Source organism: Durio zibethinus, chromosome 6 (assembly GCF_047325235.1).
Source record: "Durio zibethinus cultivar Kanyao isolate XHJ-2024 chromosome 6, ASM4732523v1, whole genome shotgun sequence".
Classification (NCBI taxonomy): domain Eukaryota; kingdom Viridiplantae; phylum Streptophyta; class Magnoliopsida; order Malvales; family Malvaceae; genus Durio; species Durio zibethinus.
The window spans coordinates 26,520,257-26,591,719 of NC_143167.1; the positions used below are offsets into that span (position 1 = coordinate 26,520,257).

Consider the following 71,463-nt stretch of genomic DNA (forward strand, 5'->3'; position numbering starts at 1 on the left):
AATTTTAAAAAATTCTTCACCTAGAGATTTTTTAAGAAATTTACCATTTAAAATTTCTAAGATTCTCATCCTTGGATAAATTGTCAAATATTTTCAACCAACTTTTTAAGTTATATTTTTATTGTCTAGAAAAGAATATAATTACTTTTATTGAAATTTCATCTAAATTATTCTATAATTTGAGACAAATTTAGAGAAATTACTCACCTAGAGATTTCTTAGAAAATTTACTATTTGAAGTTTCTAAGTTCTCTTCAAGGGTAATTAGTATTTAATTTCAAAATTTTTATTAAATTTATGTTTTTTATTTTTAATTTTTTAAAATTGAAAATAATTATTAATTATCATTATTGAAACTTTATCTAAATTATTCCACCATTTGGGATAATTTAGAAAACTTTCTCACCTAGGAATTTTATAGAAATTAACCTTTTGTAATTTTTAAAAATTTTATTATTGGATAATTATTATTTATTCTCAGAAAAATTTATTAATGTTTTATTTTGTTCTATTTTTTAAATTTTCTTCTCTAATTTTTTTCTAAAATTTAATCATGCAAAAATACTTTAAAAATAAACAAACAAAATAAAATAAATAAATAAAATAAAATAAACCAAAACAGGAACCAGCTCAGCTCGGCTGGTGTGTGTGGCTTAACTGTAGGCACGAAAATGGCTGAAAAGGCTTGGAAAGTAGCTCGACTCGACTTAGGTGTGGGTTGTTGGATTTTGAGATTGATTGTCGGAATCTAAGTAATTACGTCAAAATTTTACGCTCAATTGTTGTCAAACTCTTGCTCTTACTTTTTTCTCTATTTTTCTTTCTAATTGCTCTCTTATTGTTGTCCTTTTGTTTTGTGATTTAAAGGTCTATTTATAGGGTACAATAAGGAGAATTTTAAATTGATTCCAACTCTAAAAATTAAGATTATCATAAAAAAATAAAATTTATATTTGAAAAGTTTAATTTCAAAGTTAATCATGATAAAAATACATTATCACTAACCATTTTTTAAATTTATGGCCATTCATTTTTTTTTCAATTATCCATTTTTTTAAGCATCTAGATACATTTTAAAAAATAAGATAAATATAAAGAAATACAATTAAAGATATACAATAAATAAGTAAGATAAAATAAGTAATAAAATAAAATAAAAATATATATACATAAATAAAGTAAAAAAACAATTTTGATAATTAGGCTTGGATCAAATTTGAGCCCAATTGATTTGGGCCTTTGACCTTGAAATAAAATCAGACCCAGTTGATTTTGACTCAAGACTAAATTGGGAGTCTATAAGAGTTTCACTTTGAAGAAAAGTTTATCTTTTCACAAGATGGATGAAATTCAAATTCTAGTTCTTGAATCCTATTCTAGTTGAACCTAAAGAAGTGTGCTTTATCAAGATAGCTTCAAGATGTGATAAATGGCCAAGATTGCTCCACCAAGATCCCATTCGACCAAGTATACCCAAGGGAGAGAGTTTCATTTAGTCTATTTGAAAAATAAAGATCAAACCTATTAAAAAGCATTTAAATTTAAATCAACAACTTGTAATCTTTCCCCCTTGGCCGTATCCCACTCTGTAAATAAGGAGGCCATTCCATTCATTCCCTTCATTCTACTATCTCACTCATAACTTCTCTTCTCTTTTTAAATTTTATTTTTTTAGTTCTTTATTTTTTTAGTTGAATTATTGGTTTAGGTGATAGATTTGCCAATAATAAAGTTTTGTTCTTTAAATTCTTTTGCAATCAAGAAGTATTTCATTCAAAAATCTCTTTTCTTATTTTTATTTTCTTTAATTTTTGCACAAGCAAGTTTCATTTTCAATATCCAAGTTTTCTTTATTTTCTTTACAAGATTCACCCTACTTTTATTTTTGTGTTCTTTAATTTATTTCATGCAATCTTTATTTCTTTACAAGCAATTCGGCATTCTCTAAAACTTCTTGTTTGCAATCTCTAATTCTTTTACTTTGTAATTTTTTAATTCTTGCTTTATGGTTAGTTGTTGGCATTAGTCTTTTACTTCCCAAATGACAGTTAGTGAAGTTAAGAACCTTGGCTATATGTAGCCTTTAATCTTTACTTGATCCCTGTAACCTTAAAACCCTAAATTTTTATTTGTTTAGAAATAAGATTTTAGCCTTTCACCTTTGGTAATTATGAGCAACTCAACATTACAATCTATAATCTATTGAGAAATGATACTAGAATACTTTTATTTTATTACTTAATCTATACACTTGCAGGTTCTATATAAAAAGTAGCAATCAGTAGCATTAATTGATTCAACGGCATTAGTTGCTATTTCGACTATTTGACCTGTTACTTTATCATATCCGAAAATCACTTTAAAATCATAAAAAAAAAAATTTATTCCTTAACCCTTTAGCATGTGGATGAATCTACACAAAAGTTAAAGTAAATACGAATCAAATAAAAGGAATAGAAAAAAAAAATAAGTAACTTAAGCGATAGTTTAATCTTAAACAACTTACCCAAACCCATCCATCAAAAATTTTTTTCTCAACTGTGATATATTTATCTTGATCATTTTACCCAAATTCACTTGTATTTTTTATATCACAAATAGCAAGATGTTTTCTTTTGAGTAACTTAACCTTTGATTCGATGTATGGGGTGGCTTTAAGTTAGGATATGGGAATGAGTTGTTTTAGCATATGTTCAAGATACCCTAGATATCCAATGCATAATGTTTCATTATCCACTATCTACTAAAATCATCTGTCAAAACATACAGGCATTGAACCAGAAATAAAATCCACTTTCCTTGTCTAAGAATGGTTACCTACCTTTGAGCTTTTTGTTCTTCTCTGAGGTTGGCCACATACAGATTGAGAAAGATTAGCATGAAATGAAGACATGTTGATTTTCTAATCACATGGTTAGACATCATGTAATAATAATAATATAGTAAATAAAAAACCAAAAAAGAATAAAATGTTTGTATTAAAGCATGAAGTAAACCAAAAGACATGAAAAGAAAACAAAAATTATTATAAACAATTGTCATATACATTAGACATTGAACAAAAAAATAAATATAAGATAAACATATATTCAACAAAAGTATAAATCAAATTGTACACTCAGACATTGAACAAAAAAATAAATATAAGATAAACATATATTCAACAAAAGTATAAATCAAATTGTACACTCAATCATATGGTACATAAATCAATTAAAATGAGCAAACATTATAAGAAAAAAAATCTATAATGTGTTTATCTTCGGGATTACAATCAATGGGCGAACATCTCATGTGCCAAATGTCTCTAAACAAGTCTAAGAATTAAATAGCTTAACATGCGTAATCAAATCTTGATGTTCAGATCCATCTGGTTGGCTATTACTTTTTTTAGTAGTATCACCTTTAAGAGGGTCATTTACCATCTCAGACCTAATAAAATTATAGAGAAGACAACAAGAAAAAATGACTCTACATTGTGTCTTTATTGAAAAATGACTTTTCCCTTAAAATTGCCCATCTACCTTTTAATATACCAATATATCTCTTGGTACAATTTTTTACTTGAAAGTGTTTCATATTAAAGTGTTCCTACAAAGTTATCAATTGGAGTCCTGCCATTCAATCATTAATATGGTATCTTTAACCTCTATAAGGTGCCAAAATTTTTTTTCTATTTATGTATTCGGCATCACATAAATAGTAATTACCTATTATAGTGAAACAACATTAATACACCAAAAAGAGGTGTTGCATTATAAACTAAACCAAAATATTAAAGCTAACACCTTGTAGGATCCTCAGACCATTCCTGCGTGTAATGGAATCTTTTAGCGCTCTGCCATCTGCTATAGAATCTTCCCATCCTGGTAGAACATATATGAATTACTTATCTATGATGCAAGCACCAAGGACATTAGTAGCAATTTTATTTTTCCTTGTATCTAGGCTTGTCAACTGTATGTACATTGACTTTGATGTATTCTTATCTAAGGCATCCAAACAACCTTTGAACCATTTTCATCTATTATATGTTAAATTCTCCAATATCGTTTCGAGTTTTTTAAATAACAGCATATAGGATTTCAAAATAGAATTCAACATAGAATGTAATTGTCTATTAATTGTCTCTCCAAATCTAGCTAACAAATGTTTCATAACCCTATTTTTTATATGATGGGCAATGATGTGGTAGAAGCTAATAACCAGTTTTTCTGTTAACATATGTCTAAATACTTATAATCTTCTTTTTATTCGAAGCAAATGACATAATTTTGTAAAAACTATCTTATCCATTCTAACATTATCTACACACCATCTATCGTTCTAAAAAATCATTGCATTTAAATTTAACTCTCTAATATATAGCTTATCATAAGATGTTCCACCACAAGATACTTTACATTGTTTTCTAAGGTTTATTGTAATTAAAGTTATAGCAACAATAACTAACACATATAACAAAATCTTTATCTAGTTCAAATGCAAGATAAGCATTGCAACCAATTGCATCTTCTTTTTTAATGATAAACGATCCATAACTGTTTAGAAGACATAATCTCATTAATATTGAAATATAATTGGAAAGTAAATATTTGTATATAGTAGATGGCATCTATCAAACATCCAAAAATAAAATATAAACTAACAACAAAATATTTATGGATGAAAGAGTTAAAACCAAAATTAATAACATATTTGATCATCAACATATTTTCAATCAAGATCTAAACAAGGTATAAAAAATGAAAAAAAAAAAAAGAAAATGTTTGAATGCAATAAATAATGCAGAACAAATAATTAGGTAACAAATAGTAGACATACAGTTTATTGAAAAAACCACAGATAAACTTAACAAGATGAAGATTAAATGATAGATGTTGAAGCTAAAATTGGTTGAAATAGAAAAGTATTTGTTTTGAGGCCTGCTATTTTGAAATAGAAATCAAAAGTGGTCTTGGTTATTGAAACATGATAAATATATCAATTATGGCATTTCATATGTAGAAATGTTGTAATTGATGTATTAAAAAAAATGTTATTTTGAATTTGATTAGATATTACAATGTTTATAATATCAAAAACATGATTTTCAAGAATTAATTTTTTTTTTAATATGTGGCTATTATGGTGTTTTAACGAAGAAACATCGTAATTAAGTTAAACAATTATAGTGTTTCTTCATTAAAATGCTACAATAGCCACATTTTATATATGTTTCATAACCTAAATACGGTGTATGTTTAAGAAAAATGCCATAAAAAAGTTAATTACAGTGCTTCATTCAAAAGAAACACTGTAATTGACTTAAAATAAAATTTAATTTCAATTCTAGACTTGATTTAAAAAAAAAAAACATAGATAGAATATATTTTTTATTTAAGTCAAATTTGGAACTCAATCAACTTTTCACTTGAAATCTTAAAATACTATAGAAAGATATGAGTTTCTAATTTCAAAACTTTGGATATTGATGGAAATTTGACATTTTCTCGAGGAATCGGATAACTCTGAACCAAATGTGAGAATCAAATACTCACTATCAAGATTTCATGAAAAAGTTTTTGAATTTTCCTAAACCAAATGTACTTTTACAAAAACTAATTACTCTATCATCAACCAATAAAAAATAGATATGTATATAAATATTATACATGTGACTATCGCATGACTACCATGTGTTATATATGTTTAAAAATTAAATATTAAAAATTTCTAAATATTAAAAAATAATTTTTAAAAAAAAATTCATAATTAAAACATTTTTAAAATCTAAATTTTAAAAAATAAAATATGATTTTTTTAGAAATATAATTTTTTTAAAAAAATAAAATTTATAAAAATTTAAAATTTAGTATAAAAAAAGGAAAAAAAAGTAAGGAAAGAGAGATGAAAATGAGGGATGGGAAAAGGAAGGAGCAGACCAAGGTTACTTTATGGAAGTTTGGATGCAACTGCACCTCTAATGAGGTGCAGTTAAGCTCAAATCACCATTAGTTAAATTCAAATACTAATTTCAATGAAATCCATTGAGTATTCATTTTTCATTAAATTTTTTTTCAGTTACAATAATTTTTTTCGATCACAGTTTATATTAACTTTTATTACTTTTTTTAATGTCATCTAAACTAATCTCAATGTCCATCTAAATGGATCTTTTATCGATTAGAGGTTGATTGGCCTTGATTCATCTCAAAGCTTTGGCATTGATATTTTTTACTTCTTTTCTTACATTTCTTACATTTCTTACATTATCTATTATGATTACCTTATATTTTTATTTAATTTTTAAAGTTTTCCAAATTTATTTTTTTAAATATTCATATTTATTTTAGTTATTTATTCAATTTTGGGTTTTAAAAATAAAATTACAACTTAATTAAAACGATTAGGTATTGATTTTTAAAAGCAAAATAAAGAAAAATAACAAAAGCATAAGGGGTGTTAGAGACAGGCCAATGGCCCAATACAAGAATTAAATAGGGCCCAGAAAATTAATCCAATAGAAAGGCCGAGGGGATGTTCCCGCTCGGTTTTTGAATGACCACCCTCCCTCTCCCCCCCTCCACAACAACAACCATAAGTGCCTAAAAATTAAAAATGAAACAAAAAGGCAAAAAATATTGACAAAATTTCAACATCAAATTTCAGGAAATTAAGGAAAAAAACAGTGGAAATGCAGAGACTAATTAGGGTTAGGGTTTCAAAGCATGGATTCTCCTGAACCTTCTAAATCCCCAATTTCCTCTTCTTCTGCTGCAGCCTCTACTTTTTCTTCTTCCCCAGTTCAAGTAATTTCTTTTTGCCTTTTTTTACTCTCTCTCTCTCTCTCTCTCTCTCTATTTTTTCACTTAACAGATGTAACTTGTTCTTTTCACCCTTTTTTTGCCTTTGATTTTAGATGGTATTTTTATGAAATTGCTGCTTGCTACTTTTGCTTTTTAGTCTCAGGCTTAGATTTTTATTTTGGGAGGTTTGTTAGAGAATGTGGTTAAAGGTTGGGGGTCTTGGTGCAATGTGTGGTTACCTGCCATTTTAATTCTGTAGCTAGAGTTGTGATATGAAGAGGGTTTGACTAGAATTCCATTAATTTAATGGGTTTACTTATCTAGTAATTGGTCAAAGTTTTATTTTTTTAGAGGAATTGGGAGGTTGCTTTCAATGAAGTGGTAAAACTCTAAACTTTGTATAAGGATGTATTTCTTTTTTAAAATTGGATGGTGGCTTGAATTTGAAGTAGATTTGACATTATCTTTTATTGATGCCATTCTGTCACTGGAGGCGTCTGGAAAACAAAAAGTTTGTTTGATGAGTAACTGCTGCTTGAACGGTTTTACTTATTGCGGTTCTAGATTTTGCACAAGGTGATAGTATTGTGTTTCATTTAGTTTGGATCCATTATTTGTTTAGTTATATGCTGATTTTGCTTACTGAGAAAGGAGACAGGTTTGAATGCAATTATTATGTGCTTTATGTTATGGATAACAACTCTAGACTTAATTTTGGTTGAGTCCCATTACTTTGCAAATAACTTCAGATTATGTTTAAGTTCCATTACTTTGCAATTGCACCTTACTTTCCCTTTTTCTCCCATTTTCTACCAAGATAACTGCATAGCCTTTATGAGTGGATGTCATTTCCCTTTATCATGAACTTTAGACTTCTTATTTTTCATTTTTCACTTTGATTTCAGGAATCCCCTTTTTCCAATTACATTAGCAGTCTGTCTCCTATAAAGCATGACAAGGCACCGCACGTAGCACAAGGGTTCCTGGGACTTAATTCCCCCCCTCTTGTATTTACATCTCCATGCATATATACACGTAGAAGGTTTGTCATCCCTTGGATTTTGGCTTTATTGTTTTCCATGTGAATTCTTCTTGCTTGAGCTCTGATTGCATGAAACCTTATTTCCAGGCTTCAGTCATCCAGCCTGGTGGTATCTCAAAGTGGTGAAGGGGACAATAAGAAAACCTATGAGCCTGGTAGTTTGGAAAGATCTGTTACTGAATTGCAACAAGGGTTGATCACTGATATTAAGGAGGTTGATACCAAGGACTCTGTGTCAGTCCAACCCAGTAGTTCCTCTGGATGTGTTGATGAATTCTTGGCCGATCCTGTGGAAGCAGACTGTGCAAACTCTGCATATTCAGTCAGTTCAAATTTGAAACAATCTAATAATGTGCTTCAATCATCAGTAAATGGTTTGCTAGATTCAAAGAATTTAAAATTTGGCGACGAAAATGATGTGGGGAGGGAAGTTGATGCCGCTCAATTGTTGTCTGGGCAGAGGGAAGAAGGCCTTGAAAGAAAGTTAACCTTTGATGACAAGCCATTGAAGATTGAAAATAAGCAACATGGTGGTCAGGGGATATCTGATGAAGGCCAAAAGTTTGAGTCTGATGCATTTATTCTTTCTTCCGAGGAAAAAGAATGCAAAAACTTGGGTCGTCAGGTAATGATTGATTTTTGTCTTCCTACATCTCGTTGGGAAATAGCACCATGCATATTAGGAGATAAGAAATGCATGTTTCTGCCTTTTTTTTTGGCAGAAAGTTGTAGAGGACCATGGGGATGGACGCTTTGGATTCCTTCCATTGCTGCCTGAATCATTGCAAAGGGTTCAGGCATATGGAGATTTTGCTGAAAATGTTGACAGAGAGGCAGATGTTCTAGTTCATAGCATGACAGATGATCTTGAGGTAAAAAAAGATTTGAAGTAGCTCTGATGTAGAGATATCAAAATTAGCTTAGTGGATTCATATTGCTCTTTAATTTTTATTCTCTTTCTCATTTTGGTTATTAAATGCTGCTAGGATTTTCCTTTTGCAATAGAATAATTTCAACAGTCAATGTAGGCTAGTGAACACCAACATGGCATGAGTAGGCGTTGCCTTCATTTTGGAGAAGCTCAACCAGAATCTACAGCAAACTGCAGCAGTTCTTCAAATATAGAAAATAATGTGATGACTTCAACATCACTTGCTAAAACTTCAGAAACAGAGGGTTTGGGTCCATCTCGTGTAGATTTAAATGCTACATCAAGAAAGAGGCAACTGGTTAACTTGTCCCATTTAGCAATAAACATGATTCCCCAGTGCTATGGTGAGAAGTCTTCTTTAACTGTTTCCAAGCTGTCAGGTATTGGCTTACACCTAAACAGCATTGTTAATGTGTTACCAATGGGTAGAGGTGGAACTGCAAGCATGAAATTGGCAGTGGATTGTATGCGTATAGAGGGGATAAAATCAATGTCCATTCCGAGTTGTCAGTCAGCAGAAAACATGAAGAGTTGCTCAGATGCATTTGAGAAAGTATCAGTTGCTTCTCTGGATGGAACACTCGAAGCGCAGGTTTGCACGATTGCAGGTTCTGCTGCTTCTGAATCACTCTGCACCATGGAATCAATTGAGTGTCACACGACTCTAAACACAAAGAGAAAGCTTTGCTCAGAGGAAAAAGATAGCAATGAGGTGTTTAACCAACAAAGCCCCAAAAGGAAGAGGCAAGTTTTATGATACTTATTGCAGATTTGACTGTTATAACTTTCTCTATATGATCAGGACCATTAATAGTTTATGCTTCTATAGGAAGAAATTATCAAACAGCACAGATGGTGACGGTTGCAAGCGTTGCAATTGCAAGAAGACAAAGTGCTTGAAACTGTAGGTGAATTCTGTTTTTACTTGGTTGAAGTAACATATCTGTTTTGGTACAATATATGCTAATTTTCTCCTTTATTTCTTTGCAGCTATTGTGATTGTTTTGCTGCTGGAATCTATTGTGCTGAACCTTGTTCCTGCCTAGGTTGCTTCAACAGACCCGAGTATGAAGATACAGTTCTTGAAACACGTCAACAGATTGAATCACGTAATCCGCTAGCATTTGCTCCCAAGATCGTACAGCCATTCACTGAGTTGCCGGTAAACATTAGGGCATAATAAAACTCCTCAGCCCAAACACAGAGAAACAACTTTTACTTTTGTTTTTTATGTTCTAATTTAGTAATTTAATAATCATATTTTCCCTTTATAGGAAGATGGAAACCGGAAGACACCATCCTCAGCAAGACACAAAAGAGGATGCAATTGCAAAAGGTCGATGTGTCTGAAAAAATATTGTGAATGCTACCAGGTCTGGAAATTTATTGCTGCCTGAATCATATGTCATGCTTTCATTTCTCTCTTTTAGTATATCCTGGCTGGACTCATGAATCTTCTTTATATATTAAAAAGGCTAATGTTGGTTGCTCTATTGGATGTCGATGTGAGGGGTGTAAAAATGTCTATGGTAAGAAGGAAGGTGAGTTTTGCAAGAAATATCATTAAGAATGTTGTCTCTCAATGCATTCTAGTCTTCGTCTCCAAAACTAGAAAATAGAGAAATATGCTCTCTCCTCCCAATATCATTTTAGGGTCTATTTTGGGCTGAAAATCAGTAACTTTTGGTAGGTAAGAATTGAGAATCAATATAATCCTTATTGCTGTACTTCCAGCTTATTTTGTGACTGAAGACATGGTGAACAGTAGTGGTGGGAAGAAATCAGAAAGCACAGTGGCGGCTAAGAAGGATTTCTTGCATTCTGAGTTGTGTGATCCACACTATCTTACACCTCTGACACCTTCATTCCAGTGCTCAGAGTAAGATTTACGACTATGATGCCCTAGTATCATTCAAGAAAAACTAAATAATTCCAATTCAACTTCTTATTTGCCAATTACTTGCTTTTTTATTCAGCCATGGAAAGAGTGCACCCATATCCAGACTTCTTTCTAGGAGATGCCTTCCATCACCTGAGTCTGATCTTGCCATCTTATCATATGAAAAATCTCCAACATCTCCAAGAACTTCTGATAGCAATGACATCCTGCTGGAAAAAAGTAAAGAAAATTTGGATGTTGGTTCTTACCGTGAAGGAATCAATTACAACAATGCAGACATGCTTGCAGATGATTTCCATCACACTCCACTGCCAAATCATCCCTCAATTATTAAAGGTTCATCAACATCTAAAGCAAGGGAATTGACAAGTCTTTCACAGTTCCAACTGGGCCTTAGAAGTGGTTCTCTCACTTCAGGGTCCCTTTGTTGGCGTGGCTCACCTATTACACCAATGTCTCCTTTAGATGGGACTAACAAGCTTCAGGAGCTTGACTCTGATGGTGGACGTTATGACATTTTGGAGGATGATACACCAGAGATATTGAAAGACACTTCTACGCCCATTAAGTCTGTGAAAGCAAGTTCCCCAAATGGAAAGCGAGTTTCACCTCCTCACAATTTGCATCAGCTTGGATCAAGCTCTTCAGGACCTTTAAGAAGTGGCCGTAAGTTCGTGCTAAAAGCTGTGCCTTCTTTCCCACCTCTCACTTCTTGCATTGATTCAAAAGGCAGCAGTAATCAGAGTAGAATCAATTTTCAAGAAAATAGTAGCAACGATTGATCATCAAACCTGCACTTTAGAGTAAGTTTTTGCATTTTACTGGCCTTTTATTATGTGAATGTTGTAGTCAAATACTGACTTATGCTAATTTTTGTGACATCATGCGGTATACTACATTAGGTATTTTTATGTTGGATTGTGGTACTTGAGCTCATAAAGTGGTAATTACCTTTTTCTAAAAAACTTAAACCTTTAAGGTTTGGCGTATCATCTTTGTAACTGAAATATCGTTTTGCCTTTTTTGGGTGGTATACAGGTACCAGAGTGGCCACAATGTGAGAGTAGCAGACATTCCCAGACAGAGAATGCTTATACCTTATGATCCGTAGTCTTCTTTTCTTTCTCTCATTTACTTTTCAGTCTTATGGTTTTTCATTTGGATGTTTCTAATGCAAGCCAAGTATGTTTCATTCCACATGAGTAGAGGAAGGACTCACCAAACATGTTACTGTTCAACCATGCGCAAATAAAATTTTATTTTATCAAAACCAATGCCCTTTTTCTTGTTTCTTTTTTATGAGATATCAAACCTAATGTTGAGTAAGTCTTTGTTGTCATTTTGAAAAACTTTATGTAAGAGTACAATACTATCATCATTATGATTTTTGCCATTGGTCGATTACAATTTTGTTATTAATTTGAGCATCATAATTTTGCCTTTGATTATGTAACCATGAAGGGGAATATACCGTGTTATTCTCATTTGTTGTGAACTATTGATTGGTGATGAAAGTGATGGATCTCCGGTTGAACCAAAATGATTTATTATTTACAGTTTTCTTCCAACGTAAAGACCGAAAAACTAAAGATTACAGCCACAATATAAACTCCATTGGCAGGGGGAAGACCCATGCTTGATTGACTTGGGTTAATGAATGTCTAAGCTATGTGTTTCTTGGATATTGGTTTCTAAAGAAGACCATGAAAGCTGGAGATAGTGTTTGTTAAACTAAACCTAACATGTCGAGGTAAAATCTTTTGTTTTCCCCCACTCGATAAAATAGTATTAGAGACAAAAATCCTCTTTCCTTTACTTCCCCAAACAGCAAAAAGGCAAAGTTCAAGCATTATTGGTTGGATCCATCACTTGAGCCAAGTTTGTCTTTGATAATAATTGAATGTTACATGGCAAATGAGCAAAAAACAGTATTCAAGTACGAAAGAAATGAGTCCATCAGAATGCAGCTTTTATTATGCACTGAAAATACATCCACTGCAGGACAGCCTTGTAATTGAGCTACATAATTCAAGCAACCCAAAATTTCCTAGACTGGGATAATGGCAGTAGAACTCCCATCCACTCCAACCTAATGAACAAATTTTACTATCACCAATTCCTAGCAGCCAGGAAACCAAAATGTAACTCATAGCAAGAAAGTTTATTTAGTAAAACAAAGATTGATAGGGAACGATCAATACAGCTATACCATATACTCCACACCAAACATCTATCTAGATTACCTCTTTCTAATCCTTGAATATAAGTCTGATTAAATTCATTCTTCCCTATCTCCACATTGCCATGCCAACGTCTTTTTTATAACTTATATCACGGCTGTGAACCCTGAAGACCCAACCTTGCAGTTAGCCAATTGCAGACTTCATCTGTTTCTTCAGGGATTGTATAATGACCAAGCCTACAAGGCAGTATTAAGCGGTTTTAGTTAGACTCCAGAACACAGGAGTTGTTCTGAGTGTGCGTTTGCATGCATGTATGGTTCTTGAGGAAGGTGGAGCAAATTAAATACCCATTATAGGCTCTGAATGTAAGATTCCGGAAACCAACTGAATTTAAAGCCTGAGCTGATCTCTCTCCATTTTTATATGCAACCACATCATCACCTGCAGCAAGAAAAAAAAAAAAAGGGAGTGAACTACATCAATAGAAAGGAAATTCTTTTACAAGTTAAAGTAGATTATGGTATCATGATAAGCTTAGATATTGAGGCAGTTAAAAAGTCTGGGGCATAGTAGATGCAAGTTAACCTCTTGCAAATGCTAACTCAGAATCTTATTTGATGTATATGCATATCTTAATGTTTTACATATTTATTTTAATTGATTTAACAAGAGAACAAGAAAAGAAAAGAGGAATATGAGACTCCAAACCTAAAATTTGATATCATCATAAGTGTGCAGTGCCTTTTTTTTTCCAAAGTGTGCTGACCTAAGATTTCCCCACTGGAAAATTTGAAAACAGTTCAGAGTAGATGATCACAATCCCATTTCAATCATCAGACCAGTAACATACGGACTAAAAACAGTCCAAAATAAACAGAATGCAATACCCCTCCCATGCAGAGAACAGAACACCCAGCAGGTTCCATTCAGCAACCAATATAACACACGTTCATAGGACACACCTTAACCACCAAGCGATTAAACTCTTAACTCTGTCCATGCCTGCTTTAGCTAAAAAAATCTGCCAGACCATTATTCTCCCTATATATCTAATGGAAACTGATATCATGCATCAAACAAAGGCAACCAATCTGATTCAGAATGGACCACTGCCTCCAAAGTCTAGATACCAACTTATTACACCAATTTAAAGCCACCATAAAAGCATACCCAATAATCAAGTAACCAACATACTTCTCAGAGATAACAAAAACTTCTAATGCAACTTTAATAATTGAAATTTTTTATTGCAGATTAAGGACTAGACTTCCACATGAAAGATGCATTTCTATTGGCCAAATTAGTGGTGAGACATGAAAAGTGAACTGCATAATTATCTGTGTAAAAAAAAAAAAAGCATGGGGCTGAATTTCACAATTTAATGTGTATGCACAATCCATGAACCCATATCTTCCTGGACTTCTCTAAACTACTAAAATAGTGCAAAATACATCAGTGTATGACCTTATTATAACAGAAGAATGTAGCATTTTATCAAAACTCAAGATCTCTATCTATCTATGATACTTTAAATGGTTTACTTTGAAATTATAAAGTGATGACAAAAGATGGACTTGGCATTTTGCCTAAAACCTTGCTCCATGACTTAAATAGACCGAGATACATCATTGAATGACCGAATTAAACTGATTACTGAAGCATACTGTCAAAAATTCCGAAAGAGTTTGAATACCTAAGCCATGACACAGCAGAATGGGCAAGGATGTTGCACGCCTCACTGCCTCGATAGATCCTTCCATCTGGTTCCTCAAGGTCCTAAAAATAATAGCTATAGAGCTGAATGAATTGCATAAAAGCAAACTGCCAACCTAGTTGCATTTACATAAATGAGCGAAAATGAGTTTCTTTGCGCAATATCTGTGTGTACAGATTCAAACCTTGAACATGGAAGCCAACCACTTAGACCAACAACTGCACTTAAGTTAATTGGATACAGGTTTCCGTTGCCATATTTCCCTAATGTGTGGCATGTGGCAGAGTAGAGAGCAGTTGCAGCACCCATACTAAAGCCACCAATTCCGAGTTTAACTGCACATCATAAATTTCTTTTAAGTCTTTCTAATGCAAGAGAGGCAGAACACCCCCTCACTGGCACAAAAAATAAATAAAGGAAAAAATAGAAAAAAAGAGTACCTAGGAGGTCATACAAACAGATTAAAAAAAGAAAGAGCTAGATGCATTACAGCAACCATAGAAGATAGTAAAATGAGGTGTTTTTTCTTCCTTTAAAAAATGAACATAGACATGAACCATGTCCATATAGCAGTTATATTCGTGACTAAAGTTTTAGGATTTCAGAAGGTTGCTAAGAATAAAAAAACATACCATTAGCAGGCTCTGTTGACAACAGATTGGCAACATGTGCTGCTGAAGCATCTAACCCTTCCAAATCATCAGGACCATCTCCTGAAAGATCTCCCGCTTCAAACCCTGAAAGCATTGTGGTAATTTTAGAAAATACTTGAAATTCTTTTGGATAGTGTGCACGGTAAATTATCAAATAAAACCAGGAGGATGCACCTGTCAGCTTGATTCAGAAGAAATATAGAAACTAGCTGTTCAGAGGAATAAAATCTTACATGCAGTGCAAGGATATCCACCAAATATTGCTACTCGCCTAGTAGGAGCAGTTGGACAAATCCACTTAATCTGCAATATTGAATTTAAATAGAAACATAAGATAAGTTGTCTATTAAATGAAATGGTCTAGTCAATGGCAATAAGTGCAACCATTAAGCACATTGCATTTGCATGTATAAAAGCCACAGAGTAATTTGAAAAGATTGCTTTCCTTACATTTGGAAGGGGAAGGGTTTCCAAGAGCTGAGACCAGCTGCAGAACAAAAACAAAGAGGGAGATATCCATCTTAGCAACCATTAGGTACCCTCAAAAAAGTTAGAACTCCTTAACTTTCTGAAACAAAACACCAAAACCCACATTCAGAGAAGTTGCCAGCATAATTGTATGTTTTAAGAATCTCCCATTGTAACCATGCTAGTTCGGGACCACAGTCAAAGTTGAGCAAAAGCCCTATCAATAATGGTAGGATCCATGCTAGATGACAACAGATACATCTTAGCATAAATTGCTCTTACTATATTTTAGGAAAACGAAAGCTGATTACTTGCTCATTAATATTATTATTATCTTTAAACAATGATAGACTTTGGTCTGACAAATGGAAAGGACAATCAAGGAGTTAAGAAGTGGTCCCCTATTCTAAGGCCTAAGCCCTGGCATATACAGTTTTCAGATTCCAGTTTGTCCCAATATAGTTTAGGATCCTTAGAATGAATGCACATAAACAACTAATCCTGTTTATTACAGTTTAGAACCGCATGGGTCTCTCCCATCAAATCAATCATTATGGGACTCTTCTGGAGAGGGGCATAGAGTTCAAGTTATAAAACAAGAAATTTCTCTTCCAAAACAGGACAAAATATTGGCATCCTGTGTCTCTTTTGCTTTTGCTTTCTAGGAAGAAAACAAGTTCATTATTCTCACACAACGCATATACCTAGGATCAGGGGAAGGAATTAAATTTCACCATATGGCACAGATAAAAACGGGAAAAAATATGTAGTTAACACAACAATGTAGTTGATAATTGATGGTTCAAACTCTTAATCATGCAAATTGTTGCTCCATGCATGTCCCAAAAGGGGAAAAAAAAGGAGACCAAGCATTTTCCAACTTGATATGAAACCATCAACAAATAGTTTTATCTTAAAACTATGATCAAAGAAATGCTAATGCGGCAAGGGCAAACATCAGTAAAGTCTAACATTTATACCTTGAGCCCTTGTCACCAAGACCATGCAGCCAAACTATTGTAGCCTGGTGGTTCCCTCTGGGCCTGACCACATGGGTCCTCCCAAACTCAAATGTTCTAGTAGTTCCACTGCCTGGAAACATTGCAACTACAAAGCTAACAACTGAAGATTTAGAATGCAAAGGAAAAATCAAGAATCACTACATAAAAAAAGCCTGACCTGAGCTCATAGTAGAATTATTCATTGTAGCTATTTTTCCAGCAGGAGGACTATACTGTTGCAGAATGCTTGTAGCCTAGATTGAATAGCTGCAATGAAAATAAGCAAGAAGTGACCATCTATATTTATAACCATAGTGAAGGGTGGAAATGGAAAACAACCCATCAATTTAAATCATCTACTAATCTTGCTTACACCGTTTACACACTACCTGAAAGGCGTTTCAAAAACTACTATATCAGAAAGTGAAAGGCACCCAAGAAAGGTTGAGAGAGAGAGAGAGAGAGAGAGAGATAATGAAAGGGACAAATAAAAGCAGAAGCTCTTTATGAGCAAAAGAATCCACAAACAGATGAAAGAAAATGAATGAACAGAGCCTTTGAGATTACAAATTTGCAATGTAAAGACAGAAAAGAGAATCCAATACTTATGGACAGTGGGCAGCAAAGCAAAGCACTTGAAAACATAACAACTTCAGAACATATGACCACACAAATAAAATAGACAAAAATAAGTAGACAAAAATAAGAGATGGCTAATTTATAAAAAAAAAAAATTAAAAAAAAAACATAAAATAAAATCAAGAAATGTATCTCCATAGGTACCGATAAAAAATGTTTACTTGTTGAATGCATTGAAAAGATCTAATGAAAATGGAACTAATGAGATAAGAAGAAAAGTGGGGTTTAAGCTTCGAAGCTTTATCTATGGAACCAACCTGGTGTGGAACAAACAAGACCCAAAAGCATAAAATCTTTTATTTTCTCTTTCTTTGTTCTCCTTCTCTTTTCTCACTCTCAACTTTCCTTTTGTTTTTGTTTGTTCATGTTACAATCTTCAAGCAGGCAGGCAGGCAGGCTGGCTGGCACATAGAGAAGCCCTGGGACAGCTCCAAAAACCTGGTCATCTTCTTACAATCTACTATGTAAAGACTGAAACACCCTTCCAATGTTTGCCTTTTTTAATGTACAATGTATAGTATATTTATGCACATGAAAATGGCAAAATGGGTATTGTGTCTTCTATATTCACTAAAAATAAAAGAAGAAAAGAGGATATATGCTATTAAATTAGTTGTAAGTAGTAAACATTAATTATGTGAATTGTTCAAAAATGAATTTGGGTAGTGTTTATTATTGAAGTTGCAGGAAGAATATTGCATAAAGTGTTGGACCAAAATGATATTGCATTCACAAGTAAACTGAATTTGACTTGTCAAATTAAAGTTTAAAAGAATAATATATGAATTAAAGAATTTATATGTGTACTATATATTTTAACTAACTTTAAATAACAATTCAAGTTTTTAATAGGTAGTGGAAGAATTTTTTTTTTCCATTTTTTGTTTAATAATAGAGATATAAGAAGAAAGGAAAAAGAATGAATTAATTGTACTTTTTCCTTTTTTAAATCCAATTATTTCAAATATGAGAAAACTAATTTATTCAACTTAAATTAATAATTTTATTTACAATTTTACCTTTAATTTTTTTCTCTATTTTTTATTTTTTTGTATAAAACACAATAAAAAAAATAATTTTCTTTCCCCTCATTTCATTTTTCCCTCACCCTTTTTCTCTTCTTTCCTTTCTACCACGGGTTAAAAGTCATAGAATGGGCATAGGGCATACAAACCAAGGGTAAAGGATTGTTGGCCTTATATGTATTCCAAATGTCAAAGAACAAAAGTCATTTACGGTCATTTTTCAAACACGTGCCAATATCTCTCAAAGGATTTGATTTGATTTTTTTTTATTTACTTTTGTAATTACTGTATCCATCGTTCATATTCCTATGGTACTGCAACTGGCAGGACCACATAGATCTGAAGTGTAGAATTTTTTATGCCATCGTCCTCACGTCACAACCCACAAGTGGAAGTGGCATACACATGATCTCTCTGAGTGGAGAAGGATATCCAATATGCGATCGCGTGGAGCAACACTACTTCTTAATTAATTCTTTTTCATATGTTTAATTTGATTTATACTCATATTTTGTATACAAAATACATTAATGCATTCTACATGCATATATGTTTGCATATGATATTCATTTGCATGCATGGTATTATACTCATATTGAACACCTGATCTTTGTAAGAACCCAAATTCTGTAGGATCATTTTTTTCTAGAACAAAACCGGTGGCTCAATCTAAAAATGTTATTCATATTATAACTGGTTGTTCACATAATTATGATAACTATAACTATATATATAGTTATATATATAATCCAAACTCTGCAGGATGATTTTTTTTTTTTTTTGTGGATAAAATCGCAGTGCTGTTGTCGTGTTGATAAATGCTTCTGTTTCTTGTTGATAAATGACCATAGAAAATGTTCTGAAACAATGAATGCAATGCAGTTTCTTTCACCTCTTTTTCTAGGGTTGGCTAGCTGCCATGAATAATTTCATGTTTGGAGCTTCTTCTTTTTTTTTTTTCCCATGACCATGACAGAAAACAAATCATTTTCATTGAGGTCCGTTCATGCCACGCATGGTTGGTTTAGAGAAGCAAATTTCAAGCTGTTTTCTCTCCTGATAAAAGAATATACACACAATATGAAGGAATATCAAAATTCAATACGCAATTAATTTAAATTAAATTAAACTTCACAAACATGAAATCATATTATTAGTTCAAAAAATACTATTACTCTATCACTTTTCTCCCAAAATTTTTGTATTTTGTAACATGACATATAATTATAATTAGTGTAATTATAATATAATATTTACGAATTAATTTATTTATCAATAAATCATTAAATTCTACCTTAATTTAGACAATAATTACATGTCATATTCAAAAATATAAAAATCTGAGATAAAATTGATGGATTAAGTTGTCAACTCTTTCCTTAAAACCCCACTATCCATAAAGAGAGAATCAGAGTTTGCGTACTTGAAAATTCCTCAGGCAACAAAGCCTTTGGAATAATATCATACAAAGATATTGTTTTCTCATTGCTTTACTGTTTTTTAGATTTATGTAGATGCTACAACTTAATTTACTACAAAGTTTTCAAGCACACCATAATTGATTACTGCCTAAATAAATGCTTCAAAATTTGAGAAAAGACTAAAAGTTTATCTTTAATTTGTTATTAATTTAGAGTGTGGGGCATTTTTCAATTGTTTCAAAGTAATATATTGGTGTGCCAGATTATGCCAAATTATTATTATAGAAATCAGGGGGATGTGCTTGTAAATGAAGTTTCATTTGACATCTAAGAATTTTGGTACCAATAATTCAGGCATACATTTATTTTAGATAGATTTCTGGAAAATTGTTTATGTGGGGGCTTCATGATTAAAGGAAAAATTAGTGCACAAATTGGAATGATTAATCAATTGTTGCTTAATGTAGCATTGATCTTTCAAATTTTATTAATTTTTTTGGGAGTTGTGGTGAGTTTAAACCGTTAGTTTAAAAGAATCAAAACAGTCTTTTTCTTTGTTTTGGTGAAGGAAGAATCAAATATAGCTGTCTCTGTTGAAATTATCTTTCTCAATGCATATATATATTTGATATTTCTCATCTCAAATTCTCAATCACTTTCAACATTTGAAAACGCCTCTTTGATTCCCAAAAGTTTTTGTCTTATCTTCACCGAATTTTGATTCCTTCATTTGTGAGCACTAAAAAAATGTTCATTGTCTACTTTCTCATTCCTGATTGGTGCCCAATTTGGAAAGGAATTGCATAAAGTGGGTGTCACAAAAGGGTTTTTTTTTTTTTTTTTTAAATGGTGGATTAACAAAAATTAGTTCTGCAAAAACCGATCAGAGATAGAAAACCTAAATGACGAAAAACCAACCTGTTTCAACTTTGATTAACCCGAATTAATGGATCTTAAGTTCTAAATCACCAATCCAAAATCAGACATAAGTCATCAAATCTGTTCTTTTTTTTTTTTTAATAAAAAGTCATAATTTAAAAATAGATAAAGAAGTTATAGATACTAAATTTGAATACAAAATTTATTAAATGCTATTTTAAAATATATGATTATATGAACCAACCAAATTAAATTTTGAATTTTAATTGCCACTTTTTCATTTACTTAGATTACCATATATCTTATTGAACCAAAAAAGCACATGTAATTTGTAGACATGGCCTATTAACAAAAGAGAATCAACTTTGTTTTCATGATTTCTAACTTCTAATTGGTCCCCTGCCATCAATTTAAAGATTTAAGCATCAAGAGTTTAGACTTTAACTCAATTGATTTATGCAATCGTATATAAGGATGACATATAATAGATTTGAAATTCAAATCCTAGTATTCATGACTATTCCCTATCTCCAAACTATGGTTCCTTTGAAAAAAATTATTTGAGCACCAAAATTATGCATATCCCAAGATACTCAATGAAACCTTGCAAATTTAGATTTGGTGCTGGGATAGTTGTACTAGGGTATGAAATTCATCTACCACCAAATTAGTATGCTACAGGGAAATTTTTGTTTAGGCAAACATATCTGGATAAAGAAATAAAATTTGTCTGTGATTTCCTACATTAATGAGAATCCAGGCAAAAGCCCTAGAAAGGTCACAAAAATTATGTCTTAATCAATTATTGATATTGCTATTAGAGAAACATGTGGTTTCAGTCACTGTAGGAATCCAAATTAGCCTCCATCAATTTCTTCAGTAACTGACCAGCCTTCTCTCGAGCTCTTGCGGATCCTCTGACTGAAATATCAGCTAGCACAGTTAAGAAGTCCGGAAGCCTCAAAGCATCTCGCAGGCAGCCCTCGCTTCGTCGAAAAGGCGAAGAAGAATTTCAGCCGCTCCTTCCTTACTCAACATGCACTTCGCTTCTAATACATCTACCATTGAACTAAGAACCTGATCAGTCTTTTTCAAAGCATTTAATCCTTCATCAAACCTAGCTAGAAGGCCCAGAACAGCTAGTGAGTTTCCAGCAAGATCTTCACCCTTAGTGCTTGTTACCACTTGGATCAACTTCGGGACAGCTCCAGCCCGGACAGCTAAGGTACAGTTCCAATGAAATTGCACAAGCTCAGCTTAAGAACTAAGCAGGTGATGAGCAGCGGACTACGCGGTTCTGAAACTGCGTTGACCAACAAAGGGATGGTACCAGCCACCTCAAACTTGGTCTTGTTCTTGTCTAGCATGGCCAGGCTACAAATGAGTGAAGAAGCCAACTTGCTGGACTTAGGAGAGCTTGGGGAGAGAATAATAGAGTTGAGATGATAGATGGTTTCCACATCTGCAAGAGACAGCTAAAGATCAGGATTCAAAGAGAGTTTAAAGAGTGTAGACAATGAGAGAGTTTGGATAATGGAAGAGGAAGATTTGGAGAGGATAAGAAGGACAGGAATGACTCCATCAGTTTGTGGTAGCAAGGTCCTATTCTGTAGACTGACTTTGGTAATGGAAGCCAGAGTTTGTAGAGCTTTCTGCTGAACTTCATGAGAATCTGGTCGTGCTTCAGACAGACATTCAACAATGGCGTCACGAAGCCTAACTGTTGACATGGTTCAAATTAAGTGCTAAAATGTAATCAATGTCAATTTTCATAAGACCAAGCAAGTAAAACTAGCATGCTTTAACAGGCTATGTATTAGCTGAAAGTCAAGATGTTGCGGAAGTCAGGACAAGATGTTGATTGATGCAATGCCGAACAACATTGGAAAAACCTTTACTCTTTGGATTATTATTCATTTGCCTATGTCTGGAAGTTCAGGAGCATTGTTTCGGTAGTTGCATAGTTCAGATATTTTCTTCCTTTTTTTTTTTTTTTAATTTTCTCTGTTTATTTTCTTTTCTTTTATATGAATACAAATTAAAAACAACTAGTTTTTCCTTCTTTTTTTTTTTTTTTTTTTCTCTTTTCTCCAAAATGATTAGGGATTCCTTTGCCCAAATATATATGCATTTTTTTTTGTTAAAATAAATTTGTAAAAAACATAATATACAAGTTAGCCATATTTTTTTGGTTAAAAATAAAATAAAATATATCTTTTATTATATGAAATTAAAATTATATCATTAAATCATATAAATGTCCTATTTAAATAAATCGGCGAAGTGCGAGTCCCATTAGAAGCTTTGGGGTCGTGATAATTAAGGGCAAAACCCTCGCTATCAATCATCCTTGCTCTTATTTAAGAAATAAACCATGAGTAAATTTATAGAAACAAAGTAATTCAAAGAAGAATAAACATGTTTTTTGAGGTCACCTTGAACCAGATAGATACCAAAAGAGCAGCGTCCAATGAAACCCACCGTCTGCATTCTGCACATGTCAACTGTCTACTAACATTTAAAAAACACATGTTTTATTCAGCAAAAAGCAAAAATCCATTACTAAATAATGGAATTTTTTACATGTACATCATTTAAATTAATAATAATTACTATTATTATTAAACAAGAAATTTTGATTTCTTTTGGCCATTAACAATAAATATTGATTAGATTTGTTCTGGAAGTAAATAAGACAAAAAGAGCAACATACACTGCAATTTAGTAAAGAACTAGTTTCCGATCATCATTTGCAGGAAAAATTTCTGATACATTAATCGCATCCATAGCATATAAATTGCCTGACTCCAACTACAGAAGATTCTTAGGATACTGCACTAACAAAGTAAATAGATTCCTACCCCTAATATAATAATCAGCGCACTATTCATTATTTATATAAATAATATCCTAAAAGCAGGCCAAGAACAACCTGAATGAAAATACTAAAATCAGATATTTAATTACTAACCACAACTTCAGGCAACAACAAACTAGAAACAATTTGGTAAAACTGCAGAGTCCACTGCATCTTAGAGAAGACGGGCTCATCAAAGACTAATACCAAAATCTCCCCAAAATTTCACCTAATTCACCTTCCCGAGTCCGGTGAACCATCATCGTAAGAGACCAGCCCTCTTTCATCATTTGGACTTCCAGAAGATGACCTTGACCTTGATTTGCTTGCCTTCTTTGGAGACTGAGAGTCCAATGAGGACCTTGATTGTGATCGGCTCCTGCTCTGAGAAGGGGACCTTCGCCTCCCTGTCCTTGGAGAGGCTAGAGATCTGGACGCATCAACTGGAGAGCGGCTGTGAACAGGGGTTTGACTGCGACTAGGGCTAATGCTGTGGCTACGACTGTATCGACGATTTCGGTACCGAGGACTAGGTGATATGGATGGACTTCGTGTCCGGCTTCTTCTGCCTCTATACCTGCACAGCAGACTTTTACTAGGAATCGAGTAACAAAAATCAAACCGCCCAATGAACAGAGTTACCAGGAAAAGGTTTTCTTTGTTAAATGCACACACACACGGGGAAAAAATAAGTGGCAATAAGTGAATCATTAATGAAAAAACCAGAGTTAATTGGCATATGGCATATCAGACCTTGGAGGAGTTCTTCCTCTTGGTGGGCTTCTATAACGCCTAGGTGAATACCTCCTGTAACTTGAATACCTAGAATAAAATTAAAAGCAAAACCACATATGGTTAAAAAATAATATGGTTTTGGAAAAAAAAAAAAACCCTTAGGGTAAGACAACTTAAAAGAACCTGGTGGAATGTGTACCTGTCATGATCAATTCTGCCACCGTAACGATTGGACCTCACAGGAGAACGATCTGGAGCGGGGGTTCTGTATTGTCGTGCATAGGAGTAATGCTCACTGAAGCCTCGGCCCCTTCTGATGCGCTTAATTGATCCATCAGGGGAAATGCTTCTCGATAAACTTCTACCTCGATCAGAAGGAGGCGACCTTACCCTTCTCACAGTGATGGGGCTCCTTGAATAACTACGACGATACTTCCTACTAGGTAGTTGCCTTAATGGACTTCTGCTGATGCTCCTCTTAGGAGGAGCCCTACCAGAGCTCCTACTTATACTTCTCTGAGAAGATCTTACAGGACTTCTACTAATGCTTCTCCGAGAAGATCTTACAGGACTTCTGCTAATGCTTCTCCGAGATCTTGCAGGACTTCTACTTATGCTTCTTTTTGAAAGTCTAACAGGGCTTCTGCTAATTGATTTTCTTGTTGGTCTGGGTGGGCTCCTACTTGGGCTTCTTCGGGACTGGGATCTTATAGGGCTCCTGCTAATGCTTTTCTGAGAATGTGTTCTAACCGGGCTCCTACTGATGCTTCTACTCTTTCTCCCCCTCAAAGGGCTTCTGCTGATGCTTCTAGAAGGGCTTCTGCTCCTACTTCTAACAGGGCTCCTGCTTCCATTTCTTTCAGCAAAATGTGGGGGACTGCTACTCACACGTGGACTCTTGCTCACACTAGGCCTTGGGCTGAGACTTGGGCTCCGGCTTGTACTCCTCCTGGGACTAATACTAATACTCTTACTCATAGTCCTCTTAGGACTCATGCTTCGGCTCCTGCTCATCAACTTTTAATAAAATACTGGATTGGGAAGGATTGGCAAGTATAAAGAATAACTAAGTGAGAAGAATGGAAAGTAGACCTAGATTTGCTTGGGTGATCATCTACCACATCAGGTTGTCTCTTTGCACTTCCGTCAGATTTAGCATCTTCTTCAATGCCATTGCTCTGTTGCTCTCCATTTTCCTTGAGAGCTTCATGCTCCTTTACAAACAAATCAGCATTCTCCCTTTGACTGTGACAAATTTCTTTCTCTACAGCTGAAAGGGATTGACTCCCAACTGCACAATTTAGACAACCCATCAATACAGTGTTGTAACATATCAAAATCCTTAAATAACACAAACAAATTTTCAAAATCAGAAGGCGATGGGGGTGAGGGAGAGAGAATAATGTAGAATGAAGGGTATATCATTCAGCCATGTCAAATATCCATAAGAAAGCTGTTCAAAAAGAAAAAGAACAATGTAGAATGAAGAGTATTCAAGGCCATGTGAAATTTTCCTGGAAAGCCAGTCAAAATGTAGGGAAAGCACCCCAAGAACAAAGAAAACAGTCAAATCTCAGGCAAGGGGGAAAAGATATTACAGATGCCCATTTCAAATTCAACTAAAACCAAAATATCAACCTCAATAATAGTACAGTTAAAAAAAACCATATCTAACCAGTGTAATCAGATTTTAAGATACAAAGGATAAGCAGTAAAACAGAATATTGCCAGGCGACAGATGAAAGAGGATACCACTTTTCTGATAAAGATCTTTATGCTTCTGCGCTTTTCCTTGCACATCGACATCATTATCAGTGCTGCTTTCACTTTTACTCTCGCTGTCATCATCTGTATGACTATCCAAAGCCCTGGTAACAAAGAGGATAGAATAATTTAAGTAAGTTCTATAAGAAATTTAACAAAGCTAATCAGCTCATCCATGACTTCGAAGCATTATATCACAATTTTGTCTCACATAGATTGCAAAAGGCATCAGAGAAAACCAAACGAGATGGATTAACAAAACTGATAGGTGTTGACTATTAGAAGGGGGAAAAAACCATGATTCTTCCTCAACAAATCTTCACTAAGTACGTGGAGAAACACAAATGTAGCCACTTCAACAAGGACATTGTGACCAACTGAATTTCAATGCATGTTAAGCATTCATTTACACATGCAACTCATATTATGACTGAAGAAAATCCAATCCTAGACATTTATTTTAGTAATTTTCCAAAATGCAGGTTTTGTCAACAACCATTAGTATTCAGATAACAATAATAATTAATAAGAAAGGATAGAAATAAGAAAACATTCTTATTTATTGCATGGGAGGCAAAGGAAACAGTATAAGGAGCAAACAAATTTCAGAGAAAACCAAACAAAATGGATTAACAAAACTAATAGGTGTTGACTCTTAGAAGGGGAAAAAACCATGATACTTCCTCAACAAATCTTCACTAAGTACGTGGTGAAACACAAATGGAGCTACTTCAACGAGGACATTGTCACCAATTGAATTTCACATGTTAAGCATTCATTTACATGCGCAACTCATATTATGACCGAAGAAAATCCAATCCCAGACAATTATTTTAGTAATTTTCCAAGATGCAGGTTTTGTTTCTCAACAACCAACCATTAATATTCAAATAACAATAATAATTAAAATAAAAGGATAGAAATAAGAAAACATTCTTATGTATTGTATGGGAGGCAAAGGAAACAGTATCAGGGGCAAACAAGTTTCAACTTCATCTCCAAAAGATTGGAGCCCTCATATGCATAGCTGAACAAGCACAATTCTCAGCAAAACATGCACAGGACTCAAGTTCATTAACTGGTAATTTTCCAGAAGACAAGACAATGGTATGAAGGATAAATGGATAAGCATAAAACCTTCTTGATCTATGCTTTGATCTCTTATCACGCCTTTTTCTCTTTTTTTCACGTCGTCTATCTCTTCTTTTTCCACGCCTATATTTTTCTCGTTTAGAAGATCTCTTCCTCTTTTTGCTCCTGTCATCACTTGAAGAACTAATGTCAGAGGATGATGACAGATAAGAGTCAGAATCACTATCAGATTCAGATGATTCTGTTTCAGAATCTGAGGAGCTCTCTGAATCAGATGAATAATGTCTTCTTCTCTTCTTCCTTTTGTCTCTGGAAAACTTCTTATGCTTCCCCTTTCGTCGCACTTCATGACTGTTAGCATCAGAAGAAGCATCTTTTCCTGTTTTCAACTTAATTTTCCTTTTCTCTGCAGATAAGATAACATATTGGGAGCAAAATAAGAAAGAGACAAGGTCAAGCCTCATGCAGCATCATAAAGATGAAAATTGTTAGTTGTAGCCTAAATTAAACCATGATATTCCATCTTAAGAAATGTAAACCACCAATGAGAACACATAGACCTTACCAACTTCACCACAATTAATTATTTTCACTGTTACAGTTGGTACTCCCTTCTCATCACCCACATTTTCAATTTTCTTCAGCACTTCATTTCCTAGCACAAGCTTCCCAAAAACTACATACTTTCTGTCACACGCCACAAACCAAGTCTGAGTCACATTTAAAATGAGCATATATATAAACATATATATTTGGGGGAGGACGAAAAAAATACAAATATACAAATATACAAAGAAGATAAAAAAACTACCCGTCAAGATGGTGATTAGCCTTGAAGGTGATAATGAATTGAGAACCTACATTGTCACGATCAGCAATTGCCATAGATAAAAGACCAGGTCCTTCATGCTTTAGCCTAGGTGATTCATCTGAACAAAAGTTCAAATTACCCTTGTTGCTAATCAATTGTTAGTGAAAAGAATAGTAACATTCAGCCAACTTCTAGATGAATAGTTTGCAGAACAGAAAAAATCAAAACCTTTTAGCATTTAATGCAGTCCTTCAAATGATTTAGCCATTGTGTCATTATGCTGGCACCTAATGGTTCTCAAGGAGCAAATCAGATGATTGAGATAAAATGCTAAAGAACTCACATTGCTAGTGCAAAATAAATCTTGTGAAGATATTATGGGAATGCATATTACTCTCAACCAGAAAAAAAAGAACCTTTCTAGGTGAAGATAGGCTCAAATCAAGAGCCATGGAAAGTACCTAAGCGATGCAATCATAATCCAAAACAAAATTTGTCTGAAGATAAGGAGAACACACACTGCTCTCTCAGAAAACATTTCAAGTGCAGATATGCCCAAATCTAGAGCCCAGAAAGTACTTACTTGATACAATCTTCTTCCTAGTGCAAAGAACCTTAACACCATACTTTAATTAACTTCAAAAAACATTGACACATTCCATTCATAGCAACACAATTATAAACCGAAAATAAAGATTTGGGATTTTGACCACCTTGGAAGAGTATAAAACTACATTCGTTGAACAAATATGTATTGGTAGCATAATTATAAATTGAATTGAAAATAATCATTGAAGATTTTGACTGCTTATGGAGAGTACAAGGCTATATACATAAGCATGTCTGAGCACTTATGGAGTGTACAAGGCTACATGCATAAACATGTATGAGCACTTTCATCACATACACAATTATAATGTAGTTAAAATTAAATTAAATTTACATGAACACACAGCAATTACAAACAACAAAAGCATGAGAATAACATAAATGATACTAGATTCAAATCATTTTGAGGAAATTATTGAATTTTAAAATACTGAACAAAAAGAAAACCTTGAATCTTTACTTCTAGCTTTTATTACAAACTAAATTCTGATTGTAACCCTAGAAGTTTGGAAAGAGACCACTCACCTGGAAACTTCCCCTCATATATGCTTTCCCCACTAGTTCCTGGTAAAAGAAAGAAATACATTTAAAAACTCAGATGTGGATTTCAAGAGCAACTTCAACCAGCAGTCACATAGAGGGCAACCCTCAAAGTAATCTTATGTCTTGTACAAGTCAATCAACAGTAACAAAAATAAATAAATAAAAATGCCTCAGAAGGAAATCGTACCGTCCCTTCTCACGAAATCACCACCCTGCACAACACATATAAGATGTTAGTCCACAAGTAAGAAAAAAGACATTTATGCGCAAAACACTGTGTTGGACACGGCGAGGTTTAGTAAAAATTTTGAGGATTGACAACTTGATAAGTACAACCTTAAAACAAAATCACAAGAAAAGCAGTCGTGACCATCAGCCCTGTTTCATACAGCATAAACAATAGTAACTGACCAAAAGACATACAACTTCTACGCCAAGTTCAACAAGAAAACAGATAGAGAAAAATCCCAATTTAAAGATCAAACAACAAACCTGGGCCATGGAACCTTTAATGACACGATGGAAAAAGGAACCTTTGTAGTGCAACAGTTTTCCAGTTTTAGGACCAATGCCCTTTTCCCCTGTAGGTCGAGACAGACTTAAGAAATCAGGAAAAGACAAACATATAAATATATGCATTAATGTGTGTACATATGTGCACATAAACTAAACAATTAGAAATCAGAAACTCTCTTGCGCTTAACCACCAAATACTTCTTCAAAAAGAAAAAAAAAAGACAAATCATAAACAACAAAACTTACGAGGAATTATTCTTAAGATAATAAATTTGCCAGAGTGAAAACCTATATGTAAATTTTTATAAAAGAAAAACATAATAAAATAGGGACTAGAAATATTGGAACAGGTTTTATTTAATCACCTGTACAAAGGGCCCGAAAATTTTCTGCAGTCTTGGGAGCAATATCGGGAAAGAGCTGAAGAATCAAAGAAAACTGATAAATACACACAAAAAGATAATCTGAAAGAAAACCCAATGTATGGTAATTCAAAACAAAAACAAAGTGGTGAACAACAATATAAAAAATGTGAACTCTTGTTGGCCAGCTTATGCCGTTCATTACAATACCTCAAAAATCATCCTTTCAACAGGATCACCATCGATCGACACATCCATAAAAACTAAAGGATTCTTCTTTGCCATCTTGGCTCAACAGAATCACAACTCAAGCCAGCACAACCAAAAATCTTATCAAACAAAGAGACACCAGAATCAGTAGATTAAAATGGATTTTAGCTCATACTAATTAAATCACATGACAGTAATCAAAAACAACCTACACCTACTCCATCATTAAAGCATTCCCAAACACACCAGTCTTCATTAAAGCATGTGGTAAAGCAGAATGGAATTATTTTTTCTAAATAAATAATTTCTCTCACTTCAATCTACTGTTTTTAAAAGATTAGTCAAAAAATCATGATTTTGCAAAAAATGGAATGTATCAAAATTAATTTTAGCATATACAGTATTTGGCAAGATTGGGCAAAAGCAAAGGTATCTAGGATACTTGGCAAATATTCCCTTTGTCCTATTTCAGCCTTGTGCAAAGCATCCTAGCATTTCCAAACATACTGATTGCATAAAGCAAGAAAACATGAAGAAAATCAGGTTCAAAGATCTAAAAAAGGGAACCCAAGTCCAAGCCATAAAAGCAAATGCATAACTAATCGAGCCAAAGATTGCATTGGATAAGAATCCCAGACCAGCAAAGAAAGGCACAGCACATTACAAACACCCTTTGGAGCGAGAATGCAAACACACGCAATCCAAAGAAAGTGACAGTGATCAACTTAAATATCATAACAAAATCACGCTGAAATCCTTAAACCCTAGCTGAACTAGCAGAAATATTTACACTACAAGCTTATATTAAACTCAATCTTAACCTAAATCTTGAAAACCAGGAAAACATATGAAAACTGAATACGCATAATAAACAAATTAAAGTGAAGAAAGCTAAAAAGATATGTACCAGCAAATTAAAGACAAAAATAATTACACAGGTTTTGGATCAGATACAGGTGTAGTAATATTGAGCTTAAAAAGAGAAATAGAAAAAGGATATTTGAAGGTGGGAAAAGGGAAATAGTGAAAGAGAAAGTGAGAAAGGCATAAGAAACCCTAGAAAGTTCACCTGAGAAATGAAGAGCCACAGAAAAATGTTAGTGACGATTATCAGAGAGAAAAAGAGAATGTCATTGTGTTTGAGGTGAAAACATGAAAACCTAGTTGGCTTTTCTGCTTGTAAAAAGGGCTGCGAAGTTACTGGACTGTCCTGACTCCTGACTTTGAGTTCTCCTAAGGCCTCATTGGCTCATCCCTTCGGCCTCGTTTTTTTTGTAGAACCCAGCCAGCTGACGACTGTATCGCTGGTGCCCGTTTTACAATGGGCTCACGTGGGGGATGCACCTTGAGACCAGGCGGGTCATATATCAACCCAAGACCAAGGTGAGCAAGGTGCATTTTTTTTGTGTTTTCAAGTTTTGGGCACATTTCTTTTGGACATCATATCTATATATAAATGCTTCATTTGGATTACCTGCCATCGAAATGAAGCACAAAACGAATTCACTGATAAAAATAACGTGACGATCAGATGGAAATTTCTTCCTGCCAACTATCCAAATAAAATACAAAATCGAGGGATCGTAATTGACATCCTTAATTCAATTCTATTTTTATTTCTAAAAATCTTACCTTAAATTTTAATTTGAATAATAGCAACTCATCTTTTCAATCAAATTTATAAATACAATTATAGAAGGAAAGAGAGACAGGGAAACTTTTGAACTTTGAGCATCAAGTGAATGTTTTGGTTCCATTTGATGGTTTACCATACTAGGATTAGCTGATGAATCAATCGAGAAAGCTGACCAAATATGCCAGTAGAACGACAAGTTTACATGGTTTATTAATTTTTCTTGTAAATCTCCTTTTCTAGTTCTATCATCTCGATCCAGTTGGCTGCCATTTACAAAAACTCACAAATGAAAACTTTCAAGGAAGTTAACGAAACATTAACAGTTTTTCTCCTGATAAAATGCCATTTGAAGACAAACAAAAGCAAAGAAACGAGGTTTTTGGAATTCCATCAACGAAAAAACACTTCAGCTGATTGGCCACAAGTGTTCAGTATAAAAGAATACGAGAAATAAAAACTTTTCACTCAAGAGAATGGAATTCCAAATTATTTCAGCTTAGATTTGGAAGAGCTCTGAAGAGGCTTTGCAATTGGTCGTGCAGGGGCACTTCTCATAACTTTCTTCACATCATACTTGATAGATGACAAGGCACAAATTGGTGCAATCAACATTGTTGGGTATACGTACACTGCTTTTGTAGGATCAGAATTTGTTGGCTTTCCCAAGATCCCTTCCTTGACAAGACCCCAGATTACCGGTAGCGTCCCAAGCATGCTCATCCTTCCAGGTTTTAGAGGGCCCCCAAGTGCTCCTGCCACACAGAAGTAGCTGCCAGCCAGAACCTGTACGAGAACCAGATAAGGGAGATGAGATTACAAGACAATCGGATTTTTTACAAGATTGGGTTTATCAAAGGACACAAATTTGGATGACTACTTGAAACTAAACCCTTGTGCAGAAGATTCAAGGATGGTGAAGAGTACAATCGTATTTTTGACAAGATTGGGCTTATCAAAGGACACAAATTTGGATGACAACGCTTGTGAAGAAGTTGTAAGGATGTTGAAGAGTGTCATGGAAACGGCCAGCAGTCCATTGTCGGGTGTCCATTTTAGTCTCTTTGGGTGACAAATTGGTGGCAAATATATTAGGGAAAGAAAATAGTTAAAATGACTCTGTAAGATGGGTTCTGAGAACAACTCAACATATATGATTTGGTGCACTGTCATGCATTCAGAAGTTAATTCTACTAGGAAGGCGATAAAGGAAGAGTTACATACTTGCTGAAAATGGTAGATTTTTCATTAATCCAGCCTGTGACAACACAAAATTGCAGTTAGTAGACCGTGTTTTTATTTTGCCACTAAAGACGGATGGACTGAGGTGTTTGGTTTTGCAAATAATTTATGTAGGTACCAGTAAGACTATGTATATGCATCGCTACAGGCCTTACCACTAACAGAACAATGGATTTCTTCATATTAATACTGAAAATGCATAATGTGCTAAAAATTAGAAAGATAAAAGAGAAAGATAAGAACCTTTAAGCGCTGGAGGTCAGGTACTGCAGAGGCTTCCTTTATACTAGTTAAGTTATTGATGTTTGACAGGTTGTCCCAGCTTGGAACAGTCATGTTCTTTACAAGGCCATTTGCAATGGCTCCAGGAAAGAGGAGTGCCTTCACCACAGGTACAGGAAAGATGTCACTTGCAATCAACTAAGAAGATGTGACATGAATTGGAGTTGAACACATTCCAGATCTACATGTAATCCTGCCAAAAGAGAAAAGCTGAGAAAGAAGCCCCATTCTGGAATCAGATTCCAGTCTAGTTTACTCATCTCTATATTTCTCAATCAACAAGACCATGGACAAAGAAAAAAGGAATGCCTACATTTATTTCCATTAATATTTCCAACAATGATGAATGAACAAAAGCGCATATATCCAACAAAGGCAACTAAACTAAAGCAAGCAACTTACTGTTGTGATGCTAGTTCCAAGGCATCCTTCTGAGGGGAATCCATTGAAAGAGAACTTAACAAAATATCATTTAGCACTCAGCTGTTTAAAACTGCATGATTTACGTTCTATAGCAAACATTTTAACTTTCAAGAATGAATAGACTGGCATCTTCTCAGTTTTTATAAACTACAGTGTGTTTCTTTTCTATTGGAAAAACTGCAGGGTAATTTGACTGCCATTATATTTAAAACGTCATTAGGTCAAACCACTAAAAGAAGCTTATTAATCAATCTCATATCTTATGAACTGTTGTATAATGTTTCACTCCAAGAAAATACAGTTCTGATACAGAGCTTGTTATAGTTCCACATTAAATTAAAGTCTGAAAGACATAGAATACTTCGAACAATCTAGGGATCAAAAAATTAGGTGCAGCATATGAATTTAAAAACATGAACTTATATTGACAGTCTTGTGGCTGCCTTCAAAGCAATTCATTTTAAATAAAAATATGAGCAACAATTCATTCAATTGCTAATCTGCATGGTTGTTCAAAACTAAGGCTTAAACTTATAAGCTCAGTTCATGTCAATATCACCATGAGAACCATCAAAAAAATAGGAAGAACAGTATTTGTGAGAGTATAACGAGCTGAAATGAAAATTCCAGGGTTCAATTAAGAAAAAGAAAATTGATCCAGTAACAGAATGCAACAAATTGTATTGCACTGAACAATAGATCAGGTAGCAAACATGCAGAGCCACTAGGGATCCTAAAAACAGTACATAGCAAATTTTCGCCATTTCACATCTTAGAAATAAAAAATCTGTTTATAAATCTTTTCCTGCATTCCTTAATCACCATACAAATGCAACACCCTGCACTTCTGACACCAAATCTGCCCGCCATAGTCAACACATTTGTGCGAAATGAAAGCAAGAATCACTTCTTGCATATTGAGCTTGTGGACACTTTGATAGACTCTATTAGTTAGACCAGACAAAGAGTCCAGGTTGCTTAGAGACAACGTCAAAAAGAATTTCCGAAAGTTATCAAATCTTGAATAATGTGAAGTAATTGCTAATCATCAATGCAGCAATATAACCTTGATATGCAAAATAGCTTCATAGGCTTAACATATTTGAAATGAGAGGTATATCAAATAAAATAAATAAAAAACAAGTGCCCGGACTTGAATAATGTGAACTACTAATCATCAATGCTACAATATAGCCATAAAACATCATAGAGGTCTTGAAGAGGTGCTCTTTCGTCCAAAACTGATCCCATGTATAAAAAAGGTATGTCCTTGATAGGAGACTGACCTCTCCTCAGGCCCTACACACCATAAGTGGCCTTGCAACTCCAAATCGCTTTCATACCTGCTGTTTTCCATACAAACATGAATAACCCCAGAGCCCTGTCCAATTGCTTAAGCCCACTCCAAAACCTCTTCTCCTCATTTGAAGTCAGAATTCTTCCCATGCACGAGGTAAACCTATTCTCAGAACCATTCCCATAGACTGCTGCACACAAACACTTCAATATCTCTAACCTGTCCATAAAGGTAAAACAATAAAAGTGTGAATAAGCGCTGTGTTGAGTGCCCCAATGTCTCGAGAGTTTCTTTTCCACCAGCCTTTCTTTGTGCCTGGCATTCTTACACCCAATACTATTATCGACTAACACTTCCCTGATCTGAGACAGACCTTCTTTTATTACCTCAATCTTTGTCAATGATAAAGCCAACCCCTTTCACTTTTTAAACAATTAATGAGATCAGTGAACATCTCAAGAACATCGTCCCATTTGCTTGAAGGAAAGCCAACAACTTTTGCCGGTGAAAGCCGCATCCAAAAAGTAAAATCAAGTTCAAAAGAAACAGCTGATTCAGCCAAGAACTTAAGGCAGGAAGAAACTATCCGCTGTCCCATCTTTAGGTCCTTTACTAGGGAATTGGCAATTCAATAAGTCAATTTCTGATTTCAACTCTTTCAATATTTCCTCAGTGGCACCTGTCCATATCCTGTCTTGTGTAACCTGTGGACAAATATAGACACACCGACTTCCTCTGTTGAGCAGTAACATTCAAAGCATTGCTCACTTCGGTTAACGAATTCACAATCATGGGCTTTCTCTCGCTAGGCTTACTAAAACAGTCAAATGTAGAAACATAGCTTTTTAGCATTAGCTGAACTGATAAAAAGATCCTTGCAAGTGACTGGAAAGTTTTTTTTTTTTTTTTTGGGTCATTCAAGTGGCATAGCCTACATTAAGGGGTGGGGAAAAATTTAAATTCGAACTCCAATCTTAATATTTTTTTTAAGGTTATTTTGATCACTGAATCAAGGAATTGAAGACGATGAATGTATTATTATTCACATTCAAAAGCCACCCGTCAACTAAATCCACATCTTTTTAGAAGTGGGCCAATCTTGTTAACTTTGGAAATGCCTTCTCATATAACGCAAAGAACTTTTCGTGGGATTCACTTGTGCAATGGATTGAAATGTAGAGTACCGTTGCACTTCGTTTCACAATATTTTGCAACTTGGAGAACCTTTTAAAGAATTTTAAAAGGAGTTATGATTCATGAAATTTTAAATTTCGAAAAAAATTATAATTTTTAGAAAAGTGAGATATTTGAGGTTTTATTTTATTTTTATGATATTTCGTATTTAGATTTACTTATTTAATTGTGAGAATTGATAAATATTAATTTTTAAATAATTATCATAAATTTTTTAACATATATAATGATAACTTTTTATTAATAATAATACTTAAACGACAAATGATAATTATAACAACAAAAGAAAACAAATATTTTATTTGATTGCTATTTTTATTTATAAAATATCATCAATAAAAAAATATCGGAGATTATTTCATTATTTAAGGCATTTTTGTCTAAAAATGTTTTAAATAATTTTCAATATTTTTTTAAGTAGATTATTTAATATATTTTTTTTATAAAAAAATACTTTAAATAATGCCCTTTAAAAAATATAAGAAAATTATTTAAGATTTTTTTCTTTAAAAATATCTTTTTAGATGCCTTAAATTGGAGATTATTTAAGATATTTTTATTTAAAAACCTCTTAAATAATCTCTTAAAATTTTTTGAAAAGCATTATTTAAGATTTTTTTTATCAAAAACACTTTAAATAATACATTTCAATTTTTTGGACCGTATTATTTAAGATTTTTTTAGTAAAAAATACTTTAAATAATTTATTTCATTACTTATAAGATTTAAGAGAGAAAATATAAAAAAAAATTAGAGTAGCTTAATTGATTAAAGCATATAGCTATTAACTATAAAATTGTAAGTTTGATTTTTCCTTCTAACATTTTAATTTTTTTTTAAGGATATTATTTAAGACGTTCTTAATAAAAAATATCTTAAATAATTTCTTTCACTTTTTATAGGATTTAAGAGATAACATATAAAAAAATAAAGTTATTTGTTTGGCTCTTTTCTTTAGTGTTTATTTTTTAAGATTACTTGTAAGATTTCTTTTTTAGGTTATTTAATGCGTTGACGTTGATCAATTTTTTAAGAAATTATTTAAAATGTTTTTTTTGACTAAAAACACCTTAAATAATCTTGTTTAATTTTTTTGAAGATTATTTAAAGTATTTTTCATATCCAACGCTATTAATTGTAATATAAAAAAAATTAACAAAAAAAACTTACAACTGATTTGTAGTTACTTCCAAATATACTTTTCAAAATAATAACGGTTATTTTATAATTTTTTTCAAGTTAAATTTGAAAATAATGTAACTTTTTCTCGAAATCTTAAAATATCATAAAAAAATGAGTTTTTGATTTTAAAACTTTAAGTACCGTTAAAAATTTATCATTTTTCTCTAAAATCAAATTATTTTGAATTAAACATTAAAATCAAATATTTAATAATAAAATTTTTAAAAATATATATATATAAATTCTCTGGAACCAAACATTTCATAAAAACCCTCCTCAGTTGGTCAAATACCTTCAAATGTTATATCTCCAAAAGTCAACCTGATCATAAAACAACATTCTTACAGGATCCACATGGCATCAAAAGCTCTCATTTTTGATAGCTTCTTCCCAGTGCTTTTTTTTTCTCATTCACCGCTTCTTTTATCTAATCCAAATTGAAAAACAGATCTCAACAATCAACAGAGAATGTCTAAATAAGTTAAAAGATGTTTTTGGCACATAAAATATTACGATAGAATTGAAAAAAATAATATTATGCATAAAATTAAATTAAATTAATTTTATCTTATATTTAATATATATAAAAATTAAAATAAAATAATTTATTTATTAATTAAAATTATCATTATTTAAAATTTATATAATTTACGTTATTAATATAATTTTTAAAAGTATAATAAAAATATAAATTTAATTTCATTAATTAAAAATAATTATTTTTACTTTAATAAGAGTGAATCATTTTATATTAAAAAGATGATTAATTTTTTTTATAATTTTATTATTTTTTTATAAATAAATCAAACATAATATAAAGATGATGATAATCATCTTATACACTAAATATGATTTATATTAAATAAATTTTATAACTAGTTTCTGATAGAAAAAAAAAAAAAAAAACAACTTAAAAGCAAAGAGTGCAACTAAAAAAAGATACCGGCAAAGCTAAAAAAGTAGAACAGTAGAGCAACAAATGAACCTAAAATGTTGAAATCGCCAAAACCCAGATGCCAAAACATGAAGAAAAAAAAATCTAAGAAATACCCAGTTTGAGAAGCAACTTAGGATACGAGTTTATGAATCTAGGGAGAGTTGGAATTAAGAAGAAAACAAAATAAAAGGAGTTTGACCTGAAAAGAGGGATCTGAAGAATGATAAGAAAGAAATAAATCCGAGATAACATTGACGAAATGTTGCTCAGCCATCCTCTTGAGGCTGTTGATGATGCAGCTGTAGCTGCCATTCCCAGATACCTTTAAATTCAGCAGAGGAAGAAACCAACAGAGTGATGAGCTGGCCCAGTAGATCTCATATATATTGGAACACGATACATTACAAATTTGCAGAAACGACGGCGTATTCCAGTTCACAGATCTAACAAGGAAACCCAAATCCTAGCCATAAAAGCAAATACATAACTAACTTAATCAAGGATTGCATTGGATCAGAATCCCAGATTAGTAAAGAAAAGCACAGGACATCACAAACACTCTTTGGAACGAGAATACAATCACACGCAATCCGAAGCAAAAGTAAATGATTTTTTATATTCCATTTTCTAAACCTTTTTTTGTTTCCCTTAAATTGTTAATATTTTTCAAACAATTTCTACGTGCAAAATGGTACCTTAATATGTAGCTACTTGGCTGAAACATTTAGGAATTGAAAAGCGTTGCAAGAACGAATTGGCTTGATGCTGTGAAATTCAACTGAAAAAGGCAACATAAAACAAATTCTAGAGAAAAATTTTGATTACCTCTTCTTTTGCATCTAAAAAAAAAAAAAACAAAGAGACCATGGAAAGCATCAAAGCAACAAGAACTACTTAAGTTACAAATTACTATTGCAGATATCAGAACAGAACTCATTTATCAGGTTAAGTAATTACTCTATTTCCAGGACAATTATCAACATTTATAATGGAATTACGGGTAAGAAAGTTTAATGTAATGGCACACAGTCAAATTTTAGAATTTTAAATGGCGTGATTACTTTTTATAATTTTTACAAATATAAAATATATAGTAATATCATAGTTATATTGTTGGCATGTTTAGAAAAAAAAGTTTATTAATTTTATTTTTATTAATTATCCTAACTTGGAATTTAAAATTAAGTATTTTTTACATTTCATATATATAAAATATATAGTAATTTTAAGTATTTTGGAATTATGATATTTTCTTGGAAATTCCCTTGGTATTTTTTGGGAATAAATCCAGTTTATTCTTTTTTTTTATCTTTTATTCTTGTTTTATTTTGAAAAAATTTTAAAATTAATTGTGAGATATGTATTTAGATATAAATATAACAATAATGGTAAAATTAAGTATAGTGAAATGATAAAATGATGATTAAGGATATAGATTAAAATTTATATGTAATAAAAAATTTTAATTATTTAATATTTATAAAATTAATAAATAATTAAAAAAAATTAAATTATTTTTATATAAATAATAAATAATGAGAGAGTTAATAAAAATAAATAATTTGAAAATATTTAAGTAAAAATTAAAAAATTAACAAATAAAAAAGTCAACAATATAAATTTATTTATTATTTAAATAATTAAAAAATAACAACATGAATTTAAATTTTTATTTATTTATTTATTATGTAAAAACTAATGAAAAGTACAAAAAAAAGTGAAATCTTCAAGTAAACGAGATTAGCATTTTTCATACCAGTTTAAATTTTTTTGATTTTAATATATTTAATATTAAAATTAAAATTTTTTATAAAATTAAAATTTCATGTTTTTAAATATTAAAAAATAAAAAAATAATTTAAATATATAAAAAAATAAAAAATTTTAAATGTTAAGAAAAAAAGGATATAATTTTGAAATATTAAACTAAAATGAAAAAAAAAAAAAGGGAGAGAGGGAGAATATAGTATTGTCAAATGGTACATGTTTTGACAAAAAGAATAAAAGGAAAAAAACCCATTTTACACCGCTAGTTTTCTATAACTAAAAGCCAATCCCTGAGAAATTATACTTAATTCAAAATCAGGGTTTAAGGTACTAAAAGAATTGGGTTTAAAAAAGTTTTGAGTTTTACATGAGTTTTGTATCTCTTGTCCACTGAGCGAACCCAAAACCTGAAGCAAAATGAAGTCTCCATTCAAAAATTCTTCATCAATCCCACCTTTCCTTTTCCGTTCTTTTCCAAGCTCCAAATCTCTTTGCTCTCAGCCACAAACGCCATTTCCCCAGAATCCCAATCCCAACACCAATTTTCCTGAGAAAATCACCTCAGATTCACGGTTTCCCATCTCAGATTCCAATTTTTCTGGAAACCCAATTCGACCCATATCCAGTGACTCCCATTTAACATCATCCTTAATGCAAGATAGAAGCTTAAACGAAACGCATGTGATAAACACTCTTCTGCGCCACAAAAACGATCCAAAATCGGCTTTGAAGTACTTCCGTTCTGTCGAAAAGAAGCCGGGTTTTGTACAGAGCATCGATGTCTTCTGTGTTCTGCTTCACATTTTGGTAGGATCCCCACAGACTTATAAACAAGCTCAATATTTGCTTAACTTTCTTTCAGGCGATTCAGGACCTGGCCCTGTTGTTTTTTTAGATCACTTGATTGATACCAGAAAGAGGTTTGATTTTGATTTCAATTCGCGAACTTTTAATTACTTGTTGAATAGTTACGTTAGAGTTAACAGGATCCATGATGCTGTGAATTGTTTTAATGGAATGATAGACCGTGATATAGTTCCTTGGGTGCCCTTTATGAATATTCTTTTGACAACATTGGTCAGGAGGAATTTGATGGATAAAGCTAGGGAGTTGTATGATAAGATGGTTTCTATGGGAGTTAGAGGTGATTGTTTTACAGTTAACGTGATGATGCGTGCTTTTTTGAAAGAAGGGAGGCCTTGGGAAGCGGAGGAGTTTTTCCGGGAAGCTAAGGCTAGAGGGATGGAACTTGATGCCGCAGTTTATAGTGTTGTTATTCAGGCTGCTTGTCAGAAACCTGATTTGAATATGGCTGGTGAGTTGTTGAGGGAAATGGGGGATAGGGGATGGGTTCCTTCTGAGGTTACGTTTACAACTGTTATTGGGGCTTTCATGAAGCATGGAAATTTCGCAGAGGCGTTGAGGCTCAAGGATGAGATGTTGAGTTGTGGGAAGCAGTTGAATTTGGTGGTTGCCACTAGTTTAATGAAGGGATACTGTAAGCAAGGGGATATTGGTAGTGCTTTGGATTTGTTTAATAAGATTAAGGAGGATGGGCTTAGTCCTAACAAGGTTACCTATACAGTTTTGATTGAATGGTGTTGTAGGAATCAAAATGTGAAAAAGGCATATGAGCTTTATACAGAAATGAAACTCATGGATATTCAACCTACTGTTTTTAATGTGAATTCCTTGATTCGTGGATTCTTAGAAGCTTGCTTACTGAAAGAGGCATCTAATTTGTTTGATGAGGCGGTTGAGTATGGCATTGCCAATGTTTTTACATATAATATTTTCTTATACCATTTCTGTAATGATGGTAAGGTGAATGAAGCTTGCAGTTTATGGCAGAGAATGGTGGCTAATGGCCTGGTACCAAGTAATGTTTCTTACAATAACATGATACTAGCCTACTGTAGAACAGGAAATATGGATAAGGCACGTACTGTATTTTCAGAGATGCTTGAACAGGGCTTTAAACCTAATGTCATCACATATTCTACATTAATGGATGGGCATTTCAGAAAAGGTGATGCTGAACAGGCCTTAGATTTGTTTGAAGAAATGGTGGGTGTGAATATTGCCCCCTCAGACATCACATTTAACATAATCATTAATGGTTTGAGCAAAAATGGTCGTCCATCTGAGGCAAGGGATATGTTGAAGAAGTTTGTTGATAAGGGTTTTATCCCTACATGTTTGACATACAATAGCATTATTAATGGGTTCATCAAGGAAGGTGCCATGAACTCCGCCTTAGAAGTTTATAGAGAAATGCGTGAAAGTGAAAGTTCTCCAAATGTTGTCACCTATACCACCTTGATTAATGGATTTTGCAAAAGCAATAACATTGATCTTGCTCTGAAAATGCATTGTGAGATGAAAAGCAAAGGTCTTCAATTGGATGTCCCCGCATTCGGTGCCCTCATTGATGGGCTTTGCAAGAATCAAGACATGGTCAGAGCATGTGAGCTTTTCTCTGAACTCCAACAAGTTGGATTATCTCCAAATGCAGTTGTTTACAACAGCATGATTAGTGGGTTTAGGAATGTAAATAATATGGAAGCAGCTAATGACTTGCACAAGAAAATGATAAATGAAGGAGTTCCTTGTGATCTGCTAACATACACTACTCTAATTGATGGATTCTTGAGAGAGGGTAAAGTAGCCTTTGCATCTGATCTTTACTCAGAGATGCTTGCCAGGGGGATTGTGCCTGATATAGTCATTTATTCTGTTCTGTTAAATGGTATTTGTAATAAAGGACAGCTTGAGAATGCTCACAAGATTTTAGAAGAGATGGATGGAAAAGGTATTACTCCTAACGCTCTTATATATAATGCTTTGATTGCTGGACACTTTAAGGAAGGGAATTTAGAAGAGGCTTTGAGATTGCATAAAGAAATGCTTGATAGAGGTCTTGTACCTGATGACACTACTTATGATATACTTGTAAATGGAAAAGCTAAGGGTGCAAATTCTCTTTCTGGAGTTTCATGTGCTTAAACAGCGAAAAGTGTTCCATGTTTCAATCCATCTGGCAAAGTATTGAAAAATAGCTGCCAGATGAAAGATACAAGGTATGTTGGAATGCCAGTTGAGGATGCAGAGAGAAGTTACCTTTGGTTTCAGGTGGTTATAAATGCAAGGCATGTGGGGGGGGCTTTGGGCTGGCTGGAGATGCAATAGCAGTTCGCAATGTTTAGTTGTTTTGGATTTTGCAGTAGGTTCTTCTATGGTTGCATCAACCTCCCAGATTGTCTCAGGGTCACTTGGGATCTCTACAACAAACAGCAATCTTCCAATGATCGGGTAATAATTCCTTCTCCTTACATGTTTCATATGGTTCTACTTTGAAAGTGACTTATGATTACATATGCTTCTGAGGTTTTTTTTTTTTTTTTTTGGAATTGTGATGTTGTGTAAATAAATTATGTGCATTCCAGGTTCAACTTCTTTTCTTTGGTTGGTTTGTTTTAATCATGTAGTGTTATTAATTTTTGTCTTTATGCCTGCCTCTTGCTTACATAGATTTTAGTTCATGAAAACAATTGGGCAACTGATTGCAAAATTTTAACAGGGGAGAAAAACATTAGGAGGAAAAGAAATAAAATAAGTATTGATTAGGTAGGGAAAGGTGATGAGAATATATAGAAAATTGTATTGTGTGATTGTCGGTGAGGCTGGTATTTTGTGTTTGGAATGTACTCAGGAATTTAGACATTCTCTGGGGTGGTTGTCTCTTTTCCTTTTGCTTCTTTTTCTTTTGCTCTTTCTTCATCCTCATTATTGATTGTTTCTTTGTTTTTGATCCTTTTTACTTTTGGCTGTTTACAGTTATTTGGCAATCCACAGAGGTAAGGAAACAAGGAAAGAAAGTGAATTTATATGGATTGCTTGAATTAGATGGGGCACACAACCACTGACTAATTAACTATAAAAATTTAAGAGTTCATTCTGACGAGAGAAATTTTCATCAGACTCACTTATATTTTCTGATGAAATGATGTCCCGACGCAAATGAACCTTCAAACAAAAGTACAATTTTCAAAGTTCTTGTGAACTTGTGATTTCTTTTTTAACACCATTTAATCAACGTACGCGTAGGGATACTTGTTATGGTTAATTAAATTGTTATTTTTAAAATAATTTTTTATTTAATGTACTAATTTTCTCATTAAATCCGAAAAAGGATACTGAGCAAAATTTCAAAACTATTTTTCTTTTTTTTTTAAATGATTTTGCGTATAAAATTTTTTAAATTTTTAAGTGAGATTTATCGTAACGGTTTTGAGACCGTCAGACGTAAAACATGATGATGTGTTTTAAAATCGAAAAAAATAAAAAAGAGAAAGTTGTCATGTTGTCGTAACGATTTTGGGACCGTTAGACGTAAAACATGATGATGTGTTTTAAAATCGAGAAAAATAAAAAAGAGAGAGTCGTCAACAATTTTTGTTAGGATGTGATTGGTCATCCAAAAGTTTATCCTTTTAATAAAACTATAAAAACGGGTTTAAAGTTTATCAATAAGATAAATTTTGGTCTACGAAAAATCAGGTTAGGTCTGAGAGTCGGTTACGTGTGGGGAAGGATTAGCACTTTCATAACGCCCATAAATTTGTACCATTCAACTATACAATATTTTCGATGTTGGATAAAAATGATTTTAATTTGAAATTTAACACTAATTTTATTCACTTAAAAAAAAATAAAAATAAAATTTTGTCAAAATATTTATTTAGAACTATTAAGAAAATCTTTAAATTAAAGAATTATCTTAAAATTCTCCATCGTCTAGGTAGAATTTAAAATAACTCTTTTTACTTAAGATTTAACACAACAATCCTTAAAATGAAATAGCACTTTTTATAGAAAATTATTGGTGACTCTCTAACATCTAGACAAAATATCAAAAATTATTTTTTTTGGAATGTTATTTTTATTTGTTTTTGTAATATCATAATTTTTTTTAAAAGTAGTACAAATAAAAATTAAAAATAAAATAGTACAAATAAATACTGATAATAACATGCTAACGTATGTATGTCAATAAATGTTATGAAATGCAATTTAAGAGTTGGATTCTTAAGTATAATGAGACTATCCCGACTCTTAAACATCTAGGCAGAGTTTAGGTGTAACTGTTTATATTTAATATTGTAATTTACTGTTATACTTTTTATTTATTAATCTTATTATTAATGTAAATTAAGAAATCGTGTGAAAAAATTTAACGAAGTAAAATTTCTTAAATACCCCATCATCTAGGCGGGATTCGGGAACAAATTGCTTCAAATAAAATTTTCACACGTGTCTTTAGGATTTTTAGGACTTTAGATTTCAGGGATTTTAAATTTTTAGGGGTTTTAAAAACTTAGGATTTTGAAAATTAAAAATTATTGTTTAAGGTTTAGGTAAAACGCGAACATCTCTAAAAATCTCCATCATTTAAGCAGACTTTCGGAGTATGTTCAATTTTTTATAATTTTTGAAAACTAATTAAAAGTTTCTTATATATTTTTTTTTATGAAAATTTATTAATAATTCCCCAACATTTAGACAGAATTATTTCTTTAGAAAAATATTTTTATTCCCTCCAACATCTATGTAAAAATTATTTTTTTGAGCATTTTAATATATTTTTAATTATTATTCATTTTTAATTTTATTACTATTAAAACAATTAAACATTTATTCTAACAAATTTATAAATTTATCATGCATAAATATAAAAAATATATTTAAAATAACAAAAATAATAATATATAAAAAAATTCAAAAAAAAAATTTTTTTTACCTAAACCGGATAGGTCAACGGTCCAGTCAACGCTGGTCTGGATCGGTTCTGCGGTTCGATCGGCGGTTCGGGCAGTCCAGTGGTTCGAATCGGCTCAGACCGATTCACTGGTTGGCTGAAGCAGGTTGGTGGATCTCAGGTCAGATCCGGGTCCACTCGCGGATCCTTGTTGGTTGAAAACGGCGTCGTTTTGGCCCTATGCCCAAAACGACATCGTTTTGCTTTTAATTTTTTCTATAAATAACTTGAAAATTTTTTGTTGTTCATTTGGTCTGTTTCAAAAAAAAAAAAAAGAGAGGGAGAGAGAGAGCTGGGGGAGAGGTTCGCAGGCTGGTCGCTGTTCGGTCGTCGGAGCAGCGCGCCGGTCGTCGCTTGGTCTACCGTCGGCAGTGGTCACCGGTGTCGAAAAATGGTGAGAAGGTCACCGAAGACTCCTCTAGACGCCCTCTTTCCATATCCGATCTCTTTTTCACCGGAAATAGCCCCGATCAACATAGATCGGGGCTCAAAGTTTCTGCTTTCAAAATTTTTTTTGTTTGTTTTGTGGAAACATACTGATGTAATTTTTTTTTTGCTTTTGCAGGTAGCTTCGACGCTGGGTTCCTCACCGATTCGACAATGACTGTGTTATTTTTTTGTTTATGTTTTTTGTTTGTTTTTTTTTTTTCGGTTGGTGTAGTTTCTTTTTGGGTATTTTGGGTGTTTGGGAGTGTTTTGAAGGAGGGGTAGCTCGTTTGGTGATTTTTGGTAGGGATGAAGTGAACGGGTTCCTGTGCGTTCGAGAGAGATTTCGAAAAAGAGGGGGGTTCCCAGAGGTTGAAGGGAATTCGAGCCTCCAGAAAGGGTATCTGAGAGAGAGGTTGAAGGGGATTCGAGCCAGCTTCCTTTTTCCCCCCGCTTGAAGGGGAAATGGCTGGAGATTTTTAAAGGCTTCAATTATGGGGATCTAGGTGACTGTAGGGTAGTTAGTTGGTGGCCGTAGGGTGGCTGGTCGGGTAGTTGGTCGAAGGTTGGTTCGACGTCGTACCAACCCCTTGACTTCTGTCTTATTTTCCTTTTTTAATTTTTAATTAATATATATTTTACTATTATTGTTATTATTATTATTAGTATTAATATACTTAAAATGGAAATAGTAGATCCGGATAAAATCGGTGTCTACAGTTGTCTCTCTTTGCACATTATTGAGAATCAGGAATAGGGTAAAGACAAAGACAACGATTTTGTCCGAAAATAAATTATGATCTTTTATTTATTTATTTATTTATTTAAAAAAAATAAAAATAAAACGATTGGGATGACGTCGCAAGTCGAAAAATAATGAATCGATTGAGATAACATCGCGAATCGATTTTATGCCCGGAGGTCTTACAAATCATAGTTGGAGGTCTTATAGAATTGATTGAGATAACACTATAAGTCAAAAATAAAGAATCGATCAGGATAACACTGCGAATCAAAATTATGTTCGGAGGTCTTAGAAATCATGTCCGGAGGTCTTACAGAATTGACTGGGATAACACCGTAAGTCAAAATTATAGAATTGATCGAGATAACATCGCGAATCAAATTTATGCCCGAAGGTCTTAGAAATCATGCCCGGAGGTCTTACAGAATTGATTGGAATAACACTACAAGTCGAAAGATAAAGAATCGATTGGGATAACACCATGAATCGAATTTATGCCCGGAGGTCTTAGAAATCATGCCCGGAGATCTTACAGAATCATGTTTGGAGGTCTTACAGAATTGACTGGGATAACACCGTAAGTCAAAATTATAGAATTGATCGGGATAACACCGCGAATCAAATTTATGCCCGGAGGTCTTACAGAATTGATTGGAATAACACTACAAGTCGAAAGATAAAGAATCGATCGGGATAACACCGCGAATTGAATTTATGCTTGGAGGTCTTAGAAATCATGCCCGGAGGTCTTACAGAATCATGTCCGGAGGTCTTACAGAATTGACTGGGACAACATCGCAAGTCAAAATTATAGAATTGATCGAGATAACATCGCGAATCAAATTTATGCCCAAATGTCTTAGAAATCATGCCCGGAGGTCTTACAGAATTGATTGGAATAACACCACAAGTCGAAAAATAAAGAATCGATCGGAATAACACCGTGAATCGAATTTATGGCTGAAGGTCTTAGAAATCATGCCCGGAGATCTTACAAAATAATGCCCGGAGGTCTTATAGAATTGATTAGGATAACACCGCAAGTCAAAAAATAAAGAATTGATCGGGATAACACCCCGAATCGAATTTATGCCTGGAGGTCTTACAAATCTCAAAATCTTTAAATGCTCCTCATAATCAGAGGCGATGAAACTTTAAAAATCTGAAAATTTATTTTTTTTTGAAAATATATTTTTTTCCAATCAGAGTTAATGAATGCAATCAATGATACAAATGTCCATCTTGATCAAATGATGCTAATGAAAATGTTGATAAAAATACAAATCTCAATGCAAATGCAAGAATGCGAATGCTTGATGTAACTATATTTGACAATGACGATGTTCTTTTCATGTAAATGCTTCTACAAATACCTTTTTTTAGGATGCGGATGCCATGGTTGTGCAAATATGAATTTTTTTTTATGGTGTGAATGCAAATATCTTGTGCAAATGCAAATGCAAGTGATGCAAATGGAATGTCTTTCTTGTAGTACAAATGTAAGTGATGCAAATGCAAATATCCCTTTCATGATGCACAGATGAGCGATGCAAATTTGAATATCTCTTTTTTTTTAGGTTAAATGTCTTTCTCATGATACAAGTAATGTAAATGCAAGATCTTTCAAAAGGTTATGCATCGAGAATTTTTATTCTTGATAGAACTTTGAAACTCTAAAACTTCTTTTGAGGTCAAATAAACTTGGCTTAAATTTTATTAAAGGTCAGCTAAACTGGACTTAAATATCATTGATGGTTAGATAACCTAGGCTTAAATCTTCATTGTTGGCCAGATAAACTGGGTTTAAAACTTCATTGGTCAGATAAATTGGGCTTAAAACCTCATTAATGGCCAGATAAGCTGGGCTTAAAGCTTCATTAATGGTCAAATAAACTGGGCTTAAAGCTTCATTAATGGCCAGGTAAACTGGGTTTAAAACTTCATTAATGGTCAGATAAACTGGGCTTAAATCTTCATTTGAGGCCAAATAAACTGGGCTTAAATCTTCATTTGAGGCTAAATAAACTGGGCTTAAAGCCTCATTAATGGCCAGATAAGTTGGGCTTAAAGCTTCATTAATGGTTAAATAAACTGGGCTTAAAGTTTCATTGAGAGCCAGATAAATTGGGCTTAAATCTTCATTTGAGGTCAGATAAACTGGGCTTAAAGCCTCATTGATGGCCAGATAAACTGGGCTTAAAGCCTCATTGATGGCCAGATAAGCTGGGCTTAAAGCTTCATTAATGGCCAGATAAACTGGGCTTAAAGTTTCATTGAGAGCCAGATAAATTGGGCTTAAATCTTCATTTGAGGCCAGATAAATTGGGCTTAAAGCTTTTTTTTTTTTTTTAGAATTTGGCGATCCCTATCAAAAACGAAAAAGGTGAGTATTTTTTTTTCAAATGGATGTAATAGTTCTGTAGATAGCGATGTTAATTCAAAAGGTTTCAATCCTTGAAGGGAGTGAAAGAGGCATGCAAGCTCACAAATGAAACACAAGCTTTTCTAAAAGCATGAATTCCTTGAAAATCAAACATATTCAACATTTTTCTTAGTCTCCAAATGCGACATTTTGATATATGTCAAGTTCAGTTGTAAGGGCTTGCGATTTTAAAGGGTTATTTGGGAATAATCAACCCATCTCAGACTTCTATGACTTTGATATTTCAGATCTTTCAAAAAGGTTTGGCTTTACTTTTGTTTAGTATCCACCATACTTAGCATCAGGAGTGACCTTTCAGGGTTGGCTCTAGACTGCCATTTTGAGGGTTTTCACCCTAGAGCCACTTTTATTTCTATTTTTCTCTTTTTTTTCTTTTTTTTTTTTTACACATCATGCACTTGAGAATTCAAATCTAATCCAAAAGAGAAAAAAAAATTTTTCAAAAAGGTTTAACGGTTCAAACAGGAGATTAGGTAATAAAAAGAAAACTAAATAAAATTCATGTTCATTTTTTCAAGAGAAACTCTTCAAGTTTAAGCTTTCACACTTGATCTAATATGGACTTTTCAAAGGTTGTAATGTAGGTTAAGGTTCATGGTTAGTATTTAAGGGTATTTGAAACTAAAGATCATTTTTTATTGGAAGGATACATTCTAAAATATATTCTATTTTATACTTTCCACCCATTCATTTCTTTTTTTTTTCTTTTTTTCCTTTTTTTTTTGCATCTTTTCACTGAATGGATTCAAAACTTTTATGAACTTTTATACTGGGTTTGTACCCCTATCACATGAGATTTCATTAGACATTCTCATTCTTATCCTTCAAACGCATTTTTTTTGCCCCCAATATGGAAGGTGATCCTTAGTCAAGGTTTATTTTGAAAGAATTCAATCAAGCTCAAAGGGGTAACAAGAGATAAATTTTTATTTTTGTGAAGAGATAATGAAAGATGACCATTTGTCACTTCAAGCATAAACACTTAAATTGAAGACTACTCTTCAAGAAAATGAACTTAGAAAAAGGTTTTTTTCTTTTTAATCTTAAAAAAAAAAATTTTGGTTTTTTTTTTTTTTCAAAACCTTGACTTTGTCATGACCTTTTTGGATTTGCTCAAATTTTTTAGTGCATGATGTCATAACCAATTTTTTCTTTTTTCTCTTTTTTTATTATTATTTTTTACCCCCATAGCTTACACATAGATTCATTTTGCCAGTAACACGTTTCATGGAAGATGCTCCATTTTAGCAAACCACCCATAATGAAAGTAATTACAAGAGAATGGTCATATGAAATGGATAAAAAAAGGATTATGTGGTGTAAACATGTTTAAGGTATCAAATGATCTAAGTTACTCCATAAAAAAAAAAAAAACAAAAGGGTTTATCATAACTCAAGTTAACTTAGAGGTAATGAGGTATTTCTTTTCTGACAAATATACCTAAAGACAAAGGATCAGATTAATTTTGGGATAAAAAGCTAAAAGGGTAGTATGCTTAAGTGCATTTTACAAGATTTGGATTTGAAAATTTTGGAACTACAGCATAATCTTGTCATATCAAATTATCACATTTGAATTCTAAAAAACAAGAAGAAAAAGAAAGTCATATAGACTTGATTTTTTAGGAACCACACATTTTTCAACGGCTATTTCATTTGTTCATTGCCTCAGAAAAAAATTGCCTTTTGATATAACAACAATATCAAGTGAAAATAAGGTTCACAAATTCGAATTCAAGGCTATCAAGAGGATATGACTGATGAAATAGGGTCAACTGAATGAGTAGTTGGCATTTAGGTATTTGAGAAATTTTCTAATAGTGATCGCCAATTCATCTTAGACTCAAAACTTTATTTTTTCTTTTTTTTTTCAAGATATTTCTCTAGCCTCGATACTTAACCACATAGGGCTTTATTCATATCTAACATCCTCTCTTTTTTTTAAAAAAAAAAAAACTAACTATATATCGAAACTTACACGAAATAAAACACTATGATGCATAATGTTTACTCATGCAATGCAAACCTTAAGACTTGACCAAAAAGAATTTATTATCTAGATCATACTCTTGAGGTGATATTCAAAGTTACATAAACAAAAGTTTTTCCCTCGATGTTTCAACTTTAGCTTCACTAACTTGTAACTTTACTACTATCAATCATCAAAACCACCAACTAGCTCTTTAAACTTTACAGCATCTGCGTCGATCAAAGCTTGAACTTTATCTTTGAAAGCAATACAATCTTTTATGGAATGCCCCTTAACTCCATCATGAAATTCACATTAAGCATTAGGATCATACCACTTCGGATACAGAGGCTTTTTGGGTCTTGCAAAAATAACGGAGATCATATGATTCTCTATCAGTAAAGTAAAAAGCTCAGCGTAAGGTATTGAAAGTGAATGATACACTTTGGCTCTCTTTCTCTTACGACTCTGTGAATGGCTTAAGTTGATCCTTGGTTCTGTTCGTGGTGAAGAAATTTGAGCACACAGATGAAGTGGTCGAGAAAAATCATCGATCGAAAATATTGGTTGGGGGCAATATGGTAACCATTGTGAATAATCATCCGTTGGATCTTCTTACATCATGGTGAGATTTCTCTCATTTTGCCCTTTAACAATTATTTCTTGGGTTTATTTTGTAAAACTATCTCTTCTTTTTTCATCACCAATATTTATAATTCTTCCATTTCTTATCCCATCCTCAATTTTATCCACAGCAAACAATAGATTTTTAAACTTTGATGAAGTATTGCTGATCAACTTATCATAATATGAAGAAGGAAGGGTATCTATAAACAGAGAATTCAACTCCCTATTGGTAAAAGGTGGTTGTACCTGTGATGCCATATTCTTCCATCTAACAGCATATTCTTTGTAGCTCTCATTAGAGTTCTTTCTCATATTTTGAAGGGTTAATCGATCCGGAGTCAACTCCAACATATACTGGTATTGCTTCAAGAATGCCTGTGATAAATCTCTCCAAGAACAAATTTGATTGCTTTTCAAACTATGATACTAATTAGCTGCTGTCCCAGTCAAACTTTCTTGAAAGACATGAATAAGCAGCTTTTCATCACTAGCATACCCAACCATTTTGTGACAGTATTGAGCCAAATGTATTTCAAGACATCCAGTTTCGTTATATTTTTCAAAATTCAGGGCTTTGAATTTTGATGGAATAACGAGATCAGGCACTAGACTAAGCTCATTGGCGCCAACATTCTCGTACACATCATGGCTTTCAATTACTTTCAATCTTCCTTCCAACAGATCATACTTGTCTTTCATCACTATATCTTTTGATGGATCTGGCACCCTTTTCAATTTTTTTAATTCTTTATGATCATCCACATTAGGCACAATAATGAAGTTGTGAGGAGTATGCCCATGATTGACATTTGTCTGAACTGATGGTAACTTGACAAAATGGCCACTATAAGGTTGACAAGTTGTTGGAGGTACTTGTGACACATGGGGATCTTGAACATATGTGAACTCAGATGGATACAATGATGTCTCGACAACTATTTCCTCCATTGCCCTGTGCGTCTCAACATTTCTTTTTTCTTTTGTCAAATCCACTACCATCTGTTTTAATTCTGCCAGTTGTCTGTTCATATTTTGTTGCGTTCCCGTAACTGTTTCACCGATCTCTCTTTAGGTCTTTCCTACTTTGTTCATTCGACTGGCATCTTCATTTTCCATGATTTTGGTACTGACTCGCGTGCTATAAGTGTGCAGATCAATTGACCTCGTTTCCTAGGATAGCTATCCTTGAACCTTTTATTAATCATCAGAAGTAAAAAATGCACAACGTGAATTTTATTATAAAAAATCTTTTAGCCTTGAAGATTTAACAAAAGCATATTCACAATCATCATCTTTTATCTTTAACTAGCATGAAAAATAATGAATTCAAACAGATGATGCATGTTGTGCAAGCCATAATTCCTCTTGATTCAACTCCAAAGCACTAATCCTTGCTTCCAATTGATCTTCCATTTTCGTCACTCTAGTTCTCACTAAGACATTTTATTCTAGGATTTAAACCAAAAATTCTAAAGTCTTACCCTTATTAAATGAATATCACAAAAACAAAAACGCACAAAGTATGTTTATGAACACATGAATATGAGAATGTCACAGAATGCATATATATACTTATGAAAATGAATTTTTATATGTACAAAGACCCAAATAAAAATTTTCGTCAACCATGAATGCGTATGCAAAAAAATGCAATGTTATGTTACAAGAATGGTGGGATATGAAAGGCAATGTATGTTCCATACGACCCTATTATTCATGAATCTATATGGATGAAATGCAATGACATATTTACGTGAATGGTGAGATGTATTCCTATGACTAATGCAGCATACTTGTATGGAATACACGGACTTACTATATGTATGAGATATGTATGTATGAAATGCAGTGCATGTGTTGTGCTGGCTTAATAAAGTAAACACTACCTTAAGATACGTAACGAGATAGAATGCATGTACTACTTGTCAAGAAGTGCATGGGATGCATGTGCATGAAGTAAAATGCATGTGCTACCTATTGATATGGATATGATGGAATGCACGTATTATCCTATTATAATGCACATGAGGTGAGATACATGTATGATGTATGAAATGCGAAAGATGAAATAAAATATGAAATTTTTTTATTTTGAGAAGGAAAAAAGAAAGAAATAAGGTTTGAAAATTAGTCTTTATTCGGCCAATAAACAAAGGATTTAAGAAAAATCTTTAATCTTTGAAAATGTTCTTTAGCCTTTTTTTTTTAATGATTGACCTAAAATAAACACCACATTCAAATATAATGCACACAATCAAAAAACATATAAAATAAAAAAAATAAAATGACTTGAGAATTCAAAACAAACAAGTAAGAGAAATAATATAACAACCATACAACCAAATAATATAACGTATAATGTCTTAATTTTTAATAATTTTCTAAAAAGGTGACATGGTGCTATCCTAGGCAGGCTTCCTATGGCTCACGATATGCTGGGTTAAGACTTATATGTCTAAAGGTTCCCAGACTATTCCTCACATCATTGTCTATTATAGACTAGTAAGGTTCTCCGATCCTCGCCCATTATGGGTTATTAACGGAAAGGATTCAATCTGAGTGGAAGTGTTTTGCTAGCAAATGCGGAGGTTATCACCTCACGAGAGCGTAGCTACTTCACTTCCTCCTCAAATGATGGAGCTCGGGTGTAGAGCTTATGTATGCGAGTAAATATGCAAAGTGTGTGCAAGGTAATGTATTAATCAAAATAACATGAATAAATCAAAAACAAAATCAAAATGAAGTAATAACTAGCACATAATTTATTTTATTTATTAACATGAATGTTTTCAAAAAAAATAAAATAAAAGAAATTAAATATCAAATAAAATCAATTAAATCCAACCATTGTCATAGCGCATAATTAAAATTTTGGCCTAACTCTCAAATACTTCCCTAGCAGAGTCGCCAAGCTGTCGTAACGATTTTGGGACCGCCAGACGTAAAACATGATGATGTGTTTTAAAATCGAGAAAAATAAAAAAGAGAGAGTCGCCACCAATCTTTGTTAGGATATGATTGGTCACCCAAAAGTTTATCCTTTTAATAAAACTATAAAAACGGGTTTAAAGTTTATCAAAAAGATAAATTTTGGTCTACGAAAAATCAGGTTGGGTCTGGGAGTCGATTACGTGTAGGGAAGGATTAGCACCCCCACAACGCCTATCAATCGGTACCATTCAACTATGCGCTATTTTCGATGTTGGATAAAAATGATTTTAATTTAAAATTTAACACTAATTCCCTTCACTTAAAAAAAATAAAAATAAAATTCTGCCAAAATATTTATTTAGAACTATTAAGAAAATCTTTAAATTAAAGAATTATCTTAAAATTCTCCATCGTCTAGGCAGAATTTAAAATAACTCTTTTCACTTAAGATTTAACATAACAATCCTTAAAATGAAATAGCACTCTTTATAGAAAATTGTTGGTGACTCTCCAACATCTAGGCAGAGTACCAAGAATTATTTTTTTCGGAATGTTATTTTTATTTTATTTTGTAATATCATAATTTTTTTTAAAAGTAGTACAAATAAAAATTAAAGACAGAATAGTACAAATAAATATTGATAATAACATGCTAACGTATGTATGCCAATAAATGTTATGAAATGCAATTTAAGAGTTGGATTCTTAAGTATAATGAGATCACCCCGACTCTCCAACATCTAGGCAGAGCTTAGGTGTAACTGTTTATATTTAAGATCCCAATTTACTGCTATACTTTTTATTTATTAATCTTATTATTAATGTAAATTAAGAAATCGTGTGAAAAGACTTAACGAAGTAAAATTTCTTAAATACCCCATCATCTAGGCGGCATTCGGGAATAAATTGCTTCAAATAAAATTTTCACACATGTCTTTAGGATTTTTAGGACTTTGGATTTTAGGGATTTTGAATTTTTAGGGGTTTAGATTTTAGGGATTTTGAATTTTTAGGGGTTTTAAAAACTTAGGATTTTGAAAATTAAAAATTATTGTTTAAGGTTTAGGTAAAACGCGAACATCTTTAAAAATCTCCATCATCTAGGTGAACTTTCGGAGTAGGTTCAATTTTTTATAATTTTTGAAAACTAATTAAAAATTTCTTATATATATATTTTTTATGAAAATTTATTAATAATTACCCAACATCTAGGCAGAATTATTTCTTTAGAAAAATATTTTTATTCCCTCCAACATCTAGGTAAAAATTATTTTTTTGAGCATTTTAATATATTTTTAATTATTATTCACTTTCAATTTTATTACTATTAAAATAATTAAACATTTATTCTAACAAATTTATAAATTTATCATGCATAAATATAAAAAATATATTTAAAATAACAAAAATAATAATATATAAAAAATTCAAAAAAAAAATTTTTTTACCTGAACCGGACCGGTCAATGGTTCGATCAACGCTGGTCTGGATCGATCTGATCGATTTTGTGGTTCGATCGGTGGTTCGGGCGGTCCAGTGGTTCGGATCGGCTCAGACCGGTTCACTGGTTGGCTGAAGGGGGTTGGCGGATCTCAGGTCGGATCCGGGTCCACTCGCGGATCCTCGCTGGTTGAAAACGGTGTTGTTTTGGCCCTATGCCCAAAACGACGTCGTTTTGCTTTTAATTTTTTCTATAAATAACTTGAAAATTTTTTTTTGTTCATTTGGTTTGTTTCAGAAAAAAAAAAGAGAAGGAGAGAGAGAGCTGAGGGAGAGGTCCGCAGGCTGATCGCCATTCGACCGTCGGAGCACCGCGTCGGCCGCCGCCTGGTCCACCGTCGGCGGTGGTCACCGGTGCCGAAAAATGGTGAGAAGGTCACCGAGGACTCCTCTAGATGCCCTCTTTCCAAATTCGATCTCCTTTTCACCGGAAACAGCCCCGATCAACGTAGATCGAGGCTCAAAGTTTCTGCTTTCAAAAAATTTTTTTTTGTTTGTGTTGTGGAAACAGGACTGATGTAATTTTTTTTTTTTGCTTTTGCAGGTAGCTTCGGCGTTGGGTTCCTCGTCGATTCGGTGAGGACTGTGTTATTTTTTTGTTTATGTTTTTTGTTTGTTTTTTTTTTTTTTTTTTTTTTTTTTACGATTGGTGTTGTTTCTTTTTGGGTATTTTGGGTGTTTGGGAGTATTTTGAGGGAGGGGTGGCTCGTTTGGTGATTTTTGGCAGGGATGAAGTGAACGGGTTCCTGTGCGTTTGAGAGAGATTTCGAAAAAGATGGGGGTTCCTAGAGGTTGAAGGGAATTCGAGCCTTCAGAAAAGGTATCTGAGAGAGAGGTTGAAGGGGATTCGAGCCAACTTCTTTTTTCCCCCCGCTTGAAGGGGAAATGGCTGGAGATTTTTAAAGGCTTCAATTAGGGGTATCTAGGTGGCTGTAGGGTAGTTAGTTAGTGGCCGTAGGATGGCTGGTCGGGTAGTTGGTCGAGGGTTGGTTCAGCGCCGTACCAACCTCTTGACTTCTGTCTTATTTTTTTAATTTTTAATTAATATATATTTTATTATTATTGTTATTATTATTATTATTATTAGTATTAATATACTTAAAATGAAAATAGTAGACCCGGACAAAACCGGTGTCTACAAGATTATTTTATCTATAATTTTTTTTATTACAATTCTACATTTTTTCAATTATAATAAAGAATCATGCAGAAACTCACCGGAATAAGTGTGGGTTTCATATTAAATTTTGATGAAGCTCAAGCAATTTTGAATTGCGATTAGTTAATTGTACTGCAATGATTGTAAGTGATATGTGTTCTGTTTGAGTTTAGTGTAAAAAATAAATTATCAAAGTGGTTAAAATATTGGGTTAATATCATGAATAATCCTTAAATTATATGAAAATGTTCGATGTTTTACTTGAATTTTAAAATTTTTTAATATGATACTTAAATTATGAATTTGTTAACTAAAATAATATTTACCTCTATCGTAATTAGTTTCAAATGATAATATTAATGGACAAATAATTCTCTAATTATTATATTAATTAATAAATTCATAGTTTTGAGATCGTATTAAAAATTTTTAAGTTTTAAATATCACATTAAATATTATTATATTTTGTGAACCATTCATCACATTAATCCTAAAATATTCCATGGAACTAAACAAAACAGGATGCTCAAGTTATTGAAGATAACGGGTATTTTACCAAAGCCACCCTGACTGTAATTGTACAGACACACACTTTACTAAAATGTTTTTGATAAAACTCGAAATTCAACACCAAAACCCTAAACCCGTCATTGTTAAGCCATTTAGTAAGATACAAGTGAGACAGTGTTAGCCAGTCAAAGTGGCAGCTAAAGAGAAGGCTTGTGAGCATATACATCTGCATCTTTAAATTTAAGCACCATTTTCCCCTTCTTGAATATCAGTAAGAAGAATTGAGGCTTCCTCAAGCTGCCACTGATATCATAAGCTGGAGAATTAATTGGCCAAAACAATCACCAGAATTCACCAGAAATCAGAATTTTAAACTTTGCTTCAAGGCCTGCTTATATTAATTGGCGAGAATTCTAGTGTAATTTTGTTTGTTAGTCATTTAACAGATGGTTGGTTAGTGAGTGAGAAAGTATGATCCTTACACTGAGAAGCAAGCGGAAGATTATAACTTCAATCTATCTCGGGTTCGAAAGGCAAATATTCCACATTGTACCTGAAGTTTTGCACCATCGAAACGGAAACAGTGCAGTTATTTGACGTATTTTCGTATATATGAACCCTTCCATATATACCAGACTAGACCATCCAACAAAAAGTTTCTAGCTCTGCCGCTCTCTGTATGAAACTTATTTAATGTGTTCAAAAGACGCATCAAATATGCTTTTTGATGGTGTTCGAGTGTTTATATAATGGGCCTTGGACAAGCCGACGGATGATGGAAGAAGTTCGGAGCTATCAAAGAGCAAAGAATAATCGGAGTTTGAAATCGGTCATACTCTGATACTCAAATTAATGAAATATTAAAGACAAAATATCAGAATAACATGATCCAGAGTTTCTTTTTTTACCTTGTATCTTTTACATCTCATACTTGCTAATATTGGGTTTGAAAGGTTTTTTATTTTGAAGGGACTGATGTAAAAGTATGGTGAATTAATAAAAATTTAATAAGAAAAAGTAATGTTCAATAAAATAATAATGTAATTAAATAAAAAAAGTTAAATTTCTTTTTATGATTAAAAGAAGTTTCTTGGATATTTAAGAACAATTTAAATCTAACTAATAATTTTTTAAAAAAATAAAGAATAAAGGTAATACATTAAAAGGTTGAATTTACAAATGAAAAGTTTGATAAAAATAAAAAAATTTTATGATGTACATTTAAATTTGTAATTTTATGTGCACAATATATGTAGGTGGTTGAATTTTTTTTTATTGTATTTTTTTTGCCTATATAAAAAAAATATTTTGATATAATAATTAATGTCAACATATTTGTTTAATTAATTAAAAAAAATTCAGGAACTAAAAATTCAATGAAATAATAATGATTACATTAAAAAGATAAATTTTTTATTGAAAAAGAAAAGAAAATCAAATTATTTATTGCATCTACAAGTAAAATTTTTAACAATTTAAAAATTTTATCATATTATTACCATTGTTCCTAAAGAAGGACCGAATCATTAATTTTTGGCAATAAAATATAATTTTATATTTTTTGGATGAAAATTTATTTATCTTAAAGTGATTTTGATGAACCAATAGGGAGCCACCGATAAGGAGCCAGGGCCCCTGTCAGTCTCCTCTGGATTAGCCTATGTTGTAGGGATTTAATTGTATAATCTCCTTCTCAAATAAATTTAGTGGATAGTGGTTGAGAACTATGAGTAGATTAAAATTAAAAAAAAAAAAGCTAAAAATGAATAGTTAACCAATTTTTTTCCTTATTCATAAACACGTAATAAAATCACACTAGTAAACTACCCTGATATTCTATATATACTCTAATTTTGTAGGATTAAGAGGCTAATTAAACTCACGGGAAAACCATTGATTTTCCATGCCAAAAATTTTTTTCTTAGCATAGCAAAACATTCAAAATATCCAGATTCTAGGCCATATCCGTCTAGCTTCATTAACAGCCCCGGAGCAGTTCGATCATCATCAACGTTTACGGAGACTTAATAACTTCACATCGTCAACAATAGGGCCGCATAGAGAAGAGTAGTCATCACTCCTCATAGTGTAATACGTGCTAAGGAACATGATTCTTGTCCTGTTGGAAACAGCCTCGAATATAAGCGCAGCACGCTTGAATCCACCTGTGCCCTTTGACTCGTATGGGACTTTGAGTGTGGCTTTTCCGGCGAATGCCTCCACTACCAAAGAACCTACACAAGAGTTGTTAGCGTCTCCTACGGAGAATGAGAGCCTGTATTTTTTGCCAATGATGGTTCTTGCTATTTGAGTGATGGCACTCTCTTTTCCAGCTACTAGCTCCACTGCTCTTCGCCCTTGAGGCACAAAGTAATGGGCTGAATCAATGTATTTAACGGCCTTGAGTGATTCAACTATCCAGCCAGGGAGAGGGGAGTGGTCATCCTCAATGTTGGGTGGTATTAGGGTACCCCATGGAGTGTCGGGGAATATATATGCACCTTCTTCATAACCAGCATTTTTCATTATGTTCTCTGCAGAAATAGAAAATTGAAAAATTAGTCGTTAATTCGCTATGCTATGACACCGCCTATGACGTTTGAGATCAAAATTCATAGTGGAAGAATAGCATTCAATGTCATGTGAAATGGGAACAAGGTGTAAGGTATTTCGTTAGTTTCTTAAATGAAATTGTCTGTTTGACAGAACCATTGGTTTCTTTGGTCTAAAGGATTTATGGGAGGGAATGGCTTGGCTTGAACCCAAACCTTCATGCCTGCTTTATGGTTTCTTTACCGTCAAGAATCTGAAGGAGAACTATTATGGGCTTTTATGGCTTTCTCATTATACCAAAAAGAATGTGGTTATATTTCTAGCAGACGAGCGCCACATAATTACATAGACTCCTACAGCAGGAATGACCTATAATTTGGGCAGTCTCCTTCATAATTGTAGCCCATTAAACAGTTGCTTTTGCCGGTTGCTCCATGTTCTTAAAAAAAACAGTAGAGCAGAAAAAGACTGCAACCAAATTTCTATATCTATGAATTCCCCCAGGTACGTGAATTCGAAGAAACAAATTTCAATCAGTGCTAATTAACTAGTGTTAGAAACATAGAACAAACAGTATTTCATGGTGAAAAAAAAGACATACTGTTTGTTGGTCTGGGAGGATATAAAGCCTTGATAGCAACAGCATCAATGAGTGGTCCACAAGCTGGATCCTCCTCCACTCCCGGGTTGTGAATTATCAACACTACAACATCAGATCCTGCTCTGAATGCCCATGCATAGCTGTCCCAACCGGTGCTGCTATACACCGTCTGGATAGGCAGCAAACCGGAATCCGGTGCCACAGTTACATTCAATCGCTCCTCTTGAGCACAAGTCCGTGCTGCACTGAATGTGATGGAGTAGTACATCCCTTTGATCACCTTTATCTTCTGCTTGATGGATGCCTCGTTTCCGAGCCTGACTGCATAGGCTCCCTCGGGCACCACCAGCAACATGTCCCCTTGCTTTTGCCCAGACTTTATGTATTCAACAAAGCCCTCATTTTCCCATCCTGGTATTGCATAGCGTCCCACAACCACGGTGCCCCTCATATTTGCTGCATTTGGGGCGAGCTCAAAGTTACCATTATCTAATAGCCCTGAATTCAACAATCATAGAGAAGGCCATGAAATATTAATATCCAATCTCACGTTTTTCCACGTTAAAGCCAATTATGTCTTTGTGCCATATGGGCAAAATTAAAAATGGACAAGACTTCAATAGCTCACTTGTTCTAGTTTCTTCAGTCAAATTTTAAGTGGTCCAGAAAAAGAACACAGACAGTGAGATGTAGATGAAAAGATGTTCGAGTGATTACATAAATAATATGATTGAAAGCGAAAATGCAAAGAAATCAAGAAACAGAAAGCTATTCAGCAAGGTTTTGGTAATCTTTCCTTAAAATAGTAAAGTACAAGCCTATAACAAGTTATCTACTGCTAGCAACAATTGACGTTAATTAATACTATATTTTAACATGCATCGTGTTCTCCATCTAAACTGCATAGTGTTCCTAGAATTTATTATATTTGATCATTTATGTATAGTATCATAAATAAATATGAGTAAAATATTAAAATTATTATATTATATTTTATGTAAATATATTAAAATATATTTTTTATTTTTATTAAATTTATTTACACATTTTATTAAAATCTTAAATTATATTATTTTTATATTTTTTCATGTATTTTTTTATTTTATTATCATATCATGTTCCAAAAATCTGCTCCTATATATTAGAAATAGGTTAATAAAACAACAGTGCCAAAAAGTTAAAATAAGATATTTTAAGAATAAATTGGCATGGCTAAAATTTTCTGCTTTTGAGGTTGGTGGCTGTGCCAAATATCCCTGAAAAACTCTACAGTTAGACTCTAGTCATGAATTTAAGTCTATCAAACACCCAAATGACCTTAAATACCCTCCATCAATACGCAAGAATATCGGAAACAGTAAGGTCAACACTTGTCATTACGAAAATCACCAGCTCAATCTTTCCAATCCTACAAGTAATGTCTTATTAAAGTCTTGGTTTATATACAAAATAACATTCTTGTACTGTACCAACCAAAAATCCCAATTTCCGTCTCCATATTCCTCCAAATTCAGATAAGACAGGTAAGAAACAACTAGTTAGAGCAGCAGCTGCTTGAATCAGGACACATCTATATCACCCAATAGTGTTCGGCCAAAAGAAATATATATATATATATATATACATATCATACCATTATTAAAACTATAAACATGTTGTAATCAAGGTTTACACAAATTGTCTCCAAAGCAAAAATGAAGAGAAGGTACAGAGATTTTTTAACAATATGAAAAAAATCATCTTTAATATTGTTTAAAAAATTTAAAAATGCGTCCAAATACAATATATATTATTGATAACAATTATGTTATTTGTTAATAAAATATTAAAATTTTAATTTTAATATCTAAAACTTAAATTCTGATAACATCAAATATAAATATATATTTACCGTCGGCCACGGTACCATTCCTTACGGTGCCATTGGTAGCGGAAAGGGCGATATGGCAGGTGGCGTAGAGGAGGACCGACAATACGACGAACAGTTGCATTGCTGCTAGTCTTGTGTAATTTACAAAATAAAGCAAAAGAAAAAGTGAGAGATGCGTGAAAGTGGCTCAGGGCAAAACAGAGGAGAGACAGGGCTTATATAGATGCCCAGCTATAAAAAAATCCCTAACATTTTGGCAAAATAACGAAGTTGACATTAGTGAATGTGTCTTCACGTGGGGTTTTCTTTGACGACGGAATTGCCCTTGGGGTTACAAAACAAAATTGAATGATCTAAAATTTTGTGGTTGTCTTCTGGCGGAGGTTGAAGACAAAAGCTGTTAAACATCACATGGTTTCACTTCCAAAGCTGTTGCAACGCACGCAAAGGACACGACCATCTAATTAAAAAGCCTAACTCTCCGTCGCATTCTGAGGACATTTTCGTCAATTGATATCTCTTTTAATTAATTAGAACATTTGGTTTTAAAAATATATTTAACATTTATTTCCTATATATGGGCTGACTAATTGATTTTTCATATTCTTAATAAATTATTTTTTGTTAAAAAATGAAAAAAAGATTATAAGTACAAGAATTTAAATCTTAAATTTTATGTGTACCAACAAAAAATTATTAAGATCAGTACATTTATTCACCTTAGATGTTATTTTTGCTTTCAAGATAAAAGACTTAATTAAGGAATTTTTTCGATACCTAACAGCTTCGTCATTTATTAATTAGGGCATGATGCTAATTAATAGACATTAATTTTGTCTTTCGTTACTAAGAAGTGTCATTTCATATGGATAAATTGATTTTGATGCTTAAACTGGGGTTATAATAGTTTAGTTTGATTTTACTTATTTCAATTAATACAAAATATTTTAAATTTTTTAAAATTAATCTGAATCAAAAACATAACTTTCATTGAAATCTATTCATCACTCACTTCTTAAAATTTATTTTTTTACTATTATTTTAAATATATTTAGATATAAACTAATTATTTTTATTTTATAAAAATTTAAAATTTATATAAAAATTTATATTTTGATTTTTTTATTTTTTATTCAAAAATTAAACCGAATTGAATTAAAATATTTAACATCTAAACCATCATTGAATCAAATAAAATATCAATCTAAATCAAATAAAAGACTGCAGTTTCAATTTTTTTTTCTCAAACTTTAAAACTAAGTATAAATAAAAAAAGAGTTGAAAATACAATTAATAAGATATAAAGAGCATATATACATATATAAATATATAAATATATATATATATATATATACTCATACATACTCATATATTCACCATTTGAGTCATTCTCCCTTAAGGAATAACTTTCAAAACTTTTAATAGACAAAAAGGGCCTCATTTTTTCTTTTTTTAATATTTGTTGATTCTTAATTATTAAAAGTAAAAATTTAATATTTTACCAATAAATTACAGGTTTGATAATAAATTTTTATTTACAGCCAAATGTAAAAAATCACTTGGCATGGAAAATGAATTAGTAATGACAATTAATTAATCAATATTTATAACCTTGAGGCTCCATTTCCATACAAATTCCTCTTTCTCTCATCTCTAATGTTTAGTCTCCCTTTGTATTAAAAAAAAAAAAAAAGATTAAAAAAGATTAATTAATTTTTTTTTTGAGATTTTTTAGTATTCGAAAATTACTTTAAATTTTGATTAATTCAAAGTCAAGTCGGATCAAATTCTATATAAAAGATAATTTTTTTTTAAATTTATCTTTTTTTCATTCATAAGATTTAAAATTAAAATCTTATTTAAAAAAATTGAACTCAAATCAATAAACATCTGTAAAATCTTTAGCTTTATTTAGTATCATTCGGAAACTGAATTATGAAGTCAATTAATGCAGAATTGTTGGGAAATGACAACATAAGGGTGTATTAATCAGGTGGTTGACAAGGGACGTTTCTGTTTGGATTATGCTGCAAAAGTGCAAAGCATACCATTTGCACTGTAGAGTATTGTGCCACATTATCCCCAAAATTCCTCGAATCATTAATTAATTAACTTGTTTAAATAGGGTGATCAATTGTTTTAAAAAATTTTAGCTGAAGACAGTGGGTGAAAAAAATTTTAAAATAAATATTTTTCAAGATTCAAACTCGAGAGATCTATGATATGATAGGTGATTGATTAAACTATTATATTTAAGTTTTAAGAATTTTTTTCTTTATGGAAATTTTTTGGTGCATTAATGTATATTGGGTATAACTTTGTTAATTATCTGATCTTATTAGCAAAAATTTAAGAGGAATCCATTTATATAGGTGTAAAATTAATAGAATATTACATTATTTCATAATTTTATATATACTTATATTTTTTTTGTGCTTTATATATATATTTTTATATATTTTAATTTAATTGATCTATTATGTGCATTATTCATATAAACCATTCATACTAAATTTTAAATTATTAAAAATATTTTACTATTTATTTGATATATATAATAAAATTTTAATCGCTAAATATATATTAAAATAATATTCTCTATAGATAAAAAAAAGATATCAGATTTTTTTTTTTTATGAAAGATATCAGATTATTTTTCTACAATATTTTCAGAACTTAATTGGGTTGAAAAAAAAAAAATCAAATCACAATTGTTCAATTCTATGGACACGAAAGCTCTCAGCATTTTGCAATTAACTAATAAAAGTTTCCAAAATTAGCATATTACAAAAAATGTATTTCGTATCAATCTTATATAAAAAATCAAAATTTTTGGTGAAAAAAAAATATTGACATGTGGATAACCTTTATCAATTATCACGTGTTCTATCTTAATTATATTTATTCATATTTATTTTTTTTAAAATTGATATAAATTGATTTGCTTTTATATAAAATTTAAAATATTTCACTGTATTAATTATATTATTTTTCTTTAAATTTTCAATTGACTTACATTTTATTTTCAATAAAATGTCTTAAATTACAAATCAAAACTAAATCAATAATACATTATCATAAAAAAATTTCTTAATGGTTCACAGAATTAATAAATACTATAATTACAATCATTAAATACATTTTTAATTATTCAAATAACTTCTACTGAAATCTAATAAGAAATATTACAAAAAAAATTTAATAACTACTAAAATTACGATCAAGAGTTGATTCATTAATCAATTATTTGATTCATTCATATTTGATTAAATATAATTTTCAATTGAGTAATAGATGTTATTCATATATAAATCTTGCATCTTATATCTTATATAAATATATAAAAACCAAATTTTTAGCAAAAAAGGAAAATATCCAATGTGCATGGCTTATAATATTGAAATCTGGACAATTTTTATCAATCGTCATGTGTCCTATCTTAATTATATTTATTCATATTTATTTTTTAAAAATTGATATAAATTGATTTGCTTTCATGTAAATTTTAAAATATTTCAAAGCATTAATTATATTATTTTCTTTTAAATTTATAATTATATTATTTTCGATAAAATGTCTTAAATTATAAATAAAAACTAAATCGATGATACATTATAATCAAAGAATTTTTTTAATAATTCATAGAATTAATAAATATTATAATTACGGTCATTAAATACATTTTTAATGATTCAAATAACTTATATTGAAATCTAATTAGAAATATTATAAAAAAATTTAATAACCACTAAAATTATGGTTAAGAGTTGATTCATTAATCAATTATTTGAACCATTCATATTTGATTAAATATAATATCTAATTAAGTAATAGATGTTATTTATGTATAAATCTTATATCTTATATAAATATATAAAAGCTAAAACTTTTGACAAAAAAAAAAAGTCTAATATTTGACATGTAGACAACCAATATCAATCATCACATGTCTTGTCTTAATTATAGTTATTCATATTTGTTTCTCTTTAAATTGATATAAATTGATTTGCTTTCATATAAATTTTAAGATATTTTAATGTATTAATTATATTATTTTCTTTTAAATTTTTAATTGACTTATCTTTTATTTTCAATAAAATGTCCTAAATTATAAATCAAAACTAAATCAATGATACATTATAATCAAAGAATTTTTTAACGATTCACAAAATTAATAAATATTATAATTACGGTCATTAATTTTTTTTTAATAATTCAAATAACATCTATTGAAATCTAATTAGAAATATTATAAAAAAAATTTAATAACCACTAAAATTACAGTTAATAGTTGATTCATTAATCAATTATTTGATCCGTTCATATTTGATTAAATACAATATCCAACTGAATAATAGAAGTTATTCATGTATAAATCTTATATCTTATATAAATATATAAAAGCCAACACTTTTGGCAAAAAAAAAAAAATCCAATCCAACGTGGATGACCTATAATATTGACATATAGACAACATTTATTAATCATCACGTGTCCTATATTAATTATGTTTATTCATATTTATTTCTCTTTAAATTGATATAAATTGATTTGATTTTATAAAAATTTTAAAATATTTCAATGCATTAATTATATTATTTTCTTTTAAATTTTCAATTGACATACCTTTTATTTTCAATAAAATATCATAAATTATAAATCAAAACTAAATCAATGACACATTATAATTAAAATTTTTTTTAATAATTCATAAAATTAGTAAATACTATAATTATGGCGTTAAATATTTTTTTAACAAAGAATTTCTATTAAAATATAATCAGAAATATTATAAAAAAATTTTATACCCACTAAAATTACGATCAAGTGTTTATTCTTTAATCAATTATTTGATCCATTCATATTTGATCAAATATAATATCCAACTAAGCAATAGATGTTATTCATGTATAAATATATAAAAATAATAGAATGATTTTATATATTTATATAAGATTAATGATACATTATAATGTTAAATATTCATTTTTGTTATAAAATCAATAGTACATTATAATGTTAGATTTTATATGTATGGGTTGTGATCAATAAGTCATACATCCCATTTTATCTTATATAAATATATAAAAACCAAAATTTTTGGTAAAAAAAAAAGAAAAAATCCGATGTGAATAATCTATTTTTTTATATGTGGATTGTTTTGAACAATTACCCTACATTTAATTATTTTGATTTGACTTCATGTACATTTTTTTTAATTTAAAAAATATTTGTTTGGCTAAATTAAGTTATTTATTCTCTTATATATATATATATATATCAAATATTCTTGCATTTTATAAATGTGTTACAATTAAATTATCTTAAATTATTTTCAATCAGGTTCAGTTCTTAATTTTAGATATTAATCATGTATACTATAAATAAGAAATATGCGTTGAAAGCATTAACTATTTAATAACTGTGATTTTAGTATTTAATTAAGAAATAATTTATGCATTTATTATCCTAAATGAATATAAAAGGCATATGATGCTAAAAATTCAAACTTAAAATAAAATTGGAAATATATTTTCATATTTCTTTCTATATAAGTATTAATTACAATTGATATAATTTATTATCTTACAAGAATTTTTCAAAATATTGTGTAGACTTTTCAAAATAAAAGATATATTACATAAATAATTAATAATCCATTATAATTTTTTGCATAAATGACTCAATTTATAAAAATCTCTCAAAATTCTCATTATAAATAGAAAATCCTTTATGTTAAAAGTACTAAAAGGTAAGTCTTCAAAAGCCTCCAAATGTATTGATTTCATTATAATCAAACAAAATTTTGATCACCAAGTTACATGTTTTTTTATATTGATAAACTTTTTTTTTGTTATGTTTATCAATTGATTTTATTTCTCTTTTATTCACTTTTTTATGCATGTCCATACTCCATTTATCCATTCATTTTCAATATTAGGTTTTTTTTAAAAAAACTTTTGAATGAAATAATTTCATATGTTTTATCTCTTTTTAGTTTTTAATCCTTCGAGATTTTATCAGATTTTTCTTCATGACTAATAATGGATGAAGACAAGGCAAGATTTTTTAGTTAAATTTGAAGTTTCTTAGAATTTGGCATAACTTTTTACTCTCCTATTTACCTTTCATTTATAGTTTTATCCATGTTTAATATGTAATATATGATTTCAATCCCATTCATTAAAGAATGCTAATTCAATTTAAATTACTTTAACCTTTGTGAATACAATGTAAGAATGGATACCACCTATCCAAGGTGTGTTGTTATTATTACGAGTTTTAGATGTCTTATAGCAAAACAAGGGGTAACACCAAAGAAAAGTTTCTACAAAATATTTATTTTAAGTGGAGTAAATTTCTATCATTTGAAATCAAACATTATTTAATTATATATAAATACCACTATAAGATAAGATATGATACAAAGTATTTTTCTTTTTATTATATAAGAACATATTGATTTATAATATTTTTAACTTTCATTATTTTACATTGAAATTTTTCATATAAAATTTATTAATTGTATTATTTATAATTAAGTTATATGTATAATTACATATTCATGTATGGCATGGGTTTAAAACCAATATATAAAGAAAAACATAGCCAGAAACAAGAGGCATTATAAAACCTCCTGTAAAAGTTTTCAAATTAAAAGCCATAATCAGTCTAATATCATTTGATTTGAAATTTTACGTAAATGATAAGTATTGATTTGAAACTTTATTTACATAATGGGTATTAACATATTGTTAAATCGAACAAGCTATTTGTTAAAAAATGTCAATCCTACATAAAATTATAAAAATATAAAACTAATAAATTTTATATTGATATATCTTTATCTCTCTTTAAATATTATTTAATAATCGCCTTTTTCCAACTCAAATAATTATTAAAAGATTAATAAGACACGTAAATAAAAGGGAAAAAAAAGATGATGATAATGGTGGAGTGTGATTTATTTATATTCCTTTTATTTAAAAAGATTAAAATAATTTTGTGCCAAACAGAACTTTAAGATTTAAACTCGAAACTTTCAAAATGGAATATTAAGCTGTGTAACAGCTAGGGTTTATTTGTTTTTTTATTTTCATGATACAGGAATGGCATTTACCAATTTATCATCTTTAATATACTTGACCAACAATTCCTTTATTACTGGCCTAAAGAATTTAACCTCAAAACTTAAAAGAAATTTGAATGCTGACTTTTTTTTAATGATAATTACACATAGTATGATACGAAATGTAGTGAAATGAATTAGATTATGTGCTTGTCATAGCTAGAAGAGTCAAAACCAATAATATTATGGAGCTCAATATAACATGATTCTATGAAATATAAACATGATTTTACAATTATTAGAATTTAAAATTTAACTCAAAAGCACGTATATTTAAAAGATGTGAAAAAGCATAAACGAAATCAATAAAATTATTAAGGGCATTTTTTGATTTAGATGACAAAATGTATATATTTTTTATATTAGAGACTGTCAATAAACAATTAAAGATATTTATAATTTTTGAATTAATTTAACATATTAGATCAATTTAACATGTACAACATCATGTCAGTTTGACCACTTCATCAACTTGCTCAACAAATCTCTTTCGACGTTGACTTATTACTCATTAAGTGGATGATTGGCATTTAAGTAAGCTTGACTTACGAAGTTATTTTGACTACAAAGTTGACCGTGAGTAATCCAAATTGCCCCAAAATCCTTCACCTTTAATTATAAATAAAGTTATTAGGTATTATTTAGACATATGACATACTTTTCCCTTCATATTTTCTTCTTCTTATTTTTTTCTTCGTCGATTTTTTATTTGAACGTCAGAGTCCAAACAGAAAAAAAACTCTCAGCTTTTATCCTTAACCATTTTTTTTCTTATTTTTACATTTTCAGAGCTTTATCTCTTAGTTTGAAGCTCGACACCAACAAAAATCATAAAAAAAGTCTAAAATAATAAATAAAATTGAGAAAGAGACTGAATTTTATATTAAGGGGCAGAAATAATAACTATATAATATCATCAAAATTTTTTTTGGGGAGATCATGGTTCCCTGCTACCCCTAGATTAGCCATTGTGCGAAGGGATTATATAATAATATCAAAGGAAATCGAGATGTTCACATGCACTAGAATTGAAAGAGAAAAAGGCTAATCCACCGGGGAAAGAATAATTCATAATCCATATA

The 71,463-nt window shown here is 31.6% G+C and overlaps 5 protein-coding genes and 2 pseudogenes across 16 annotated transcripts; 2 read left to right on the top strand and 5 right to left on the bottom strand.

Annotated features, from left to right (window-relative positions):
- Positions 1–6,587: 6,587 nt before the first annotated feature.
- Positions 6,588–12,080, top strand: LOC111286574 (uncharacterized). Of its 4 annotated transcripts, none has more exons than XR_016342952.1 (13): positions 6,588–6,791; positions 7,694–7,830; positions 7,918–8,455; positions 8,553–8,702; positions 8,859–9,505; positions 9,591–9,665; positions 9,752–9,923; positions 10,036–10,134; positions 10,236–10,302; positions 10,496–10,640; positions 10,738–11,464; positions 11,564–11,604; positions 11,700–12,080. XR_016342952.1 is itself a non-coding variant. In XM_022876608.2 (12 exons), exons 1-11 carry the CDS (start codon positions 6,711–6,713, stop codon positions 11,441–11,443), a joined length of 2,817 nt encoding a protein of 938 aa, XP_022732343.2. In that variant the 5' UTR covers positions 6,588–6,710; the 3' UTR covers positions 11,444–11,464; positions 11,700–12,080. The 4 variants fall into 4 exon arrangements, 2 of the variants coding, with proteins under 2 accessions (XP_022732343.2, XP_089618552.1); XR_016342951.1 differs by having other exon boundaries at positions 8,859–9,509; positions 9,595–9,665; positions 11,700–11,927; XM_022876608.2 differs by lacking the exon at positions 11,564–11,604.
- Positions 12,081–12,609: 529 nt separating this feature from the next.
- LOC111285210 (uncharacterized) lies at positions 12,610–17,716 on the bottom strand. 4 transcript variants are annotated; one of them, XR_016342953.1, is made up of 10 exons: positions 17,577–17,716; positions 16,859–16,947; positions 16,660–16,786; positions 15,662–15,698; positions 15,445–15,514; positions 15,191–15,295; positions 14,743–14,893; positions 13,553–14,620; positions 13,192–13,285; positions 12,610–13,080 (listed from the first exon to the last, which is right to left on the bottom strand). XR_016342953.1 is itself a non-coding variant. In XM_022874527.2 (10 exons), the coding sequence occupies exons 2-10, from the start codon at positions 16,881–16,883 to the stop codon at positions 12,993–12,995; spliced, it is 765 nt and encodes a 254-aa protein (XP_022730262.2). In that variant the 5' UTR covers positions 16,884–16,947; positions 17,577–17,716; the 3' UTR covers positions 12,610–12,992. The 4 variants fall into 4 exon arrangements, 3 of the variants coding, with proteins under 3 accessions (XP_022730262.2, XP_022730260.2, XP_022730264.2); XM_022874527.2 differs by having other exon boundaries at positions 14,538–14,620; positions 16,660–16,771; XM_022874525.2 differs by having other exon boundaries at positions 14,538–14,620.
- Positions 17,717–23,364: 5,648 nt separating this feature from the next.
- On the bottom strand, positions 23,365–31,284 carry LOC111284798 (uncharacterized). Of its 4 annotated transcripts, XM_089762428.1 has the most exons (15): positions 31,213–31,284; positions 30,144–30,262; positions 29,937–29,991; positions 29,548–29,636; positions 29,243–29,267; positions 29,038–29,076; positions 28,132–28,190; positions 27,904–28,021; positions 27,658–27,779; positions 27,138–27,498; positions 25,989–26,104; positions 25,329–25,527; positions 24,436–25,242; positions 24,255–24,323; positions 23,365–24,078 (listed from the first exon to the last, which is right to left on the bottom strand). In XM_089762428.1, exons 7-15 carry the CDS (start codon positions 28,139–28,141, stop codon positions 23,736–23,738), a joined length of 2,145 nt encoding a protein of 714 aa, XP_089618554.1. In that variant the 5' UTR covers positions 28,142–28,190; positions 29,038–29,076; positions 29,243–29,267; positions 29,548–29,636; positions 29,937–29,991; positions 30,144–30,262; positions 31,213–31,284; the 3' UTR covers positions 23,365–23,735. The 4 variants fall into 4 exon arrangements, with proteins under 4 accessions (XP_089618554.1, XP_022729487.2, XP_089618553.1 ...); XM_022873752.2 differs by lacking the exon at positions 28,132–28,190; XM_089762427.1 differs by lacking the exon at positions 28,132–28,190 and having other exon boundaries at positions 31,051–31,284.
- An 857-nt stretch (positions 31,285–32,141) lies between these two features.
- Positions 32,142–33,474, bottom strand: LOC111286075 (uncharacterized; annotated as a pseudogene).
- Positions 33,475–34,927: 1,453 nt separating this feature from the next.
- Positions 34,928–36,271, bottom strand: LOC149518517 (uncharacterized; annotated as a pseudogene).
- Positions 36,272–40,325: 4,054 nt separating this feature from the next.
- Positions 40,326–46,909, top strand: LOC111286438 (uncharacterized). 2 transcript variants are annotated; one of them, XM_089762429.1, is made up of 2 exons: positions 40,326–43,412; positions 46,484–46,909. In XM_089762429.1, exon 1 carries the CDS (start codon positions 40,518–40,520, stop codon positions 43,104–43,106), a length of 2,589 nt encoding a protein of 862 aa, XP_089618555.1. In that variant the 5' UTR covers positions 40,326–40,517; the 3' UTR covers positions 43,107–43,412; positions 46,484–46,909. The 2 variants fall into 2 exon arrangements, with proteins under 2 accessions (XP_089618555.1, XP_022732123.2); XM_022876388.2 differs by lacking the exon at positions 46,484–46,909 and adding an exon at positions 43,938–44,163.
- Positions 46,910–59,969: 13,060 nt separating this feature from the next.
- On the bottom strand, positions 59,970–63,441 carry LOC111285507 (transmembrane protein, putative (Protein of unknown function, DUF642)). Of its 2 annotated transcripts, none has more exons than XM_089762430.1 (3): positions 63,289–63,441; positions 61,383–61,880; positions 59,970–60,762 (listed from the first exon to the last, which is right to left on the bottom strand). In XM_089762430.1, the coding sequence occupies exons 1-3, from the start codon at positions 63,371–63,373 to the stop codon at positions 60,236–60,238; spliced, it is 1,110 nt and encodes a 369-aa protein (XP_089618556.1). In that variant the 5' UTR covers positions 63,374–63,441; the 3' UTR covers positions 59,970–60,235. The 2 variants fall into 2 exon arrangements, with proteins under 2 accessions (XP_089618556.1, XP_022730722.2); XM_022874987.2 differs by having other exon boundaries at positions 63,274–63,441.
- Positions 63,442–71,463: the final 8,022 nt, after the last annotated feature.

Bases quoted from the DNA above. Each gene is read 5' to 3' on its own strand.
- LOC111286574 (XM_022876608.2), top strand. From the start codon at position 6,711: ATGGATTCTCCTGAACCTTCTAAATCCCCAATTTCCTCTTCTTCTGCT. The intron at 6,792-7,693 runs GTAATTTCTTTT...CTTTGATTTCAG, and splicing joins TTTCTTCTTCCCCAGTTCAA to GAATCCCCTTTTTCCAATTA. The intron at 10,303-10,495 runs GTGAGTTTTGCA...CTGTACTTCCAG, and splicing joins TGTCTATGGTAAGAAGGAAG to CTTATTTTGTGACTGAAGAC.
- LOC111285210 (XM_022874525.2), bottom strand. From the start codon at position 16,883: ATGAATAATTCTACTATGAGCTCAG. The intron at 15,699-16,659 runs GTATAAATGTTA...TTTGTTCTGCAG, and splicing joins CTTGGTGACAAGGGCTCAAG to CTGGTCTCAGCTCTTGGAAA. The intron at 13,286-14,537 runs GTATTCAAACTC...TTCTTGCTGCAG, and splicing joins TCTGCTGTGTCATGGCTTAG to GTGATGATGTGGTTGCATAT.
- LOC111284798 (XM_022873752.2), bottom strand. From the start codon at position 30,218: ATGGCAAAGAAGAATCCTTTAGTTTTTATGGATGTGTCGATCGATGGT. The intron at 29,992-30,143 runs GTATTGTAATGA...TTGATTCTTCAG, and splicing joins TTGAAAGGATGATTTTTGAG to CTCTTTCCCGATATTGCTCC. The intron at 28,022-29,037 runs GTGAGTGGTCTC...ACTTTTGTTCAG, and splicing joins ATATGAGGGGAAGTTTCCAG to ATGAATCACCTAGGCTAAAG.
- LOC111286438 (XM_089762429.1), top strand. From the start codon at position 40,518: ATGAAGTCTCCATTCAAAAATTCTTCATCAATCCCACCTTTCCTTTTC.
- LOC111285507 (XM_022874987.2), bottom strand. From the start codon at position 63,373: ATGCAACTGTTCGTCGTATTGTCGGTCCTCCTCTACGCCACCTGCCAT. The intron at 61,881-63,273 runs GTAAATATATAT...TGTTGAATTCAG, and splicing joins GAATGGTACCGTGGCCGACG to GGCTATTAGATAATGGTAAC. The intron at 60,763-61,382 runs GTATGTCTTTTT...CTATTTCTGCAG, and splicing joins TCCTCCCAGACCAACAAACA to AGAACATAATGAAAAATGCT.